This window comes from Lissotriton vulgaris, chromosome 5, assembly GCF_964263255.1.
Source record: "Lissotriton vulgaris chromosome 5, aLisVul1.2, whole genome shotgun sequence".
NCBI lineage: Eukaryota > Metazoa > Chordata > Amphibia > Caudata > Salamandridae > Lissotriton > Lissotriton vulgaris.
Window position 1 is genome coordinate 281,424,432 of NC_141693.1, and position 72,089 is coordinate 281,496,520.

A 72,089-nucleotide genomic window follows, 5' to 3' on the forward strand; every position below is an offset into this window, starting at 1 on the left:
TCGTCAGCGTAGACTGATAATTTGACTTGGGCAGGGCCTGGGTTAAAACCAGTAATACGATCATCTTGTCTAATCTTTGTTAAAAAGGGCTCGAGTGCAACAATAAACAATAAGGGGGAAAGGGGGCATCCTTGACGAACCCCTCTGGAGAGGGAAAAATAATCAGAAACTTTACCATTAGCGAAAATAGAAGCTTTGGGGGCAGAATATAGGAGAGCAATGAGGGAAATTAATTTTGGGGGGAAGCCAATCCAGGAAAGAGCACAGAACATAAAGTCCCAGCTGATACGATCAAAGGCCTTTTCGGCGTCAAGAGCGATGGCAGCTAAGGGGTATTGAATAGTGGAAGCTTTACTAAGAACATTAAAGAAAACTCTTGAGTTATCAGATGATAAGCGACCTTTGACAAAACCAGATTGCTCTGGACCAATGAGTTCAGGTAAAATGGGATCTATCCGGAGGGCAAGTAGCTTGGCAAAGATCTTGCAATCCGTATTTAGAAGGGAAATGGGTCTATAATTCTTGCATAGGGTAGGGTCTTTGTTGTCTTTAGAAATGAGGCAGATCATTGCTTCCTGAAAAGTACCTTGAGAGGAGCCATCAGAGATAAAGGAATTGAAAAGAGAAAGCAAATGGGGTAGGAGTTGCTTGGAGAAATAATTATAAAATTCAATAGTAAACCCATCAGGGCCAGGGGCTTTGCCACGACGGAGTACTGAAACTGCGTGAGAAATGTCTGCTAAAGTGACGTTAGATTCAAGCGGGGAAAAGTCAACATGGGAAGAAGAAGGGGGGTAAGAGAATGAAAATAAGAAGTCAAATCATCAGGAAGAGGAGGGGATTCAGGGGTATAAAGTTGTTTATAAAACGAAACAAAATTGTTTAGAATGTCTTCATCTTTGAAGTGTGAGATTCCATCCGAATCAGTGATAGAGGTAATCCGGGTCCTATCTTGACGTGTTTTTAAATAGTTGGCTAAAAGTTTACCCATCTTGTTTTGACCGCCATAGTAGCGGGCACTGCATTTTAAAAGATAGGAGGATGCGGCATCAGTGAAGGACCTATTAAAAGCAACTTTCGCAGAAATAAGATCCTTAAGAGAAGAATCAGAGGGGGATTGATAATAGGAATATTCTAATTTTTTGATTTTTGCTAAAAGGAGGGAAGAGTGACGTTCGAAACGTTTCCGTTTTTTAGAGACAAAATTAATTATAAAACCTCTAGCTGTTGCCTTGAAGGAGTCCCAAATCATGACAGGGGAGGAATCAGGGGTAGAATTTGTGTTAAAAAACGTCAGTAATAAAAGCACCGAACTGATCTGTGAACTTGGAGTCAACCAAGAGAGAGTTGTTAAAACGCCATCTGCCAGGTGAGGGGAGAAGGGTATCAGGTCAAAGTCTACGAGGGCAGGGGCATGATCAGATATGAGAATGGAGCCAATTTCAGAAGCAAGGACACATTGGGTAAGGGATTTACTAAGGAAAAGGTAATCGATACGGGATTGGGTTTTGTGAGGAGGAGAAAAATAACTGTATTCTTGGAGATCAGGGTGACAGAGTCTCCAAATACCAGTGAGGGAATTACGACGAATAGCTGAGGTAAATTGATTATGCATTTTGGATCGAATGAAGGTAACTGGGGAATGTCTGTCAAGGAAGGGATCATGGATCTGATTACAGTCACCACCAAAAATAATATAATTATCAGTTAGGGAAACCAATTTATCTAAGATGAGGGGCCAAAAGGTATGATCAACATTAACTGGAGCGTAAACATTAAAAATAACAATAGGCACATTATCAATCTTCATTCTTAATAGTACAAAACGACCATCAGTATCGATTTCAAAATGAGAATCAGTAACAATAAATTTTTTATGAACAAGTATAACTACGCCATTCTTTTTCTCCAAAGAGGGAGAAGAAAAAGTATGGCCGACCCAAAGTCTTTTTAGTTTAGACGATTCAGTATCATTAAGGTGGGTCTCTTGTAACATGGCGATATCAGTTTTTAATTTAGCTAAATGAGCTAGTACTCGCTGTCTTTTAATTGGACTATTTAAACCTTTAACATTCCAAGATGTAACTCTGAATGATATAAAGTAAAAGCATTAAAAGAGAACAGAATGCAAACAATGCAATAAAAAGTGCAAAAGGAAGAACTGTAGTGGAAGGAAAATATGAGGTAGAGAAATAGGAGGAAATGATGAAACAAAGAGAAAAAGGGATCAAAAAAGTGGAGAAAAGAGAAAGGGAAAGAAGTGGAGGGAAAAAGAAATCTAAGAGGAAGTATTGAGAAAACGGAGAGAATAACAACAGATGAGATAGTAGGAAAAAATGAGGAAAAGAAGAGAGAACAGAGAGAAAAAGAGAGAAAAAGAGAACACAACAACCAGATAATAACATGAAATCGTGACATGCCTACAAATGAAGGATTCAAAAGGTACAAGGGGGAAGGAGGAACCAGACGGAATGACGGTACAACCGGGATCAAACAGGATGGAGGGCCGGGAGGCATCGCAGCAAGGGAAGGGATAAACTGTGGAGAAAAATAAGTAAACAATTGTTACAAACACGACAACAGGGGAAAAACACGTGGCAGCAATAAGACTAGCAAACGCAACAGGACGAAAAGGTCAAACAATGAGGGGTAAGGAACATGAATTCAGCCAGCAGTCGATGAGGAGGATTCCATAGGATCAGCATGATGAGCGTTGATGAAGCTCCGAAGGCGAAGAGGGTCTTCAAATGTTGTAGTCTTATTATTGTAAGTAACTTTGAATAGGCACGGGTGAAAAAGACCATAACGAGCACCCATGTCCCGAAGAGCAGGTCTTAAATCCAAGAAGACCTTCCTCCTGTTAGCAGTGTCCTTGGAGTAATCCTGAGCAAAGAATAAAGTAGATCCGGACGAGATAATTCGCTGAGAGGATTTCGCTGCTGAGAGAACCTTTAATAGGTCCGTGTATTCCAGGAAATACAGGATCACCCCTCTAGGCTTCTGAGAGGGGGAGATCGAAGATGGAGGGTGACCTAATCTATGTGCTCTTTGAATGTTAAGCAGGGTGCCTTCTGGCATATGAAGAACTTTAGGAATGAAGGATCTGAAGAAACCAATGGGGTCCGACCCCTCTTGTCCTTCCTCAAGGCCGTAGATACGGAGGTTGTTGCGCCTATTACGGTTTTGAAGCTCCTCCACTTTACGCTGAAGGGTAGACCTGAGAGTGAAGAGGAGAGATCTTCGCACAGTCATTCGCCAAGGAAGAAAGCGATTGTTCCACAGTCGTAACCCTGCCGTCGAGCTGCCACCAAGAGTCGGTGAGAACTTGAAGTTTCGCATTAGTGTCTTCCATAAAAGGGCGCAGAGCCCGGATTTCCTCCAATAAGAACTCCATTGAGACAGGAGAAGATGGTTTTGGAGGCGAAGGAGGGTTTTGTCTGAGGTCACATTAATCTTAACAAGCATTTACAATGCAATTGTTTTGCCTTTGTTAAAGTTAGAGCTATTGGCATTGCTCTTGACATTATTTTTATTTATGTTTTTTTAACATAAATAAATGGCATTGCCATTTACAATGCCACTAGCTTTATCTCTCGCAAATGACACACACAAACACACACAGAGTCCCCCACACACACACACAGAGCCCCCCACACACACACCCACACAGCCCCCCACACACACAGCCACACAAAGCTTCCCACACACACAGCTACACAGAGCCCTCCACACACACCCACACAGCACAAGCAGGCAACAGGGGCACACGGAGGCACAAGCAGGCAACAGGGGCACACGGAGGCACAAGCAGGCAACAGGGGCACACGGAGGCACAAGAAGGCAACAGGGGCACGAAAACGGAGGCACAAGCAGGCAACAGGGGCACGAAAACGGAGGCACAAGCAGGCAACAGGGGCACACGGAGGCACAAGCAGGCAACAGGGGCACACGGAGGCACAAGCAGGCAACAGGGGCACACAGAGGCACAAGCAGGCAACAGGGGCATGAAAACGGATGCACAAGCAGGCAACAGGGGCACGAAAACTGAGGCACAAGCAGGCAACAGGGGCACGAAAACTGAGGCACAAGCAGGCAACAGGGGCACACGGAGGCACAAGCAGGCAACAGGGGCACACGGAGGCACAAGCAGGCAACAGGGTCATGAAAACAAGCACAAGCAGGCAAAAGGGTCACAAGCATGAATTGTAATTTAGACGGGGCTGAAGTGGAGAACGGTCAGTAGGGAAGTAGTGCGGCTGGTGCAGTGGTACCAGGCCGAAAGGTGAGAGGGGCTGTCTGCACCCCAGTTTGGACAGTTTCCACTACCTAACAGGGATTGGTGGGAGGGGGGCGTACTTCTTGCTTGCTTTAGGGCTGTTACTTCGGGGACGCAGTGCACGCTCCTGCCTGCTGCCGCCGGGACACGACAACAGGCAGGGAGAGGACAGGCTGGGAGAGGGCAGGGAGGGGACAGGCTGGGAGAGGGCAGGCTGGGAGAGGGCAGGGAGAGGACAGGCTTGGAGAGGGCAGGTTGGGAGAGGGCAGGCTGGAAGTGGACAGGCTGGGAGAGGACAGGCTGGGAAAGGGCAGGCTGGAAGTGGACAGGCTGGGAGAGGACAGGCTGGGAAAGGGCAGGGAGGGGACAGGCTGGGAGAAGGCAGGCTGAGAGAGAACAGCCTGGGAGAGAACAGGCTGGGAGTGGGCAGGCCATGAGAGGACAGGCTGCAAGAGGACAGGCTGCGGGAGGACAGGCTGCGAGAGGGCAGGCTGCGAGAGGGCAGGCTGGGAGAGGACAGGCTGGGAGAGGACAGGCTGGGAGAGGACAGGCTGGGAGAGGACAGGCTGGGAGAGGACAGGCTGGGAGAGGGCAGGCTGGGAGAGGTCAGGCTAGGAGAGGACAGGCTAGGAGAGGACAGGCTAGGAGAGGACAGGCTGCGAGAGGACAGGCTGGGAGAGGGCAGGCTGGGAGTGGCCAGGCTGCGAGAGGACAGGCTGCGAGAGGACAGGCTGGGAGAGGGCGTGCTGGGAGAGGGCAGGCTGGGAGAGGGCAGGCTGGGAGAGGGCAGGCTGGGAGAGGGTAGGCTGGGAGTGGACAGGCTAGGAGAGGACAGGCTGGCAGAGGGCAGGCTGGGAGAGGGCAGGCTGGGAGTGGGCAGGCTGGGAGAGGGCAGGCTAGGAGAGGGCAGGCTAGGAGAGGACAGGCTAGGAGAGGACAGGCTGCGAGAGGACAGGCTGGGAGAGGGCAGGCTGGGAGAGGGCAGGCTGGGAGAGGGCAGGCTGGGAGAGGGCAGGCTGGGTGTGGGCAGGCTGAGAGAGGACAGGCTATGAGAGGACAGGCTGGGAGAGGGCAGGCTGGGAGAGGGCCTGCATGGTGAGTATCTTTGTTAGTATTTTAGCCGGAAAGTAAAGTCGTTTTAATACTGTCCTTGGCTTCCCTCGTACCTATCGTTGGGCTTGTTGTGGTAGAACTAGCGCATGTTTGGGCGTCTTTCCAATGTGAATCGTGCTTGTCTTGGATTTCAGGCCTGGCTACTCTGCCCGCCTTCCGTCAGTGGGCGGGCTCCAGCGACGGGAATGCAGAGATGCTGAGTGACTGACTATTCTGTGTAGAAACCTGCGGCCCGGGGCCCAGCCTGCCCGTCCGTACAAGTGCCAGCGCCCAGGCCTGAGGCCAGCCTGAAGACACCGGCGTCTCCCTTGAATGGGACTAGTGCTGGTGAGTAAGTACTCATCGCAAGGCAGGGTACGGCTGACTGGTGTCCGACTTAGCCACGCAGCTGCCTTTGTGGTGCGTGACTTCTCCTGCTCCCCTCAATTATCTCCGAAGCTCCTCGCTTTCCAATGGGCTAAGGCACCGGCTCAGATTTAACGCGTGCCGCCGCTGGAGGTTCTTCAGTGTTGGGTGGGTGCAGATGTAGGCCTCGGAGGTCTTTGCATTGTCGTCTTCGCAAGGCAGGGTACGGCTGACTGGTGTCCGACTTAGCCACACAGCTGCTTTTGTGGCGCGTGACTTCTCCTGCTCCCCAAAATCATTAGAACGGCCGACCTGCACAGCTCTCCCTTAGGTCAGCTTGCTGGCACAGAAGTAGTGTGAGGGCAGTTTATTTCTAGAACACATCCGACACTCGGCAGTCATCTTAAACTCTGTGCACATACACCTTACCTGAGTGGCAGGTCAGAGGAGAGGCCTTCTGTGTCCCAGAGTGTAAAATGTATGGGATCAACAAAACCCGGAGAGGAGCACTTGCAGTTTCCGGCAGTCTATCCTGTGCTGCTGCCGTGCACCGTGTACCTACGGAGCAGAGAGCTGCTGCTGGCGTTTTGTGGAGGTAGGTGAGGGCACCTGATCTATTTCCTGACCATGCTGGGCAGCAGGGTGGCTTTCCTAACATCGGCTGTTCACCCGGTCGATGCCACCGGGTATTGCCGCGTGGACCATGCAAGTCTAGAGGCCAGGTCAACTTGCTGGTGCTGCGGGTGTGGAGTCCGAAGATGCGATTGGTCGGCTGGGCAAGTGCATCCTCCAGACATGTGGCTGGGATTCCTTTCTTGGAAAGGCTTACTGACAGGGTGTGTGTGCAACGCTTTAATGTTCTCCGATATGCGCTGCTTGGATGACGTCAGAGCCATTGCTGGGCTCTCCCTACCGGCAGGGCTTCCCTCGTGGCTGGAGCAGCTGGCAGTGGGCAAGGGTCTTCCTCGCACCTGAGCAGGTTGGGGACATGGGCCTTTTCATCTGTTCTGCTGCGCCTTCAGGCCCACCCATGTTGGCAGCGTTGCTCGGGGCCTCCCGCTGACCTAGTTAACGCTGTTCCTTCCTGAGGGTACTTCCAGGGCTTATGGGGTGATTCCTTGTATGGACGTTGTTCCCACGGTCAGCGGACTCGGTCCTTCGCTCCCTGGGGCGACGAGCAGTCGTGCAGGGTAGCGAGTGTCGCAGGGTAGCGAGTGTAGGCATGGGCAGCCTGCTCATTCAGTCCGGGAGGTGGCGTACGCTGGCGTGGGGGGGCAGCTAGGTAGGGTCGCTCACGGAGAGCGGGAGGGGGGGTGCGGGGGCGGGAACGGACACACGGAGAGGGGGAGGGGGGGTGCGGGGGCGGGAACGGACACACGGGTAGCGGGAGGGAGCCTCCCCTAGCCCCAGCACGGAGGGTAAACAAACAAAGCACTCACCTGGACTTCGTTCCGGGGCTGAGGCGGGACTTGCTCTTTCCCCGGGGCTCCTCCTTCGCTCGGGAGCCTCGGGACAGACGACGCAGGCTGCTTCCTGCTCTCCACTCCTTCTCCTCCCGATGACACTGCGGAGGCTCGGCCGGCTGGGCCAATCCCAGCGCGGTCCTGGCTGTAGACGTACGGCTGCTTCCTTCAGCAGGAAGGCGGGTGTCGGCTCAATGCAGACCCAGATTCGGGGGCGTTCCCGAGAACAGGCTTTCGGCTGACGTAGCCAAAAGCCAAAAATTCTCGGGAACGCCCCCGAATCTGGTCCTGCATTGACGGACAATCGTGTCTTCCAATGGCTAGCCTCCATTTATGGAGCTAGCCAATGGAAGACGGGGGCCATTCCTGTCTCCCCTACTATACTCATTAGGTTTTCGCATGTGCGAAAAAAGCTGCGCAGAGCGCAGCTTTTGCCAGCAAAACCTAAAATTGCATTTATCTGTCTTAAATGTAATACCTCCGTGTGACATAATTTATAAACATTTCTTCTGCTATGGTATCATGCTCCTGTTCAGTTTTTCTGAAAACCAATATATCGTGCTGGAATTCCACAACAGAACAAATATTCTGGAACATATTTTACAAATATTTTGCGAAACACAGATGCTAAGGACAGCAGTGCAAATTGAATCCTACAAAATCATTTAAGTGCCATCGGGTGAAATGAATGTCAAAAAAAATCTTGTGTCACATCCAACTCCATCTGGTTGTGCTGCTCTGAGATCCACCTTAGGGAACCAAGGGGCATATTAGCAAGAACCTCGTTAAAATTATCGCCGTTTTAGCGACAGGAAACTGCAGCTAAAACAGCCATAAGGGGCTTGCTAATATGTGCTATAGAATTCCAATAGAAGCACACGTTAGATGTCCTGCACATCTAACCTGGGCTTCTATTGGAATTCTAAAACGCATATTAGCAAGCCCATTATCGCTGTTTTAGCGGCAGTTTCCTGCCGCTAAAACGGCGATAATTTTAACGAGATTCTTGCTAATATGCCCCCAAGTTTTCAGTCTTAAACTGAGCATAACCCATTGCCAAAGTGGCATTGAGGAATTTCAGATTAATGCATAAAGGGAACACTCACAATAAAATGATGAATGTAATAAATACCCACAAATATGGAAAGTGCTCGGTCCCATCATGAATTGACCAGAATACTATCTAAATCTGAATACTTCTAATTTAAAAATCCTATCCTCACTAATAGGCAATCTCTTTTGAAACATTGTGTGGATTGTTGCAAGGTAATGGGATCATTCAAAGAGACAATTGTAATGGTTGCCACTCAGACCTTAAAGCCTCCATCCAATATCACTAATAAATTCAAACTGCAAAATGTATGCAAAGATCTCAGAGCATAAATTCAATCAGACCATACAGTCTATTACCTATTATGGGTCAGATACAAAGAGGCCTCTTTAAGGCAAACTCACTGCTGATAACACGTGATGGGATCCTAAATGATGACCCACACAATGAAAAGAAAGGTTAGAAAATTACCGTATCAGCTCTTCTCATATTAGGACCATCAAAAGATTTTAACTCTGACTGGGTTTCCTCTTCAATTCAATGGTTAAATACCGCTTCATCTTATGGTCATAATTTCATGAAAATGGTTCAAACCCTCTATGCGTCTTCTAAAGCTAATATCATCGTCAACACCAATCTATCACCACACATTAACCTCAGCCATGGCATAGATAGGAATGACCATTTAGCCGGTGCTATCCTTAACCTTTAAACCCTCCCGACCAAATACAAGACCCTGATTCAAAGTAGGGATGAAGGAAGTCTGCTTCTTGGTTGATTTGGACAATATTTGACCAAATATACCAAACCTTAAGGAATTCACCCTCATCACTCCTAGACTTCATGAACACATATTTTAATGTTTCTGACTGTCACCTAATAAGTGTAAAACACCATGTTCTTTCTGCACAGTATCCATTAAAATCTAGATACTATAGCTTTGGAATCCATTAATGTCCCCAATTCAGTCAAAAAAAGGGCCCCCTTTTCATTAATACACATTCAAACTTGAAATTAAAAGTTCTATTACAGGTTAACATACTACGTAAAAACACCCTCAAGAGCATCTAACATGGGGAAATGAGTTAAACGTTCAAAATAATGAACATTCATGAAGTCTGGTACCACTGGGCCAATGTCCCCTACTACTACCTTTTTTACGACAATAAACAAGATTAGGTCATGGAAGAATTGGTCAGCGGTGAGAAAATAAAGGGAGATTCAGCCTTAACCATTCTAAAAAATATTACAACGTTTTTCTTATTTCATAAGCTGTATGTCAATTTATGAAAGTGGCAGCTCTATAAAGACCTGAAACTCTGTCCCCAAATTTAGTCTGAATCACAATTCCACAGGAACTTTCACATCAATGTCCACCCCACTTTATTAAGCACTGATTGGGAGTATTCTAGAATCAAATAACTTAGGGGTCCATTACGATGTGCCCGCCACCGTAACAGTATGTGGGACCCTCCGCCAGGGGTGCGGCGGTCCTGCACCTGTAATTAGGAGGCCTCCCCCATTCCCAGCATTGTGGCGGGCAGTGCTCACAGCACCGCCTGCCACAATGCTGGGAATACACGTTGTGCATCGGCATGCACAAGGTGACAGGCACCGCGCGGTGCCTGCCACCTTGTCCATGCCAATGTAGGGGGGTACCACAGGTACCACCCAAGAGCACCTCCGAACGCCCAACACTCAGGGAGCCCGCAACGGGCCCCCAACACAGAAGACTGTATGCCTCGCCGCCATGGAAAGGCCAATTGCCACCTGCATCATAAAATGGATCGTGGTGTTTTGCAGTCACCCCCACCATGTTATGCTCCTCTACCGTCCGGTCGACGAGTCGATCAATGGAAAAGCGGCGGACGGTCTTTCCATCTGCCGCGGACCCCCCAGCCATACTTATAAGGCGGGGGGTCTTTCTGGTATGGATGGCGGGCGGATCTCCCCCGCTGTGCCAGCCGTGGCTACTGCCGGCCCAGCAGGGGCGACCCGCCAGCCATCCTAATGGGCTCCTTAGAGACCGAACGTTCACCCCTGCTCCTGGGAAGACTCCTTAGACCACATATAAAGACAGTGTATGCATATTGCTCATTCTTATAAGGTGCTGCTCCTCTGCTGTTCCTCTGTGGACTGATCGAAGCATACATTATGGTTGCTTGGATATTTCCCATTCCCGCAAGCTGGTCCTCTGCCATTCCTATGTAGACTCAACAATGCATACACCGTGGCTGATTGTATAATGCCCAATTCCTGTGGGTTGCTCCTCTTTCATACCTCTGTGGACTGATAAACGCACACACACAGGCAGATAGCACAAAGGCTGATGGTATAATGCCCATTCATGTGAGTGGCTTTACTGCCCTTCCTGTGTAGACTCATTAATGCATATGTTATGGCTGGCTGCATAAAGTCCATTCCTGTGGGCTGCTTCCGTGCACCGATCAACTCATACACTGTGGCTGGTCGTATAATGCCCATTTATGTCAGTAGCTTCACTGCCCTTCCTGTGTAAATAATCAATGCATATGTTATAACTGGCTGCATAATGCCCATTCCTCTCTGTGAGGAGAGGAATGGGCACTCATCGTAGAATACATTGTTGCTGATTGTATAATGCCTATTCCTGTGGTTATTTACTGTCCGCCTGTATGAACTCTGCAGAGTAAGTACCACGGCTGGTTGTGAAATGTCCATCCCTATGGTTTGTTCCTGCCACTTCTGGGTGCTCGTCGGGCATACACAATGGATGACCACATAACAAGTGCTCCTATGATGCACCATGGGTACTCCTCATAGCATATGCTATGGCTGGCTGTAGAACTCCTAAGGGTTGCACCTTCCTACACACAGGCGGACGGGCCGCTTATATACTACCTGTTCCTCTCTGGTAGCACAGTGGGCCCATCAAATAATTACAATAGCTGTTTTATAATGCATGGTTCTAGGGGTTCTTTAGTTTGTTTAACCAAAAGATACAAAACATTTACCTCGCTGGAACACTGCAACAAACTATGTGATCAGACCCCCAAATCAACATATTCTGATAATTAGAGAAACTATTCGATGGAACTGCATCGAAGAACCCATCTACCAAAAAGAGTTATTGGAAATCCCTTGGGCTCACTGCCTTCATAGGTAGAAGACACAGTTCTCTCTTTGATGTGCTAATTACAACAGAGAAAAATGTGTTACAGCAATTGGAAACAGCCCAGTATTCCTGATGCCCGAAGGGCGTGGATTACATATATCAGAAAATGTAATAATCTATCATCATTAAGACTTATCTCATCCATTAATATCCAGTAAAAAGCCTCTGCTCCTAGGAATGCCTTTGTTCTTGAAACTATTGTTCCTCCCAGCAGGAATTAACAAGCATTGGCAAGGCAGATAAATCGCTGCAATCCGAGAGCTATTGGCGTTACCAATGTCAATGTCTTTAGCCATACTGACCAGCAGGACTGCTGCTGTTCTGCATGGCTGAAAGTCATGTAAAAATCCTAAGTATATGGCGGCCACTTAGGTTTTTCCCTGAAGTAACACGCATACACACACACGCGCACCAAAGCCCCAGCACTGCGGTCTCTGAAAGTGGTAAAGATAAGGTAGGAGGAGCTTGGCCCATGCAGGATCTATCTTCTGTTTAGCAGTCACAAAAAAAGCAGTAAAAGTTGGTGAGGGAGGCGTAAAAAAGTTAAATGAAAACTATCTTCATCTTCATTCTTGATACCTACAAAATGGGGACTGTGCAGTTTATATTCTTTTGGGAGAGGATGTGGCGAAACAGCTAAAGCAGCTGACTTTGAAACTGGGTAACCAGGTTCGTGTCTAGGTGGGAGACTCAACATCTTGTGATTCTGGGAAAATCACTTTATCTCTCCATGCTGAAAAATGGATGTGTTCACCTATAATGCAACTGGTGCTCATGTAAAGCGCTCCGATACCTTTGGGTCGAGTTCACGCTATATAAAACAGCATACCACCCTCGCCCCAAAACAAAACACCAGCTTGCAATTTTGCTGCGTTACAATGTAACAATCAATACATTGTTCGAAATTAAGGCCTGGTGGGAGGAGTTTGTAAAGACATGAGCACTCGTGTGGAGTGCAAAAACACAAAGTTGCTCCTAAAATGGGAGCAGTGGAAGGACACAAGTACTTGATCCATGCTCTGGGAGGGTTAAACACAAGAAGAGGCGTGACGCATGATTGCCATGGACAGATGGGGACAAAGGCTTACCATCTGCCCGCTCCATAGTCACTCTCATATCTTACGGAGAGGCTGAAGCCCACAGACTGAACACAACATGGCTCTTTGAGACAGCGCATTCGCTGTCTAGCGGAGACCTAAATAATGAACCTCTAAATCGGTTCCCCATCACTCATTTTAGACTGGCAAACTAGCATTCTCCCCTACCCTTCTGCAAATAAGTAGGACCAAGAAGTTCATTGACTGTTGCCTCTACTGCAAACACTACTGCCAAACTTCAACCAGATATTAATCTGCTCCTTACCTCTAGCTCTTGTAGGTTGGATCCTGGTACACCATGTAGGTCCTTTAAGTCATACGATTTAGATAATTCTGTTTATCCAGCCAAGAGACCTCTGTTTTCTCTTCTTTTTTTAATGAATCTGTTTTTTTAACATTTTCTAACCATTTAGCAGTTATTAACAACCACTTTAAACGAAACATTTTAAAACATCACAGATCCCCAAATTGTTTTCTGTACTTTTGATGCAATTCCATGATTGCCATGTATTTTTCTGTTCTTACAATCGAAAGGAAAGCTTTAAAACAAGCATTTACAATGCAATGGTTTCGCCTTTTGAAAAGTTTGAGCTATTGGCATTGTAAATGACAAACTTTGTATTTATGTGTTGGTTTTGAAAACAGATAAATAAATGGCATTGTCATTTACAATGCCAATAGTTTAATCTCTGACAAATGCCACACAAAAACACACAGACCCCCCACACACACAGACCCACACACAGACCCACACACACCAACAGAGCCCCACCCACACACACACACAGAGCCACACACACACACAGCCACACACACAGAGCCACACATACAGAGCCACACACACACAGACCCACACACACACAGACCCACACACACACAGACCCACACACACACACAGACCCACACACACAGAGAGAGCCACACACAGAGCCACACCCAGAGCCACACACACACACTCAGAGCCACACACACACACCCAGAGCCACACACACCCACCGGAGCCACACACGCCCACCCAGAGCCACACACACACACCCAGAGCCACACACACCCACCCAGAGCCACACACACACACTCAGGAGAGCAAGCACAGCGAGGGGGCAGGGAAGCAAGCATAGCGAGGGGGCAGGGAAGCAAGCACAGCGAGGGGGCAGTGAAACAAGCACAGCCAGGGGGCAGGGAAGCAAGCACAGCTCCTTAGTGAATTTAGTGTGCAGGGAAATAAAAGATGAACCCCTGGGGTCTTGTTTGTGTGACTCTCCAGCTGACAGCGAGCAGCACCCAATGTTCTTATAAGTGCAAATATTTTGCAATGCATTGGACGGTGCCAGGTCCTGCGGCCATGGAAAGTTTGGAAAAAAGGTTGCTTTTATCCAAAGCCAAGGACGTAGTTTCCAATTGTGTACCAGGTGCAGTGGCACCTGGACTGGGGGGTGGTTGGGGGGAGAGGGTGCATTCAACCCTGATTAACCCTATCTTTCACCGTTGAAACTGCTGCCAGCGGGGTCCATTCTTCCTTGCACTAGGGCCCACGACACACTGGGTACTATGCCTTTTTCCAAAAGTTTTTAAAAACTGCCCTAAAATTGTCTGTTGTCTTGCACAAGTCACCCTTTGTGCACCCTTGTCCTTATGCATACTTGCCCAGCTGTCTGGTAACTAAGACCTGTGCTTCTAGCCCTTGTGCGTGAGTAGCGTTTAAGAATTGTAAATACTAACTCTGTAATTGCCTGCTGTCATATAAACAACTGTTGTCAATGCACATAGCCAGTGGAGAACATCTTGATAAAGCCGGTAGGCAGAAGCTTATTGCTTTTGAAATCCTCTATTTCAGAGTCTGAAGGCAGGGAGTGTTTATTGAAAATCCTGTTGTTGAAGCACATAGGCAGAAGTTTAACGATTGTGTCAACCCATTGTGAAAGCCTAAAGTAAGTGGCGTATTGATTATGAAACCTTTAGTCAAACCCAATAGGCCGAGAGAGCTACTGATTTCTATTTATTAATTGCTCTGGTTACCGATTCCTTTCATATAGTCATAGGAGCGGAGGGGGTTAGGGGGGAGAGGGGACATCTGGCCTACACATTAATCCATTATCCGATCAACCCCTCATGCCGAAAAAACACACAACTTCTACTACCCCACTCCATGCACTCACTTCTTATACTTTGCAAACATGAACTGACTTCAAAAGGATTTTAACCTGTGACCTTAAAGGTAGCACGCTCAACTTTGAGACAAGCTAATTTCCTGCTGGGCTATGGAACAACGTTCTTGACATCACTGTGTTTAAATGTCTCTATTCCCTTTTCCCTTCTTGTAAGAAAAGACAACATTGTGGCCATACATTGCACAAACATTAAGAGTTTACGGCCATTAAGTTCTCCCATGGCTTCAGTGTTGAAGCTGGAGCTTTAAATATAAGTCGCCCACATTAATCCAACCACAGAGTTAGAGCTCTAATAGGGAGAGGGAAATGAAGTGTTTATTTTACAGTCGCTGCATGGATACATCCAACTCACATTATTCATTTATTTTAAATTTAAGTACAGAAGGCTTCATACCCGTCTTATTTCATAATAATTCTTTTCGGCAGCGTCTAATAGATGTGAGCCTTTTTCTTGGGAAATACGTCAGTGTCATTTAGTAAACAAAAATAATTACCGCCATTTTCCCTGGGGCAGTGGGTGGAGTATGCATGTTTTGAAGGAAGCCTCAAGTGACTCAGTAAAGTGGATAAAGCCCAAGATGTTTGCTGGAAACATTCAAATTATGGCATCCGGAAACATTCCATATACAGAAAAAAAAATCAAGCATTGACAGACAATAGTTTAAGCGTGGTCCCAGTGAAGGACATGTTACCACCACGATCGAGAATATATGAGGGAGGGGAAGAGAGCAGAGAGGGAGGGGAAGAGAGCAGAGAGGGATGCAGTCTTAAATCAGGAGACGGTCCAGAAGAAGAGGGGCGGAATAGGGAAGGAGGAGTTTGAAATGACAGAGGAGAAGCATGTACGGGGAGGGGAGGGGGGGGGGTACTGGGCCCTGAACAGAGAGATGGGTTGCAGGAAAAAAGGGCACTCCGTCCACACCGGTGACCTGCTGATTCTGCAGGTGAGGGTCACAGCTCCACCGGCCCGGGGGCTACTGTGACCCCAAGATCGACACAAAAGGAGGAATAGACAAGCCCAAAAATTAAAGTAGGTCTAGTAACAACTAGCCACAGCTTGAATGGTAATTAATCCAGAGTGGGCTGACAATTGGAGCTTTCATGCATGTCATACGACTTTAATGAACAAGAGCTGTCCTGAGACAGCGGGAGGGAGGGCAGGAAAGGCACGGACAGCGGGAGGGAGGGCAGGAAAGGCACGGACAGCGGGAGGGAGGGCAGGAAAGGCGCGGACAGCGGGTGGGAGGGCAGGAAAGGCACGGACAGCGGGAGGGGGGCGGGAAAGACACGGACAGCGGGAGGGGGCGGGAAAGGCACGGACAGCGGGAGGGAGGGCAGGAAAGGCACGGACAGCGGGAGGGGGGCGGGAAAGGCACGAACAGCGGGAGGGGGGGCGGGAAAGGCACGGACAGCGGGAGGGGGGTGCGGGAACGGCCACAATCAAAAGCACTCACCTGGACCTGGACTTCCTCCGGCGGCGGTTGGCCGCGGAATGACCAAAAGAAACATGGACGACCAAAAAAATAAACCCCACCCACCGCCGCACTGACGTCCTAAAAGGGGCTGGATAAGAAAAAAATCTCAGGAACGCCCACGAGTCGCCTCGCAGAATGACGGACGCCTCTGTTTTCCATTGGCTAGCCTCCATTTATGGAGCTAGCCAATGGGAAACAGAGGCGGGACAAACATCCATACTGTAACTCAAAAGATTTCGCCCTGCGCGAAAGTCTGCTGCGCAGCTTTCGGCGAGGCGAAACCTAAAAAAAACAGTGCTCCCCCATCTCCAAACACGAAGCGACCCAGGTTACCTTTCCATTACATTTACGCTTTTATTTGGTTTCTCAAAGGGTCTTCACCTAGATCAGCTCTAAAGAGTGCCAGTCACATGCCAGGCAAACCCCTGGCCTGGCCAGTGCTTAGTAAGGCACTTTACGTAAGACTCAGGAGGCCTGTATGCTATAGATCTTAGAGTCTAACTAGTCAATGCTGCTTTTTGTAACATGTCCTTTGGTGGGAGCCACCTAACTTTCCGGGTCACGTTCATTCAAACACTTTACTTCTCCCAGGGGCCCTAATTTTAACTCCTCCCCTTCCACTCCATTTCTTGTGCATGCCGTTTCAGATGCCTTATTTCTTGACAGACTGTTTCAATACCATTTAAACACCTTAATCATCAGGACACACTTTTCCAAAAGCCTTACCTTTTTACGACACAAGGTTTCATACACTTTCTGCATTCCCCCACAACCTACACTGTAGACGCACAACGTTCCACTGCACCATTTCCGACACCTTATTTCTTAAGCATACCCTTTCAAACAATGTATCCAAACACATTTTCAACCATCTCAATGTTCTCTGGTGCTGCATTTTAAAGATCTTACTTCTCTGAAGCACATTACTTCATACATCATATTATTGGGACACATATCGAATCACAGATTTTAGTCCTGCTTCACAATTTCAGAAGTCTCATTTTTCAGAGACACACAACTTCAAAGATCATATTGACTTAGAACATATTGCTTACATTTCCTTTCTTTTCTGAGCGCAGCGTTACAAAATCCTACTTCTAGGACACAACAGATTAAAATACATACTTTTCTGAGACTTGTCACTTTATACCCACTACTTTTCTGCAGCACAATTTTTTATAACTCTACTTTTCCAGGAAGAGCATTTTAAATACCCTACTTTTCTGAATGACAAACATTTAAAGCCCCTCTTGGGGGCACACACTTTAAACATTGTACATTTCCCTTAGATTTCTGAAACATGTGTTTTTTCCAAAGGCCTTGCATTTCTGGAGCCCACTAGGAGGTTGCTGATTGCTTGTTACCAGTCAGTCTCTGCTTATATTTGCACGGATATGTGTCCAGGGACTGTCCAAGTTATATGCACGCATGTTTTGTCTCAGCTGAAACCACAGTGCCACGCTTTGTGCCTTGATCTTCTGGGGTCCTGGCCTACATATTTTTAATGTTCCCCTCTTTGAGTAGTACAATCTCTTCCACCAGCAACACACATCGCCTTGGGTGATGAAAACTGCAAAGCAAGCACCTAGAGGCAGGGGCGGCTCCTTCCCCACTGTTTTCAGAGCAGTGAAAAAAGGCTAAAAAAAGATGATAATAATGTTGTTATTCTCATTTTATTTTTTGTAGCTGCCGGAATGGGTTAGGGTGGGGTGGGGCTGGCCAAACAGTCATGCGCACTATGCATGATCTCCATTAGGATGTGATGCACAGCCTGGTGAGGAACATGCCCAGACTCCCAAGCCCCTGTCTGAGAACTGACCCACGGCGCTCAGACCAATCACTATCTTAGGGGATTCTGGGAGGCTGTGTGCTTCCTCCTTCCGAGACTCGCCAGGAAGAGAGGAGGCGGAGGATAGACGATGGCCGTCAAAAGGCAAGTGTTTTATTTTTATCCCCCCCCCTCACCCTCCCACCCCCATGCTCCCCCTGCCTGCTACACCTGTTCCCTGCCAGGTGCCATTGCCTAGAGGTCTCCTTGGATCGTGTGTGTTTTTGGCGACAAGGTACCCTGTTTCCCAAAATATATCGGAACTGACAGCAGGGCGTTGGAAAAGGTAGGATTTTGCAAGTCTATCATAAAGTAATCTTCAACTCAAAGTTTTTGAACAAACTGTTGTTGCTTCTGGAGTTTACAGTCCAAAGACAGTGCGAGAGATCTAGAGGGCTCTGTGACCTACAACACTATACTGATTGCAGGCATATCACATTCCTTCACTGGGATCCAAACAGAGCATGTGGTGAGATAATGCGTAAAAACGAAATGTAAGATATAACCTAATCATGATATAAACGGTACACATTTCTCCCTACACCTCGTTGAGAAAAAAACATTTTTGGGGAGAAAGACTCAAGGACTGGCTTGAATGGCCAGTAGCTATGAAAGGATGTGAGGGCTGGGAAAACTCAGTCGCATGTCAGGCAGAACTATTTTTGTAGAAAATAAATAAAATGATGTGCCCAGTTTTAGAGAGTGCATCTATGGTATCGCGCCCAGTTTTGAAGATCACACCAGAAGTATTGGGTTCAATTTTGGACATGCACCTGGAGTATTGTGCTCTGTTCTGAGCATCCCGTCCGGAATACTTTGTCCATTTCTGGAAACCCCATCAGGAGTATTGTGTCCAGTTCTGGAAATCCTATCAGGAACATTGTGTCCATTTCTAGAGATCGGTTTTCCAGTATTTCGTAAAATTGTCTTGGCATCATTTGGAGTATTATGTCCATTTCTACAAGCCAGCAGTATATTGCCCTGTTCTGGGTGCATCATCTGTAGTAATGTGTCCTGTTCTCAAGGCACGTGGCTTAAATATTGAGATCACATCTGGTGGTACATTTTGTCCAGTTCTGGAGAATTGATGAGGAGCGTTTTGCCCTGTTTTTAGTATTGTGTACAGTTCTGGAAAATACACCTAGGAAACTGCTTCAAAATGTGGAGGTTCCACCTGGAGTATTGTGTTCAGTTCTAGAGTTCACAGCTAGAGTATCTTGTTCACTTCTGGATGCACCATGTGGAGTATTGTTTCCATTCTGGAGAACATGTCTGGAGTATTACTCTCAAATCTAGGCATGCCTCTGGAGAGCTGTGTCCAGTTCTGGAGACCCCGTCTGAAGCATGCCATCCATTTCTGAATGCGCAATCCAGAATCCCATGCTCGGTGCTGGATATCGCAACTGCAACATGGGTTTATTAAAATGTCAATTTTGACATTTCATTTCCAATACTGCTTACAACCTCATCAGGCAGCCAGATATGAAGCGCTAGGAGAGGGGTATGTACATGAGTCATGGGTTTTACCTCTTAGATTACCTTGTCGGAATAGGGAGACTGAAGTTTTTCTTAGCTGGACTGACTGTGAGGACACTTTGAGTCCTTCCTTAGTGTGCAAGGAAGTGTCACTTCACTGGGCATGTAATGCATCCATGGCAATGTTATCATGTTATCATGCTACTTAATAGGTTCCCCAATGGCCGTGATCAGTCCGGCTTTCAGATTGCTCTCCAATGGGAGTTATTTGATGTTGAATGATCAGAGTTGCTGCGCATGACACCGGGAATAGCACATCTTAAAATGGTCTCTTTAGTTGTGACTTGTTGTACACAAGTACTGTTCCACACAGTTAGGGAGGCGACGCTTTGGCCTTTGATAACGCTTTGAAATGTGCACTTTGAGACCCTGACCAGACTGAAAGCTTATTGCTCCAGAAGGATGTGGCCTTAACATCTGTAAGGTAGACATTTGATCTTCAAGCTGCAAGGTCGTCTTCTGAGATACAGTCGCTACTTCGCGCTAATTTCCCATACCGTTTTGGGGGAACTGCTGCAGCACATTTTTAGCATGTCTAATGCTGTGGGGGTAGCACACTTTTTCAAAAGCATAGGGTCTGGTTTAGTTAGCACCTTCCAGGCTGTCTTTGGAATAATTCCATCATTCATTCATTCAGAGCTTGGATGCATATTTGGAGGTCTTCCTCTGGTCCTGCTCCGAATTGTTGGGACTGTGCTTTTAATTTTTCTGCTCCGCAATGGATGTCCCATTTCAAGATCAAATGCAACTGGCCCTACCACATGTACTACTGTGCCGTGAATGCATGGTACAATGCTTTGGGCACCCTTGCTTCATTAACGAAATGAGCACTGATTCTTGCCCTTTCGGCCTGTCTGGCTACACTGTGTGTAGCATGTATTCCACTGTCTGCTGTGCACTTTCGGTATGCCTTGTACATATGCTAGGGAACGCAACAGGTTCAACTTCTGGACATGGAGGTACTGGTGGGCCCTCTGAAGGTCCATTCATATTGGTGTCCCCTGCATTTGTTGTTGCTCCTGAACTCATTCTACAAGCCTTCCTGGGATGCTTCTGCTCCTGGCTGTGGTTCTGCGGATTTGGCATTGGCTGTGGTTCTTCCTCAGTGGCTGCTGTGGGGAAATGATGGGATCATGTGTGCTTCACAAACTTGCTCCGAGGTGTGCCTATGAGAACATTGTCTGTGGTAGCTGGGAACAGCAATGTCTCACCTATCTCTCCAAACGCAAACAATCTGACAGTTTCGATTGGTGCAATTTTTTTAATTCAGACTTTTTTTAACATCATAAATAGTATTTAAATTGTATTCTTTTAACGTTTGATTTTATTAGCTTTTATATATTTTAAATTGTGGCTTTCTGGATGCTTTGGTTTCAAACAGCACTGTTGACTTTTTATCATTTTAGCATCTTTTTATGCAAACATACATATTGATGACATTGCTTTGCATTGTTTTAAGTAGCTTTCGATAGGTTTAGTTGATTCACATCCGAGGAGTGGGTGTCATGTGGCTGGGTTAAGCCTACGAAGAAACACCATTGTGTACATGCACACGTATCTTAAGTTGCTTCCTTTTTTTACACAATGACACAGCTATCACAAGAAGATAAACAATGTAAGCTTGGCTGAGGCTTCAGCTTGGAAACACGGGTGCTGTTATTATAAATACACAAACATTTCCGGGTTTCGGGAGAGGAACACTCTGCTGTCACAGCGAGGTTTCTGCATGTCAGAAATCTTAGCCCAGCTGATTCTTGTTTATCCTTTTCACTGTTCTCGTGATGCTAATTACTTTCATCTACATCTGTCTATTAATCATTGCAGCATGTCTTCTATACACAAATCACAATGTTTCAATAAATATTGAAACGCCTCATTGTGTATTTCTTGGGTATCCCTCTGGGTATGCACGAGTATGCATACCCAGAGGGATGCAAAAGGGTTCTAGGTCTGTTACCATGATTCCTGGGGGAGTCAGGGTTGTCATGTTCTGAGGTTGCATAATCCATTTGTTTCCCTTCTTGGGGTACTTATGGTTGCACTGCGTGCTGGCGGGAATATAGGCCATCATATCCTGAGGGTGTGCACAGAATCAGTCTGGCACAATCCTGATGTTTATGTTGTCCAAAAAACGCACAGTTCTACCGTGAGATACAAGCTGTACAACAGTATTTTGTTGATTTCTGGGCAAACCATCTGGTCTATTGTTCTAATATTTGAAGATCACATCTGCAGTACTTTGTCCAGGTCTGGATGCCCTATCTGGAGTATTGACTCCCATTCCTGGAAATCCAATTTGTAGTATTCTGTACAGCACTGGGATCAGCATCTGGAGCATTATGTCAATTTCTACATGTCTGCATTATCTTTTTCCTGTACTAGATGCAACATTTGGAATACTGTGCTGAGTACTGGAGGTGCCCCAGTAAAATATTGTGTCTTTATCTTGGGATCACATCTGGGATGTTTGGATGGATGGATAGATGGATAGGTTTTTATATAGCGCAATATCACCGCCAGGTCTCAAAGCGCTTTGCATTGGGAACCCGTCCTGGTTTTTCCCTGTGAGATAGCCCCTACTGGGCATCCCCAAGGTGAAAGCCAGGCATCCCGCCGCGGGGGGCCGTAGTGGAGATTAAGCAAGCTATTGCCCAGAGTTGCAGAGTGTGAACCTGTGATTCGAGTAGGCACCGAAGCGAGAATTACTGAGTCTGTGGACATTTTGGGCTCAAGACCCTGCCGCGTCGGGAATTGAACCCTGGTCCCGGGTCTGATCTCAGCATCCGGGTCTGCCTCCTCTAACTAGTGAGCCACACTTCTCCACTGTTTTGCCCAGTTCTGGAGAATCCACCGGCAGTACTGTGCACCGTTCTAAAAATTAAATTGCAAATACTCTTCCCTGCTCTGGAGCTTGCAACCAGAGTATTGTGTCCAGTTCGGAAAATTACTTCAATACTACTTCCTTATGCGGAGACTCCACCATGGGTATTGTGTCCAGTTTGAAAAATGACACCTGGTATACTGCTTCCCCTTCTGGAGGCTACATCTCAATTACTGTGGTCATTTAGCGCAGAAACATCCTGGGCATTTCTGGATTTACAAATCCAGATGGGTAAATCTACAACAAAGGAGCAACTAAACTGCAGGGAAATAGAGAGGATTTGCCTGAAATATCACTGACCTTTCGCCAGATATTGGCTGTTTCAGAGGCATTGACCTGTCATAAGTCTGACATTTGACTGACTTCCCCACAACCCTTCTGGGGTAACGTAAAACCTTGCCTATTTCTAAAAAAGTCCACTCCAGCTCTGTAGAGAGAACCACTAACATGGAACACATAAACTGGGAACGTAAAATCCTGTGGCAATGTGGCTGGTCTTCCATGCTCCTGTGTTGGTACTTCATATTTTTCTTAAGTCAGACTGGTTTCTTTCTCCTAGAGTGGTGGTTCTTCGCGTTGATGTCGGTACAGTCGACCACCTTCTGCTCCTGCTCGCCTTCTCAGGTATCGGATAGCTGTGACAGCCCCAAGGTTTGCCAGTAACGCTAAGGAACATAGAAAACAGGCTGTTATCATATACCAACCCTATGATGGTCTATTCCTGACGTCTATGTGGGGGGTGAATTGCCTACCCCTATTTGCTATATGGAAGATGATCCGCCTGACCTGATTTTTACAGGTGCGGTGAGAGGTTTGCTGTTGATCTTTATGTGGGGCATTATATGTTTGTCACTGATTTTTATATGAGGAAGAGAGAGCTCCCACTTGTTTCTGTTTGGGAGATGACAGATCTGCCACTGATCTCTAGGTGGAGATGACAGAAGAGCCACCGATTTATAAGAGGGAGATGAGGGGTCTGTCACTGATTTCTATGTAGGAGATGATGTATCTGCTACTGATTTCTATGTGTGAGATAAAAAGGTTTGTGTCCAATTTCTCTGTGTGAGAAGAAGGACTTTCACGATTTCTATGTGGGAGAGGAGATTTTTCTCTTTTGTATACAGGAGATGCTATACCTGCTATTGGCCTCTATACAGGTGACAAGACGGTATCCTTCATTCCTATGTGGAAGAACTGTATCTGATTTTTTTAAGTAATCTGTCCTTGATTTTCGACTATGAAGGGCTATTTCCCACCATGATTTTGTTGTACAACTTGACGTCCATGTAGAAAATATGAGACCGCATAAGTATAACGCTTTCTAGGATGTCTATGGCTTTTTCTAGTGCATATCCCTAAATGACCAGTGAAAGGACTATCTTTGATTTCTATGACAGAGGGTAGAAGTTTTTTCTTGATTTCTGTATGTAGGGAGAGAAGTGTCTCTGGTTTTCATGCAGGAGTTGGGTCCTGTCCTTGATTATTCTGAGCAAAGTAAACTATCCTTGATTCCTGTGCATAGGTGGTAACAGGACATATATGTAAAATAGATGTAAATATGTACGTATTTGCACACAAAAATCTAATGGTTAAAGTCCAAGTATGGTTAAATTCAGAGTATGCTTAAACAATCTCAGAAATTCACTAAAGAAATCACATTTAAATTATGGTTATGAGTACAAATGAAAACCGAAAATCCACTGAAATTTGCAACTTATAGTTAGGACCACAATTTATAGCTCACAAAATAGCCATGCAAATCATAACTCGCACACCACATGCAATGCGTATGTCCTCATCCTTAATGTGACAGGTGCAATTACAAATGTTGTAAATAATCTTAAAAATATAACTACCCTATGCCATGAGTCTACCATTGCTGTGCCAGGACTTTGGCCATGCGCAGCAGAGGTTGGATGCAGTTCCCTACCTGCTGCATTCAAATAACCCCCGCTGCACAATCTTCACCCATGTTGGGTGAAGTGCTTTGCCAACGGCCAAACAGCATTAAACTGTCAAGTCAGGCGTGATTTGAGAATCAACCACAAATTCTAGGACCTAAACTGGCCATTCATGAGCTTTAAAACTTTTGTGACTCATAGGTTGTGACAATTTTTGATGCAGGGCTTTAGTTTTCCCAGACCCTGGCTACCCCATAGCACTACCTTTGTGTTCTGCACATCGGAGTTTTTCAAACCTGCCACTCCCCAATGGCTGTGCAAATTTTCTTTCAACAGTGCAAAAGTGTTGAGTTGGAACGCACTCAAGAGTTTCAAGCTGGTGGAAAAACATTTTAGAGCCCAAAACATTCAAAATGTGGTTGACAGGATTCATGAATTGTGACTTAACAAAAATGTTAACCTGATAAAGATAATTCTGCAACTTGTTTATTGCTTATTACTCTAAAACTACTGAAGAGATTTACACTAAACCAAATAAAGCACAGTTTTGGATAAAGTGCTTCTCTCGTGCCACATTTGGTATAAATCTGTTGTGCGGTTTGGGCTGTAGGCACAAGCAAAATTTCCTATAAGAGCTACAATTGGAAAACCCTTTCACACCCACCTTCTTTTCCCCCTGCACGAATCTTCACAAAACTTGCCATGCCGATCTTTAGCTGACTGAGTTAGTAGATTGATCAGTTTTGTGCAAATCCGGCAATGCGGGGTCAGGTTGGCAAATCAAAAGATGCCTTTTATACGGAAGCCTTGACCAGAGGTGCGTCTGCAGCAGCTCCACAACAGGCACTGGGAAGCACTAAAGTCACGGACGGAGACTGGTTACCCAAAGGAGATATAACAAAGGCTGAGACAACCACACTTTGCGGCTGCAAGAGTGACTTGATTGTGGTCCTGTTGGCAGTTCCTCAATGACGCCTTTGTGCGGCCTACAAGTCCAAAGTCCACACGGTCCTGTGGCAGCCCAGCAGAAAGAGCCACAAGGAGACTCCTGCGAGAGGAGAGTCCAGGCAGGAGAGGAGAGTCTGAAACTGCTCTACCAGCGGCCACTGAGATGCATCATTCACATTCAAGGAAGGCCCTAATCCACCAAAGGCATCCTAAGTCATTGCAGGTCTGCTGTCCACCGGAGCCTGAGTGCCTTCAAGAAGATCTCTGTAGTGGACTCCATCACCGCTACGGATGACCCTACATTGAACTATGTAAATAGACTCCAATACTGTGAGGCCAGGGTGGTCCGAACAACATTGCTGAGGTAGACTAAAACCTCATTGCTATGTGGTCAAGAGATTCAGCACTGCCCGCAGATGGCCTGAAGAGACTCGGTGGCGCTGTGTTTTGTTGTGTGTTTTTACCACAGGTTGGACTTTTGTTTGGTTCTTTTCCAATAAAGTTTGGGAGGGTTGTAGTGTCCTGCTGGACAATTTCTAGTTTTCAGGAGTGTGATGTAAAATACTTACACCCACCCATCACAGGAGTCACCGGTCAGGTGACCCTACTTATAAAAAGGGCCAGACGCACGAGCCCTGGGTCAGTTGTTCAGTACCATACTACGGTGTCAATGTACCTTATTTGCTAAGCATGTGGGCCTAGCACCCACTACTTTACAACAGCCTCTAAGGACAGTGACAGCATCGCAGTTTTCAATAAGATGTGTGAGGGCAAAGGTAAGAGCTTGGGTAAGGGTAAAGGTAAAGTGTGGGTAAGGAAAAAGGGGACGTCCATAGCAGGAACTTGCCTGGGCCTGTGGGGCAACTGTGGAGCTGAGGGATGCGCATTGTCATGCTCAGAGATTGAGCAGCTGGAGGGGAGAAAATCACAGTACTCTCAGGCTACTGTTAAGTGAAATCCGCATTTCACATTTATTTATGCAATTTTATGAAAGCGCGGACTTTTCCCAAAGGTGTCAAAACGCTTTACAATAGAACCCAGTACGTTACATGAGGAAAATTTACATATTTACATGTTACAGAAACAAATGAGATGAATGAAAAAGTAAAATAGGTGGCAGTCACACAGAAAACAAAAACACATTAGGATTAGTATTGTGCAGGCATAGAGTACATAATAACAACATTGAAAGAACTTCCTTGAGGGAGATCAAAAGGGATGTATTAATTCTGGAAGTGTCTTGGGAAGAGAAGAGATTTGAGGTCAATTTTGAAGGTCTGGATAGAGGTGGAGGAAGCGAGTTCCAGATTGTAACTGCATTACCTGAAAAGGATTGAGCCATCGATCTTTCCCTTTTGAAGGTGGGGGCTCAAGCAGTAAATTTTCCGCATTATGTGAAGGTTTGGAATCTCCAGAGACTTTGAGTTTATTCGTATCAAGGGGAGGAAGTGTGCAAGGCTTTGTGGGTGATACAGGCAGTCTTGTAGATTGACCTTGCTTCGATGGGAAGCCATCAAAGAGAAAGCAGTAAGGGAATGATGTGGTCACTTTTTTTGGCCCCAAAAACAAAACGAGCTGTTGAATGAAGTACGTATTTAAGAGGGGAAAGGTGGGATTTGTGGAGGCCAGCAAGAAGAGAGTTGCAATAGTCCAACCTAGAGAGAACCAGAGATTGGACCAAGGTTTTTAAGTCTTGCTCCGGAAAGAAACGTTGAATCCTCCAGAGAAGGCGCAGTTGTTAATGTGCATTCTTTGCAATGGAATTGATGTGAGAGAGTAGATTAAGCCTTTTGTCAAGAATGACACCAAGGAATTTAGCGCTGTCGACAACAATAGGTTTGTTGTTAAGTAAAATAAGCTTATCCATCCAAGATTGAACAGGAGGAGGGAGTGAGGTAGAGAGGGGGAGAAATTCCATTTTGGAAGGATTCAGGATGAGTTGATGAGCTAACATCGAGTTTTAAATAGCGCTGAGAGTATGGTTAAGGATTGAGATGTAGTGTGCGGAAGACACCTTAAGGTAGATTTTAGTGTTATCCGCATAAAGATGGTAAAGGATCCCAGATTTACTAGGAGATTTCCCAATGGTTCCAGATAAAGATCGATCAAAGCGGGTGTGAGGATAGATCCTTGAGGGACGCCTTGACCTACCGCCATTGAAGATGAAAGGATGTTTGCTATTTTAATCACTTGAGATCTGTCCGAGAGGAATGAAGCAAACCAATAAGCACTGTGCCTTCCAAGCCCATTCTCTGTTTTAAAGTGTTTAGGAGAGTGTTGTGATTAACAGTATCAAAGGCTGTGGAAAGGTCAAGAAGAATTAGAAGGCAAGAGTCCCCTGAGTCAAGTACAAGCAGGGCATCGTCGATCACTTGCAGCTGGGCTGTTTCAGTGCTGCAGACTTGCATGAAACCAGATTGGAATTCATCAAGAAGCTTGTTATCCTTAATATGTAGGGAGAGTTGTTTCGCTGCACATCTTTCTGTTATTTTCGCAAGAAAGGGGAGGTTGATGATGGCACGGAAGTTGTTGACGTCATTCGCATCATCTGAGGTTTTTTTTAAGACGTGGGGTAACCTGACTGGTTTTAAGGGCAGCAGGAAGGGAGCCTTGGCTGAGGAAGAAGTTAACCAGACTGGTCCAAAAGGAAAGAGTATGGGTGTAGAAGTCAATGGCGATGTCACGCAGGATGGGGTCAAAAGAATGGTTGGAGGGTTTTGTTTCGAGAATGCATTTGAGGTCATCTTCAGAGATGGCGTCAAAGTTCTGCCAAATGACTAGGGATTCCGCTCCTCTAGGGGGGTAGGGTGAATGACCTGATCAACCAGTGATTTCCCTTTTTCATCAAAGAATATAGCGAATTCTGCTGCTTTCTTTGGAGAATCGTCAGGCTTGATGGTTGAGGAAGAGACGTTTGTATTTTTAATGAGGTCAAATACACATCTTTCTGTGAAAAGTCAGTCTCTGCCTGTGAAGTAGGAGTTGTATACCTCTGCTTTTGTCTAGATGTGTGTGTTTAATGAAAAAAGATGTTGTTTGTATATAAAAACCTATAATGCAAATAAAAGGTGTTGGTCTTGCACAGTAACCAATGCCAACAACATTCATAACAAAAACATTTGCCCTTTCGGTGTCTCACAGTTAAAGAGGACTGCAGGGGTAGTGTGAAAAGGGCCTCGTTCCTAAGATGACCTACTCCAAGGGCCAGAGGAATTCTGGGAGAGTGGATGTCTATTGCATGTCTATCCTTTGCTCTCCAGTGGGTTGCGAGACGTTAATTCTTGACGTCTGTTTGGATGACGTCTCCTACTGCAACTTCAATATTTTTGTCTAAGTTTAGATTCCACTCTATTTAGTGATTGTTTAATCGTTTCTTCCTTTGTGGGTGGGTATAGTGTATTTACCGAAACAAAACGTGACAGCGCGCATGATTTTTCAACTGGGCTTTTACAGTTTTCTTGCTTGGTGCCACAACTCGTTTTTGGTCACTTTCTGCAGTTCACTGCAAAAAAGATCAACGGTCTTTCTGGCCGATGTCTAAAGTAATTTAACTGTACAACGAATGCAGATCACGAGGCATTGAGCCGTTTTGATTCATCAAACGAGCGTCTTTGTAAAATAGTGAAAGACAATATTACCACCATGCACTGACGCACATATGTGAGAGCAGGACCCTGTGTTCTAGGGCAGGTGCCGATGCACACTCGCTGTGCAACACTGCCCTCTTGTGGACCGGAGCTGCAAGAGCATAGGTCCCGAACCACCTTAAACACATTGGTTAGACACAAACGGTCTCACGCAGCAGGTTAGCAAAGGTCTCTGCTAATAGGGCCCAGCCATGTGCCGCCCTTTTAACTATATCTCTCATTCTAGCCTAGGCCACACAGTATTTTAGAATCTGGAGTTTTGTTTTCACATTGTACGGATGTGCCCCCTAGAGGTGCACAAATGCAAGTCACTGCTTATTAAAAAGCTTGGCTCGAATGAAGAAGGTATCACACGTGACATGGAGCCACATTACACTTAGGCAGCCAGTCGCTAGACTGCCCGAAAAGGACACCGGGAGATTTCACGACAAGCTACGTGACTGAAAGGTCAGGGGCGTAAGGACCACCCAACCCCTCACCCATGAGGCTCAAATAAGAACCTACTGGGACTGGCAAGCTACAAAAATATTAGATGCTTAACAAATAAGTGCCTCCAGTAGACTGGAGGGGCTGGGATAAAGCCAACCTCCATCGCATGGAAAAATTAAAAAAGAACAAGATTCCTTGTTAGGTGTATATTGTTCAATCAGTCTCTGGGTTTACGCTCACTTCAATTTGCATTCAATCATTTGTAGTTTTAATTTTATTGTACATGAATTGTTTTTTTAAAAGTGTTGGAACTGTTTAGCTAGATCAAGGGATATTGTTTTCTTAGTTTTAATTTTCTACATTATGCGAAAAGGACTACAAGTATCCCAATACAGTTCGATGTCAGCTAAAGCACGTGCTGGTTAACATCGCACACGCTGCAAGAGCAGGGGAACAATTTGAGATGTCTGCAGGTCGTGGGCAGTCAGCCGCTTGCCAGGCACTGCCAGTCAAGACGCCCAGCGTGTCGGTAAAAGTCCCATTTCCTATTAACCAGGATCACACATCTAGTATTATTCACTGCTTCTGGAAGAGGAAGAGCCATACAAATAAATGATGGAACTACAGACACGGCTTTGTCATATGGGGTTCCGTAGCACTATAAGTGTTATATATACACACACACAAGCACATGCACGTACCTGTCTTCCAAGCATCCGGAGCTTGCAGGTCTGTGGTCTTCACTGCCCACGTTGCAAAGGCCAAAAAGACCAGGCACAGATCCCCCTGACCGATGACGAGCTGCCGAGGATGCACACCTGTTGAAACAAACAAACAGAGGCATCAGGGACCATGGAGCTCCATGCCAGGCCACCCATTGCATTACTTCAGAGGTCGGACCCCAAAATTCTCTCACAAAGCTACCCAGTTTCCTAGATCTGAGCATCATTAGCTAGTGTAGTGTCCTGCGGCGCAGGGTAGCGTTGCAGTCTACCCGCGCCTGGGAGGGCACGTTAGCGCGGGCGTGTGTCGTCACGCGCCCGCTACAAAAATAAAGGGGTGTGGCCAACGAAGTTAGTCGGAGCCACGAGCTAACCAACCCACTGTGTCCCGAGTATAATTATTACGGCCGCGCCGCTGTTAATCGCGCTAGTGCCACGAGACACATCACACTGGCGACAAGGGGCTAAAAGAACCCATGCTGTGCTTGGTATCCCTCCATCATCCTGGTGCTTCCTCCACCTTGTGAGCCCGAGTGCTCTGGGCCCACAGACGTCACGCCAGCCTCGTGGTCACCTGCGAGGTACTCCTGGATCTGGGTGCTGCTGCTGAAGTATCCCCTGGGACCCCCGCTCATGCATTGCAGGAGGGAAGGGCCATACTACACCCAGGAGCTGGCCTACACTCGGGTGCCAAATAAGCCCGCCTCCAAGGAAAGGGCTGATTGAATGGCAGGCAGTCATCAGGGTGGAGTAAGAGACAGCCATCGTGGTGAGAGTGCGGGAAGGCCGGTCACAGGAGAAGACTCCGGAAACATCGTATCCACCCTCGGCCAGGCAGCTACTAGTGCGCCCAGGAGGTGAGCAACGCACGTGCCGCGAGGAGTGCCACGCATTGCGCCAAGATGGCGTCAATCCCCGCCATCGAACCTTTTGTTGTGGATGGGGCCCCGTCCTCCCTTGCTCCACGATGGAGAGACTGGACTGATCGTCTCCAGATCTACTTCGAAGGGGCGGGCACGGCCCGTGAGAGGCGCAGAGCACTACTTCTTCAACTAGGAGGCAAAGATATCCACCGTATCTACAAAACAATAGTGGAAGGTACGCCAAAGACGTACCACACCCTCCTCAACGCCTTAAACGCGCACTTTGAACCTATGACGAACAGAGACTATGAGAGGTTCATTTTTCGCCAGGCCAAGCAGGAAGCAGAGGAGTCGTTGGATGTCTTCCATGGATGGTTGAAAGAGTTGGCCAGCACGTGCGGATTCCGTGATGAACAGGAAGAAATACGAGGGCAGATAATCCAAGGGTGCTATTCATCCAAACTCAGAGTCACCATCCTTCAGGAGGTCGGCAAGCCACTAGCAGACATCCTCACCCTGGGCCGCTCCAAAGAACTATCGCAGGCCAGAGCCTCCCATATGGAAGCAGCTGTTCACCGACCCATCAAAACGGACCAAGTCAATATGGCGGAGAAAGCAAATGTGGTGAGACCAAAAGCGCGCCAAAATGCTGGCAAGAAACAGCAGGATAAGCGAAAGGAGTGTGGGTACTGTGGAGGACCGCCCCACCGCATTCAGGACTACCCGGCGAAAGGAAAGAGGTGCAGTGCGTGTGGGAGGATGAACCACTATGCGGCGGTATGCCGGTCTACGAAGTCAAAGAAGGAAGCTGCTCAAGCAGTTGTGGAGGAACGAGACAGCGAAGACATGGACGACGACACAAGTGACTACCCGGTCCACTATGTGTTTGCGATTGATCAGCCACGGCGGAAGAAGCGACGTCTGCCAAAATGGCGAATCAAAATCCACCAGCAGAAGGTGAGAGCCACTATCGACACGGGAGCATCCATTGAGCTGATGGCGGCCAACGTGTACAACCAGCTTAGTAATCGGTCCCCCCTTCGCGAAGCAAGGGTCAGAGTATTCGCATATGGCCAGAAGACACCTATTCCACTTATATGATGTTTCAAAACTGAGCTGCAACACCAAAGCCTTAAAGTCCCCACCACCGTGTACATTACCAAGGAAGGCAGCGGCATGCTAATAAGTAGACAGTCAGCGGAAGAGCTGAGGCTCATATTGTTCGCCATGGCAGTACTGGAAGATGAACTAGAAGCCATCATAGAGGAGTTCGGAGACGTCTTCAAAGGCATCGGATTCCTGAAAGGGAAGGAAGTCTCCCTCCATATCGACCCGTCGGTCCAACCAGTGGCACTGAGACATAGACGCATCGCGTTCCACCGAAGGAAGAAAGTCGAAGAAGAACTGGAGGCATTGGAGAAACAAGGCATTATCGAAAAGGTCAGTGGGCCCACCCCGTGGGTGTCCCCAATCGTAGTGGCCCGGAAACCGAAACAGCCGGGACAAGTCCGCATCTGCGTGGACATGCGCCTCCCAAATGCAGCGGTGAAGAGGGAATGACACCTTACCCCAACAATCAATGACATTCTGGGACAATTAAACGGCGCAAGATGGTTCTCAAAGATGGACCTCCTGTCCGGTTATCACCAACTACCACTACACCCGGACTCTCGGTACATAACCACCTTCTCCACGCATGTAGGCCTCAGGAGATACCGATGCCTCAACTTTGGGATCTCGAGTGCCGCTGAGGTGTTTCAAAACACCATCCGTGAAGTCCACAGCGGGCTCCCAAGAGTTCTAAATGTGAGCGATGATCTACTCATCTACGCATCATCGATAGAAGATCACCATCAGAGGCTGAGAGGAGTCCTCCAAAGGATCAAGGAATCTGGTTTGACCCTACACCGCGAGAAGTGTCAGTTCTTGAGAAACAAAATCAGTTTTTTTGGATACACCTTCTCGAACCAAGGAATAGCCCCAGACCCCGACAAGGTGAGGGACGTCCAAGAAGCCCCGGCCCCGTCCAACATCTCGGAAATAAGAAGCTTCCTGGGCATGGTGAACTTTTGCGGATGCTTCGTCCCTGACCTCTCCAACCTCACCAAACCCCTCAGGGAACTGACGAAGTGCACCACAACATGGCAGTGGGGCCCGGAGCAAGAACAAGCCCTCAAAGCCATGAAATCAGCCCTGTCGGCGGACACAACCTTATCCTACTTTGACCCGACCAGATCCACCAATGTTGCAGTGGACGCCAGCCCCTATGGACTAGGGGCAGTCCTCACCCAACTACAAAGCAATGGGGAATGGGCACTAATAGCGTATGCCAGCCGTTCTTTAACGGACACAGAGTAGAGATATTCGCAAATAGAGCGAGAGGCAATCGCCATCCACTGGGCCTGCCGGCACTTTCATGTCTATGTGTATGTAAATCCTTTCAATGTGTCCACGGATCACAAACCCCTCATACCTTTGTTTCAAGGTTCGGTGTCCAAAACCCCACCAAGGATCGAGAAATGGATACTCCAGCTGCAAGGATATGACTATCGAGTAGAGTACAAACCAGGCTCATAGAAACCAGCTGACTACCTCTCGAGACACCCCCGAGCGGCCATCCAAGCGGAAAGAGAGGATGCAGAAGATACCAAAGAATATGTCCGGCTCGTGCTGGAAAGGGCCCGGCCTCTGCCCATGAATCTTGAAGCCATCGTTGAAGCCACCCAGGGAGACGAATGCTTACGACTGGCCGCCGATGCCGTCCAATTTAATGTCTGGCACCCTGTACAAGCCACCCTGAATAGGCGGACACTGCAAGCCAAAACAGTACTAGAATCAATGATGCAGGTTAAAGATGAACTGTCTATTGACAGCCGAGGCTGCCTCCTACGAGGATCGCGACTGGTGATGCCCTCTAGCCTGGCCCAGCAAGCCGTAGACCTGGCACACCGGGGTCACCAAGGCATGGTGAAAACCAAGAGCCGACTGAGAGCCAAGGTGTGGTTCCCAGGGATGGACGCTATGGTAGAGCAGACAGTCAGAACCTGCACCTGGTGTCAAGTGGCAGGGCAACCAGATCGCCCACACCCGGTCATCACGGAAGATAACCCCCAAAGGCCGTGGGAGTGCGTGAGTGCATATTTTGGACACCTTCCCGATGGGCGCTATGCACTAGTGATCCTCGATGATTTTAAAAGTATCCAGAGGTGGAAATTGTGGGAAGTCAGACCGCCATGGATGTCATCACCAAGTTTGAGAAAACTATTGTCACACACGGAAAATTTGAAGAGGTCAAAACAGACAACGGCCCACCCTTCCAGGGACAAGAGTTTGCGGACTACCTGAATAGTTGGGGAATTCATCACAGGATAGTGACTCCACGCTGGCCTCAAGCAAATGGGGAAGTTGAGAGATTTATGCGCACTCTCAACAAAACAATACGCATTGTGCATGCTGACGGATCACCTGTGGAGAAGGTCATCTACAGTTTCTTGAGGGAATACCGGCTGACGCCTCACCTCACAACCGAGGCAGCCCCCGGGCCGGCGAACATGGGCCGAGTGGTGAAAGACACTATCCCGAACCACCCATACTGGGTACCAGCTCCAGTTGACCCGAGGAAAACCCTGGCTAACCGGACCTACTCCAATGACCACGCCAGCGCTAAGAGACGAGCTAAGGAATCTGACATTCACGTAAGAGACAGCGTGTATATCAAGGACAGATATCCCGGGAGCAAATTCCGACTCCCGTTAGAGCACAGACCCTGGACCGTCCTCCGCCGAACTGGCACCACGGTGACAGCCCAGAGGGGAACTGAAGTTGTCACACGCAACATCTCATTCTTCAAGAAAGTACACCCCGGAACACCAGATCGGAAGGAGCCAGATCGATCGTCTGATGACCAGGCACAGCCAATCGACAGATGAAAACGGTCTAGAACGGCAAGGGCAATACCCCACCGAAGATGAGAACTCAGCTAATGCCGGCGACACCAAGGGAGAGCCTGCCGAGCTCTCCGGTAAGATCTCCAGAAAGTGGGACCCCGCCTAGAATGACACCGTCGGTGCCATCGTCAAGGGGGGGAGCAATCCAGATACAGGTTGCGCCAGAATCCGGCACCATCCTCCCGGCTAGCTGATTTCATGGTATGACCATCCAAAGACTGAAAATCTAGAGACTGGTAACAGATCCTCGTTATTTCTATGATGTCTGATTATATTTTGTTCAATAAAGGTTAGATGGAATGTAGTGTCCTTCGGTGCAGCGTAGCGTTGCAGTCTACCCGTGACAGTGAGGGCACGTTAGCGCGGGCGTGTGTCGTCATTCGCCCGTTACAAAAATAAAGGGGCGTGGCCGACAAAGTTAGTCGGAGCCACGAGCTAACCAACCCACTGTGTCCCGGTGATAATTTTTACGGCGCCGCCGCTGTTAATCGCGCTAGCGCCACGGGACACATCACAGCTAGGCCAACCTCTTCTTTTTTCCTCAAAATTCTCGAACTTGTGGTCCTGGAATTTATACAAGCCCGGGAAGCTTAACAAAAAACCAGGACTGGACTAATTAGTCATATACAAACCTAGGAAACTGGCCAGCTATGCTCCCACCAACATTGCCACCACCATACACCCGAAAATGAGGCAGTTTATATTGTCCCTTGAAGAAAAAGTCACCCAATGCCCATTAATTAGTGTTTTTAAAGACACTATTTGTTAAACCTGTTTTGTTCCTAGGTTTGCAAAAGGGGGTGGTGATGGACGGAGCATCTGAATCAATCAAACACTCACACCCAGTCAAAAGATCTGGGTTTAATCCATCACCGTTCTTTAGCCCACTCTGCCACCCCAGTTCAAACATGGCTATATGCAAATCAGTCTGGCCCTGTGCCTCATGGGAACAGTCCAGCCCGAACTGCCAAGCCATGTCTTCCTTGGACCGGAAACAAGCTTCCGAGGACCGGTTTCTGGCATTCCAGCCGTCTTCAGCCCGGCTTGCTTGAATCCAGTGGCAAAGTGAGCAAGGGACTCACGTCTGAGCATACCCTGCCACACTTATGGCGGGCAAAAGCGGTGCAAAAGGGGGTGGTGATGGACGGAGCATCTGAATCAATCAAATACTCACACCCAGTCAAAAGATCTGGGTTTATTCCATCAACGTTCTTTAGCCCCCTCTGCCACCCCAGTTCAAACATGGCTATATGCAAATCAGTCTGACCCTGTGCCTCATGGGAACAGTCCAGCCCGAACTGCCAAGCCATGTCTTCCCTGGACCGGAAACAAGCTTCCGAGGACCGGTTTCTGGCATTCCAGCCGTCTTCAGCCCGGCTTGCTTGAATCCATTGGCAAAGTGAGCAAGTTTGGGTTTGGGCATGAGTTACTCTAAAAGACCAAAGGTACACCACTGAGAGTCAGTCTTCATACCCTGACCTTCTCTTGCCATTCATTAGACTGTGAAAGGTTCCCTTGCGGGGGAAATAGGGGGAGCACCTCACTCCAAGCCATGAAACTTGGCACCTGCAAATCACTGCTTTCAGGTGTGATTATCTAAGTATTTCAATGAAAGCAAAACAAGACTGTGACACCCTGAATGCAATAGACTACCACACAAAAGTACAGGACTGGAAACGATCCCATAATGACTTGGAGAAAGGTGGTCACTCTAGGAAAAACAATGAGCCCCACTCAGTTTCCTGCACTGTTCCCGAATGTCCCAGGAAAACATTGCTTACTTCTGCCTCATGGAAGTTTGCACCTAAATGTCTCCAGGGGCCCCCAAATAGGGTGACCAGACTTTGAAATCCACAAACTGGAACATTCCACAAACAGAGGTAGAGTTAAACCAATTAAATTCAACAGTGAGAGTTATTTCAAGTTAACTACAGCCTCTGCCATCACCAAGCACTGCTTATTACCTCACATATTAAAAACACTCATGACATATTCTCTCCCATCATTGATAACATTACTGGTGACAACTGAACTGACATTATTGATGACAACCCTGTGTATGGCGGGGGTGAGAGTTGAAATAGCTCCAACGTTTAAATTGCCCTATTATTTTTAGTTTAAAGCATTATGTTTACACTGACATTTTCACCTAACTATGACGTCACTTTAACCTTTGTTTTTGAGTCATAGTGTCTTCCCACACTCAATACTGGTAAAAAATACCATGTTACACAGTATGCATCTACATATATGGTGTATGCCATTTATATTTGTTAAATATGCACTGTTGAGGTATTGTGCAGCCGCCGTCCGTGTAGGTAAGAGTGCTGGTGCCAGGTTGGGGTTAGGGGGTTGTGGATTTCGACAGACGACAAAGGGAAATTAATTAATTTATTTAATTTTCCCTCGTCGTCTTCTATTGAAATATGTCCCCACCATCCCACTGCTTTTACCTGCAAGGGCCAAGTTTGGTATGAAGATACTGCCACTGTGTTGTTTTGGTCCGGGACAAATTTAAATGGAAAAGGCACTTTTTAATTGTCAATAACTGTGGCTTTCATGGATGGATCTGCGAATTTTAATGCAATACAAAGAATCGGAAAACAATTAATGGTTGGAGAGGCCAAAAAGATGTCCTTTCCATTTCCACTCACATAGGAAATATTGCTGACAGTTACAGAACTTGGTATCAAAGTGAAATTTACTCAGGAAGTGTGCTTTTTGTCATTTGGTGTAAATCCGTCCAGTACTTTATGAGAAATTAGAGTTAGAATAATCTACTTGGTGAGTTTGAAAGAGTTGCCACTTTTATTTACATTTTTTGTTAAACTGCAACATTGTTTGAATAAACAAATTCTGTCAACTGCATTTGAAGTTTTCAATACATGTTATTTCCTGATGTAGGGGCTCAAAACATGTTTTCTGTCATCTCCAAAAAATCACAATTGTACACAAAACTGCCAATTTAGTACTATGGAAAACAAACTTCCACTGTAAAGGGAGGCACCGTGGGAGGTACCCTATCACAAGGGAGTGCTCGGGGACATTTAGAGGTGTGGGAAAGGGGAATAAAAACTCAATAAATAATACGTTTGCAATGGTAAAATTATGAATGTTACATACATGAAAATAATTTACCACAATTCTGTCCATTTTCTGAAAAATTGTGCTGAACTCCAAAATTTGCAATCTTCATAAAAATCCCAATATTTAATGACAAATGTAAAATAACCAAGGTTATAGTTGGTTGAAGGCCCTGATATAAATCATGGCAGGGGTTGATTGACCTGCGGCCAGTCCCTGCAGTGCTTAAAGTATATTATGAAAGCCTAAGACATTCAATGAAAAAAACACAATTAGACTCATAACAGGCATTTAGGTATTTGTGCTCGTTGAATTAACGTTTAACTTCGGTTTTATCACTTAATATATACATTTATCAATTAATATATGCATATATATATATGTAGAAATTCGCCGCCACCAACTGTTTTTCATATCGCTAAATCACCATGAGCAGACCCGTGGTTCCTGGTGCAAAATTAAAGTGCTTTTTCGTGTGTGTAAAACTATATGCAAAAAACAGTGAGTGCATTTTGTTAACCTAAAACTAGAATCAACTCTTGCACATTATAATTAACTAAAACCAGGGAAAAAGAGGTAGACTTTCAACAAATTTTAAGATGATGTTACTTTCATTAATGTTGACACCTCTCACATATCAGTTCAGTTTTGCCCCTATGAAATGTATTAAACAACCCAGACAAGCACTTGAGCACTGGAATCTAAAGACAAGTATACAAATCCTTACTAGCGTTCAGCTCTTTTGGATTTTTGCTATCAAGCTCCAGTATGTAACGGGTCTCGAGGAGACGTAATTTGGCCTTGCGGTCCCCCCTCGCTTTAATGACAACACTGTATCAATGACAAAATACTGGAAATGACTTGGATTCCCTTCATGCTTTAACTCAAAATGCCTGGCAACTGGGTATGCCTGATCCTTGCACGTAATCGCCCTAATGTGCTGGAGTATCCTTTTGTGGACGGGTAGTCTAGTACTTCCAACATACCTCAACCCACATCCAGCACATAGACTGCGCGATCAGTTTTTCAAGTTAGTCTTTTAGTAATCTGGATGGGTTCCTTTTTGAACGGGCTATTGTAGTGGGTTTTGTTACACCCAAAATGGTACGCTTTGCACTGTGGACACGTTTTGAAACTCTTACTTAAAGACATCCACGTACTTGGAGTTGAAATTTCTGGGCTGTTGCTCACCAGAGCTTTAACCATAGAAGGGCTTCTTCTAAATGTGAGTTCCGGTTTGTTAGCTACACTCTGTCCAATAATAGGGTTTCCCTTAAACAGGTTCCAATTCTTATAAAAAATCTTCCTGAGTTCCGAGTGTTGTCTGTTATATATAAGTATAATACGTGAATGAATACTGGGCTCCTCAGTTATTTCTGATCTCTGTTTGACTTTGGGAATTAATGCCTACTGCCTCGTCATGCTTTGTGTACGCTTGATGGCGATGTCGAGAACTTGATTGCCATACCCCCTGGCTAGAAAACACAACCTACTTGCCTCCTGTGCGTTTGCACATTCGGCATCAGAACTGCATATCCTCCTGATACGCAGCATCTTCCCATATGGGATGCTACGTATCAGGTGGTGCGGATGATGGCTCGCCGCGTGCAGAACAGTATTCCCTGCAGTAGGTTTCCTGTATAGTCTTGTGGCCAGGTTGTTGTTCTCTACATATATTTCTACATCAAGTAAGCAAATAGATGTTTCATGGATTGTGGATGTAAAGTGTAAATTTAATCTGTTGTTATTCAGCTCATCCACAAATGCCTTGGCACTCACTTCTGAACCCCTCCAAACGAAGAACAAATCATCTATGTATCTAAGGTACAGAGGTATGTTCTGTTCCACAATCTCTCTGTGTTGCCCTGCGAGGACCCGCTCCTCCCACAGCCCCATGTGCAAACATGTGTAGCTGGGGGGAAAGCAGGCCCCCATCGCAACTCCCCATGTCTGTTGGTGAAAAAAATTCTGCTCCAAACACATTTGTAGCATAGTAAGCAACATTTTGTTGTGTAATGAAAAGTTCATCAGACGTCTATTAAGGAAGTGCTCAACCGCTTTTAGTCCATCACTGTGCCTTATTGATGTATAAAGGGCAGTTACATCCAAAGTCAATCAAAACATGTCAGGGCCCCATGTCACTTGATCAATTTTGCCTAAGACATTCAATGAAAAAAACACAGTTAGACTCATAACAGGCACATTGCATTGGTTTTTATGTATTTCTGCTTGCTGAACTAACGTTTAACTTTGGTTTTATCAATAATATATACATTTTTCAATTAATATATACATATATATATATCTATATCAATTCAAATTAACTCGTCAGCTGCCGAGCTTCGCTATGCTCAAAGCCTCTTGCGAAGGCGGTTCGTGTGTGGGTTGCGAACCCATAAATCAACTCCAATTTCTGACGTTTTGTTTTCAGAAACACACGGAACACTTCTTAGTGGAAAATAGCCTTTATTTCCCTTCAAAGGCAACAAAACTCGACGCGTTTCGGGAACTCTCCTCCATTGCTCACAAGTAACATATATATATATATATATATATATATATATATATATATATATATATATATATATATATATATATATATATATATATACATATATATATATATATATATATATATATATATATATATATATATATATATATATACATACATACATACATACATACACATATATATATATATATATATATATATACATATATATATATATATATATATATATATATATATACATATATAGTCAAAATAAAAAATCTAATTTAGAACAACTGCACTAATAAATGAACAGTCAATTTCCATGTCATTACTACATTACGGTAAAATGAACATGAGAAAAACACTGTTTACTGCCTCACAGATTGCATGCTGCAATGACTTTACCTTGGTCAGCAAATATGCTAATAGCCACAAGGACTCTTCGGTGTGAATTTACTTCAATGCACAAATGCTATCCCTTGCATCTTGGGTTTAGTTAAATACCTTTTTGAAACAAGCATTAGCAAAGCTAATCGGTCTGGCAAGGGATTCCCGTCTTTGACTTTGCCAGTGTTTGTTTTGCTACAGTTTTTATAAAGCATTGTTGTGGGAGGTGCAGGCAATCAACAACATTAAAAAAGAAAACATAAGTAAAAAAAACAAGAATGTTTAGTCTCAAAAAGCACACATTGCCATATCAGCCTATGGCACTAAATGGAGCTACTTTTTTGTGTATGTGCTATTCGTGAAAAAGCTGAATGCTTTCACATAGTGAAGTGAGCCAGTGGTTGAAGTAGACTAATGCGTTGCCCCATGCTGTAAGCTGTTGATGGAATAAAAATTAGAATGACACAACAACAGAACACTAGATAAGGGGGCTGTCTGAAAGCTCCTATAACTAAGTATATCATACATATAATTTTGCTTGAATCAAATACTTTTGGTTAACACCAGACCTAAAATTAAATGCATGTGAAAAATGCCATGGCATAAACCACATATATTACCACTTTTGAGGGACAGGAACCATGACTGACATGGAGGCTGTGCCTCTTGTGAGCCATGTCCCCTGTCCACCCTTGACAATAGTGATAAATAACAAGTTATCCTCTGCACAGATATATAACATATACCTACAGATGGATGTAGTGTGTATGCAGGTGGACAAAGTGTAATATCCTATTTATTATCTTTGTTTAGTGTGCGGAGTGCCATGACTCACAAAAGGTGAAGTTAAGAGGGCCATGGTTTCCCTACCCTTTCTCAACATTGGTAATAAATAGTGCATTACACAATGGGTTTCAGAATACATGGTTTCCCATGGCAGTTTTCCATGTGTATTTATTTTAAAACAAGGTATTATAATTAAACAAAACCAATATGTAAGAGAATACATATGTGCAGTAAGGTAGCATGTCCTTTTCTTGAGCTTAAGGTGTGTTTTGCAAAGAAAGTAATCTTTTATGGAAGAGGAAACCTCACACACATAATAGTGGCAGGGTTCATCATCGGTATCCTCTCCCCACCCTGGTAGGCAGTGCTTAATTTGTAAAATATTAAGTGCCAGGGCTCTGACCAGGAGGCCACTGCAGCTTGCGTCACCCATCGCCTTGGTCATTACAGCCTAAACAACTAGTAACCATCTCTCTTGCATGTAAATGCGACAGTTCAGATTATTCCAGGTCCCCAAAGCTGAAGGAATGGCTGGGGAGGCAGGTATTAGCAATTTTAATGTATATTCTATTCCTAAACTACCGTTGTTCCTCTCATCTCTAAATTAGATGAGCAGCGCCACCATGTGGTGGACTGTTCTAAATATGTTGTTGACAATTAGATGCCGTGCTGAGCATTGGAAACCAATTAAGTGCCTGTGCTTAGCACCGGAAAGCCCCGTCTCAAATTAAGCACTGCTGGTAGGTAAATACCACCAAGGTGGACTCAACCTACTTGAAGACTTAAAGGGTAGGAGCGAGTTCTTAGATAAGACTAACTGGATGAAGACCAGATCCCGTTCTTATTAAAAAATACTTTGGTGTTGTCAGGTACCTTTATTCAGTGGTACACCAGATATGTCTATAAACAAATATGAACGGGTACAATGAGGACATTAGCTCAAACCTGTACCTTAACTGCCAACATGTTTCTGCCCGTTAGTAGCCAAAATCGTCTGGGGCATTCTTCGGGGCTTGAAGGTCTCTATCTAGAGTGAATATGATATCTAACAGTCTCTAACTAGAGGGAAAATCGTTTTTTTTATCTATGAGTAGTGAAAGTGTAAGCTACCTTTTAACACAGATGATTCCTACCTGGTTCAATTCACTCATAGATTAAGGAATAGGATGACAATTAGCAATTACTTCATTGCAAACAGATTTTTATAAAGATACAGTTTGGCTAACACAGCATTTCTATGCTCTATATACTCTAGGAATTGTGAGCATGCAAGTGCAAAGTCACAGCACACCACAGCAAAACAACATTGTGAAGGTGACATTTCATGACAACCATCACAAGTGCGCATGCAACAATTCTAGTATATTTAGTCTCATTATTTTCTTAACAACTGTACAACATTATTTGAGAGAAACATGATTTAACAAAAAAACATTATTTAAGAGAAACATTAGTTCAGAAAGAAAGAAATGTATAACTATTCCTTAACCTAGACTTTGGGGGATATCGGCTAGCTGGTCTCGAAGGGGGTGGTGTCCTTTGTAGTCACACACTTCAAAGGACAATAAGGTATTTTTGTTTCAATTCTGTTTCTTACAATTGGTAGGCAACTGGTTAGAAAATCCGTGATATTATCACACTCTCGCTGATGCCACCATACTCACTTTTGTGGTACATCTTCAGTTTTCACGAGTGATGTATGTGTTTTGCAGTAAGGTAACATCACATTAATTAGGCTTCATGACTAGTAGAAGAGTTGTTTCCATATATAAAGTAACTGTAACCTGTCATGGATGCAGTAAACAGTGTCAATTGCACGAATAAACTACATGTTAACCTTTGTAAATGTGTGAATCTATATTTATTATTAAAGTTGCTTTAAAGTGTTAATGGACCACATTTAATTTGACTGTATATATATATATATATATATATATACACTCACTAAAAAAAACAATGGTTAATATAATGTTATAGTTAATTGAATATGTCAGGACAACATAATTCACCAGTTATTAGTTAGCAGAGCTAACTACAACTTTTGTCCCCGCCATGCTCTGGCAATATGCTCATACACTCACATATTACTTCACTCATCTCATGCTCTATGACATCATTTATGATATCACTGATGTCATCTTAAATGACATCACTGAGGACATCATCCAATGAGTGAGTTAATTTGTTTTATAGTTTACAAAGTGGCGAGTAACTACCATATTATTTTTTCTACCTAATTTTGTGCAGCCTATGTCCAGCTAATCGGTGTAAGTGTTTACAAAACGCATGTGCTCCTAATGCACCCTAGGTGTGTTGAGGTATTGAACATATTATTTGTATTGAAGAGTAACTCTGTGAGCCGGTGGCAGTTGATGACTTGATTTCGTTATTTTCCAGACAAGATTATTGGTACTGCAGAAAATGTTTCAGGCAGGGCAAAGATTCTATGTACTACCTAAGCATTGTAAGCAGCCTTAAGTTATTAGACAGAATCATCTCAGCATGACAATTACTACTTAACAGAGAGGACTGTGTGCACCAGGTACTAACCTGTGTACATGTGCCTGTTTTGCTTCAGAAGATGGGCTATCTGTATTCTGGGATCGGTGGCTGAGAGTCCCTTCCCCGGCACTACTTTGTGCCTACCAAGCACACTTCGGCCACTCGGCTTCAGGGACTGCCTGACTCCAAAATGGCGCCCAAGAGCTGTGGGATCGATGCAGCTGGAGAGTTGGGACGGCGACTAACAACTAGAACTCCACTGCAGCCACGGTAAGGTAGGCTGTGGGTTCCCACTGGACCTACGGTTGCCACTGGAGGGGGTCACACATTGACCTACATGGATGACCCAGATTTACTCCCTGGTTATGTGAGAATGACTCTGGAGGGGCCTCGCCTGGCCTGCTAATGGCGGCTACCTCTTCCACTGGCGGTTTTTCTCCCCATCATTCACCCCCCTCTGAAGACATGCTGGCACTGGCCCTGTCCTCCCGCCGCATCACTGCATAGATTACACCCCCTATGCTTTTGAAGTCATTGAAAATTTTGTGGACCGACGGAATTTAACACCAAGGTCGTAACCCCCTTGCCTGACCTCAAGATGGCCTCCTCAGTTGGTCTCTCCACAATGCCCTACCACTCCTGGACAATAGAACTGGCCATCGACCTGATCTTAATCACATCCCTCACCTAACCTTGATCCTGCGCTCCCTCCAGGACATGTACTCTTTGAACTTTCCCTCGACAATGGAGACCCTGCTATTTGACCGAGGCCCAGTGGAGCTACCTGTTAGCTGAAGAGGAGATGGGCTGTGGATTCCCCCTCTGCCGTCACCTACCCAGCCGTACTTTGGGCAGACTTTGCTTTGTCTCTCTGTCATATCCCCCTCCTTCCTTTTCACCCTACCCCCTACCCCCTCTACGCCCTCTTCTTCCCGTCTTCTATCCCTTTAATGTTATTCTGTTGAGACCTAGCAATATGACCAATGCCCGGTGGAGCTACCTGATAGCTGAAGAAGAGATGGGCTGCAGATTTCCTATCGGCAGTCACCTACCCAGCCGGACCTTGGGCAGACTTTCCCTTCGTCTCTCTGTCGTATCTGTACCCTACCCCTTTTTCCCCTCCCACTTTCCCTTTCCCTGCCTCACTCCGTTTTCCTTTTCTAACATGCTCCTTAAAAGTTGTTATTAATATCTTTGGTAACTTGTAACTGATGTAAGTTTGCAACTATGTGGAACCTTATGTAAAGTGCTCTGCTACCTTCGGGTCTAGCCAACACTATATAATACTCTTTAAATAAATAAATATCTGTAAAGTTTTCAGCACAGTATGAAGACTGCAAGTAGTATAATCTTTAGCACCTTCAGACCGTGGTTATTTGAAGTGAATAGTCGCTCTTTGGACACGTTTTGCAAAGAGTGTCCACTGTTATTAGTGTATACTTTTTAATTCTCTGTGGTGCATTTCTCATGAGAGTCACTGTCTGCAAACAGTGTGGGATAGAGATATCTCAATCCATAACGAGTAAACTCCCTCCATAGAGTAAACAATGTTAACAGTATGCACTTTTCTACTTATAGCCCCTTAATTTCTCAATGTAGGTTCAGTGACTGTCTGGGGTTTGATATAGCTAAGGACTGTCCACAGTAGGGCATTCGTTACGTAACAGTGCTTCAGTATTTGGAGAAACTTGGTTTTCTCTGAACAGTTATATACAGATTGAACACCCTGTGGAGGATAGGTTACCCTTTCATCTGTGGTTTATAGTCAACATGAACTCGGCTACCCATGAAGTGTATGGTATGGGTTAATGCTGCACCTAACACAAGCTTACGTTACCTATGGGGGCTGTATGTATGATAGCAGTAATGATACTTCATATTTTTTTGAGTATTTTGCATTAACATTTATATCTCCAATGATATAACTGTTTATAGTGCAATGTGTTAAAAAGAAGCATGGATGAGGTCATCAGTGATGTCATCTGGATATCATCAATGATGTAATCAGTGATGTCATAAATGGTGTCATAGAACATGTCTTGAGTGATGTAATATGTGAAGTCATGAGCAGTGCATGCCGGGGGCACAAGTTATAGTCAGCTCTACTAATTATAACTGGTGAATTTCTGTGTTTTTTAATTCAAAATGTTAATGTTGTCACTGACTTATTCACCTAACTAACGTTATTTTAACCTTTGTTTTTTTCAGTGAATTTTAACGTTTAGTAATATTTTATAACCATACCTAAAGCCAACCCCGCGGGGGGTTGGCCACAGGACCTTTTTAAGGGGAGGGCCCCTTCCCCAAGCCTTATTTAGCCCTCGGACCCCATCCCCAGCAAAGTTTTTTTTTAAATTGAAGGGGAAGGACCACATGGCCAGCATCTCTGACCATTATTAGACCCTGGGGACCAAATCCCAGAGGACCATTTTTCTTTTAAATTAAAGGTGAGTGTGGCTACATGGTCCCCCTGCACTGAGCTTTTTCAGGCGCTGGGGTCCCCGTTCCCCAGCACCACTACTGAATTAATAGGTGTTGGGGGCTTTGGGAACATTAATGGCTTAGGGGGTCGCACAGCCCCTCCCCATTGTCAGTCATTTTGGCCCTGGGGTGGGCGTCTTGAAGCCTTTAGTGGCTCAGGGAGGGGGACAACACTGTCCCCTCCCCTTTATTATTGAAATGGGCCCTGGGGATGTGGTCCCTGGGGCCTCTGGGTGCTCAGGTGGGGTGGCTGCAGGACCCTCCTCCTCTTATGTTCAAATGTTTGCCCTGGCGGTGGGCTCCCTAGGGCCTTTGATGTCTTGGGGAGGTGGGCTGCACTTCCCCTTTTTTCATGATTTCAGGCACCGGGGTGGGCTCCTGGGGGACCTAAATTGGACAGGGGGGCCCATCCGCTCCCCTCCCCTCATTGAATACATCCGCAGTGGTGGGTTCCCCAGGGCCTATAATTAATGAATGCAGCCCTACAGGCATTTATTGTTTCCAATCCATTGGGATCTCAGCAATTTTTGATGATTTTGCATTAATGTTTTGTGCCGGGGTTTCCCTCTGGGTCCCCCCCACGGGGCCTATGAGGTCAGGATATCACTACCCTGCCCCTTTATATTATTTATCTTTTTTTAACTTTGGGACAGGGGACGAAGTCCCTAAGTCCTAATGGCTGACTGCAACATTTTTCTCATGCTGGCCTGCGGGAGTCTGACTCCTGCGGCAGTGAGATGGCACAAGGGAAATAAAGCTCCCTGTCCCAATCGGAATGCTCTATTTTTCAACTGGCGCTCCTGCGAGAGTCTCTGGAGCCGCTCGCCGACCCAACCATACTGTTTTACCTTAATTTCTCAAAAACGAAGGAATGTATTTTTATCCAAATCGCGAAAAGCGCAATCTGTGGACCAATATCTATTTCCTGTCAGATTTATGTTATTCCGTTCATTAGGTCTCGGCTAGAAGCGAGCGAAGCTCGCTCTCGCCAGAGACCTTATTGTTAGCGGCTCAGCTTCCCAGGAGGACAGCACTGGCCGCGCGCGCCGATTTGTTAAGGCCACGCGCACGAGAACGCGCTCGCGGCCAGGTGCTGTCCTCCTCGAAAGCTGCCTCCCTTCCCCGTGCAGGGCGGGCCGCCGCGCTGCCTGCGGCGACCCGGAAGCATTGCCGGCCAAACCGGAAGTAGGTGCTGTCCTGCACGGGTCCTCCGCCTCCTTACATTTGAAGGGCGACTTTGGGTGAGGGGGACCGCGGAGGATTTCGAAGCGGCTAGCGGCTGCCTCCTGAGACCACCGCCGGCCATACCCCAGGTACGGTGCGCGTCGCTGTCCTTCTGTCCGGCTCCCCTCTCCCCAAAAGTCCTGTAGCAGTTGATAGGGGTGGGGGTTCTTTTTCCGGGTACAGTGCCCCCGCCTGCCCAGTGCCCCAGGCACAGGTGCGTAGGCAGGTAGGCATTGTGCTGAGTATATTAGTGGCTAATGGACCATTCAAGTGCAATAGCCTGGGCCGGCAAGTAGCCGCGGTTAACAATGCATAGATGTTAAAGACAATTTATGGAGGTGGTTTGGGGTTTATTCTCCCAGAGAGAGGATGTTTACGAAAGGTGCTGGCATTTCATATCACTTTGAACCAGTGCAACTGTGTAAAACTAGGCTTTGCATTGCATTTGTTCGTGGTTGGTGGTGAAATATTTATTAGGTAAGGTCTCTCAAGTTTTTTTTCCTGACACATAGTTGCGAACTGGGGTTTTACGGTGCATTGCCAGCAACAGGATTCTCAAATAATTTTATCTGCACCTCCGTGAGTCTCCAAAGAGGAACTTATCATTTTCTTTAAATACACTATTTGAAGGTCGCCAAATGCTTTAGAATGTGCAGAAGCGCTGTGTGTGGTGGTTGTACTTGTTGCTGCTGACAGGAGGTGGCTGACTGATTTTAGAATTATGTAAATTGGACATCTGAGATGTAACAGAGAACCTGCTCATTTACAGAACAATGCTCATCGCCTGGACTGGAGGATGAATAACGTCATTAAGTAAGGATTTAGTGCAGTGAGAGCGGTAAAGTTATGGACCAGGCTCCTGACATATGAGGGGCTAGCGGAGTCAGTCAGTGTATTGAATATCAAAGTACACTGCTCACATCTGGTTCTACCCTAGGTACAGTCCTATGTGGGAGAGATTGGTTGAGGTGCATGAGTTTCGAAATCATGCTCCAAATAGGGTTCGGCTTATCTCATGGAGCATACGTGTGGAAGGTTGCGGTGTGTGTGAGAGGAGATGCAGCCATGCATTTACGCTTGCCGTTTGTTTGAGTATCGGGTCAGTAGCTTGTGTTATCAGAGGTGGGGAGAAGCAAGTCCGAAGTGCTTTTCGGAATTGGGGGTGATTGTCAATCTTCTTATTCGAGCAGTGAATTGAATTCCACACTTTAGCTTCTTAGACAGAAAGGGGTTCCCCCGAGTTGGAGCCTTACTGAGTGGAGGTACCATCAATAATGGGTTAAGCCTGGAGTGCAGGGATCTTGTTAAGCAATATGTGTGGAGTTTTTAGGTCTCGGCTAGATGCAGAGTAGTGAGTGCAGAGTAGTGAGTGCAGAGTAGTGAGTGCAGAGTAGTGAGTGCAGAGTAGTGAGTAGTGAGTGCAGAGTAGTGAGTGCAGAGTAGTGAGTAGTGAGTGCAGAGTAGTGAGTGCAGAGTAGTGAGTAGTGAGTAGTGAGTGCAGAGTAGTGAGTAGTGAGTGCAGAGTAGTGAGTGCAGAGTAGTGAGTGCAGAGTAGTGAGTGCAGAGTAGTGAGTGCAGAGTAGTGAGTGCAGAGTGAGTGTGCAGAATGCAGAGTAGTGAGTAGTGAGTGCAGAGTAGTGAGTAGTGAGTGCAGAGTAGTGAGTGCAGAGTAGTGAGTGCAGAGTAGTGAGTGCAGAGTAGTGAGTGCAGAGTAGTGAGTTTAGAGTAGTGAGTAGTGAGTGCAGAGTGCAGAGTAGTGAGTGCAGAGTAGTGAGTGCAGAGTAGTGAGTGCAGAGTAGTGAGTGCAGAGTAGTGAGTGCAGAGTGAGTGTGCAGAATGCAGAGTAGTGAGTAGTGAGTGCAGAGTAGTGAGTGCAGAGTAGTGAGTGCAGAGTAGTGAGTGCAGAGTAGTGAGTGCAGAGTGAGTGTGCAGAATGCAGAGTAGTGAGTAGTGAGTGCAGAGTAGTGAGTAGTGAGTGCAGAGTAGTGAGTGCAGAGTAGTGAGTGCAGAGTAGTGAGTGCAGAGTAGTGAGTGCAGAGTGAGTGTGCAGAATGCAGAGTAGTGAGTAGTGAGTGCAGAGTGCAGAGTAGTGAGTGCAGAGTAGTGAGTGCAGAGTAGTGAGTGCAGAGTAGTGAGTGCAGAGTAGTGAGTGCAGAGTGAGTGTGCAGAATGCAGAGTAGTGAGTAGTGAGTGCAGAGTAGTGAGTGCAGAGTAGTGAGTGCAGAGTGAGTGTGCAGAATGCAGAGTAGTGAGTGCAGAGTAGTGAGTGCAGAGTAGTGAGTGCAGAGTGAGTGTGCAGAATGCAGAGTAGTGAGTAGTGAGTGCAGAGTAGTGAGTGCAGAGTGGTGAGTGCAGAGTAGTGAGTGCAGAGTAGTGAGCGCAGAGTGGTGAGCGCAGAGTGGTGAGCGCAGAGTGGTGAGCGCAGAGTGGTGAGCGCCGAGTGGTGAGCGCCGAGTGGTGAGGGCAGGGTGAGTAGTGAGCGCAGAGTGGTGAGCGCAGAGTGGCAGGGTGAGTAGTGAGCGCAGAGTGGTGAGCGCAGAGTGGCAGGGTGAGTAGTGAGTGCAGAGTAGTGAGTGCAGAGTAGTGAGTAGTGAGTGCAGAGTAGTGAGTAGTGAGTGCAGAGTGCAGAGTAGTGAGTGCAGAGTAGTGAGTGCAGAGTAGTGAGTGCAGAGTAGTGAGTGCAGAGTAGTGAGTGCAGAGTAGTGAGTGCAGAGTGAGTGTGCAGAATGCAGAGTAGTGAGTAGTGAGTGCAGAGTAGTGAGTAGTGAGTGCAGAGTAGTGAGTGCAGAGTAGTGAGTGCAGAGTAGTGAGTGCAGAGTAGTGAGTGCAGAGTAGTGAGTAGTGAGTGCAGAGTGCAGAGTAGTGAGTGCAGAGTAGTGAGTGCAGAGTAGTGAGTGCAGAGTAGTGAGTGCAGAGTAGTGAGTGCAGAGTAGTGAGTGCAGAGTGAGTGTGCAGAATGCAGAGTAGTGAGTAGTGAGTGCAGAGTAGTGAGTGCAGAGTATTGAGTGCAGAGTAGTGAGTGCAGAGTAGTGAGTGCAGAGTAGTGAGTGCAGAGTAGTGAGTGCAGAGTGAGTGTGCAGAATGCAGAGTAGTGAGTAGTGAGTGCAGAATAGTGAGTAGTGAGTGCAGAGTAGTGAGTGCAGAGTAGTGAGTGCAGAGTAGTGAGTGCAGAGTAGTGAGTGCAGAGTAGTGAGTAGTGAGTGCAGAGTGCAGAGTAGTGAGTGCAGAGTAGTGAGTGCAGAGTAGTGAGTGCAGAGTAGTGAGTGCAGAGTGAGTGTGCAGAATGCAGAGTAGTGAGTGCAGAGTAGTGAGTGCAGAGTAGTGAGTGCAGAGTAGTGAGTGCAGAGTGAGTGTGCAGAATGCAGAGTAGTGAGTAGTGGGTGCAGAGTAGTGAGTGCAGAGTAGTGAGTGCAGAGTAGTGAGTGCAGAGTAGTGAGTGCAGAGTGGTGAGTGCAGAGTGGTGAGTGCAGAGTGGTGAGCGCAGAGTGGGGAGCGCAGAGTGGTGAGCGCAGAGTGGTGAGTGCAGAGTGGTGAGCGCCGAGTGGTGAGGGCAGGGTGAGTAGTGAGCGCAGAGTGGTGAGCGCAGAGTGGCAGGGTGAGTAGTGAGCGCAGAGTGGTGAGCGCAGAGTGGCAGGGTGAGTAGTGAGTGCAGAGTAGTGAGTGCAGAGAAGTGAGTGCAGAGTAGTGCGTGCAGAATGCAGAGTAGTGAGTGCAGAGTAGTGCGTGCAGAATGCAGAGTAGTGAGTGCAGAGTAGTGAGTGCAGAGTAGTGAGTGCAGAGTAGTGAGTGCAGAGTAGTGAGTGCAGAGTAGTGAGTGCAGAGTAGTGAGTAGTGAGTGCAGAGTAGTGAGTAGTGAGTGCAGAGTAGTGAGTAGTAAGTGCAGAGTAGTGAGTAGTGCGTGCAGAGTAGTGCGTGCAGAGTAGTGCGTGCAGAGTAGTGCGTGCAGAGTAGTGCATGCAGAGTGAGTGTGCAGAATGCAGAGTAGTGCGTGCAGAGTGAGTGTGCAGAATGCAGAGTAGTGCGTGCAGAGTGAGTGTGCAGAATGCAGAGTAGTGCGTGCAGAGTGAGTGTGCAGAATGCAGAGTAGTGAGTGCAGAGTAGTGAGTGCAGAGTAGTGAGTGCAGAGTAGTGAGTGCAGAGTAGTGAGTGCAGAGTAGTGAGTGTGCAGAGCAGTGAGTGCAGGTGCAGAGTGGTGTGTGCTGTTGAGTGCAGAGTGCTGTGTATTGGCAATGTAAATGACAATGCCATTTATTTATGATTTAAAGAAAAAAAAAAGAAATGTCATGAGCAATGCCAATAGCTCTACCTTTAATGATGCCGAGACCATTGCATTGTAAATGCTTGTTTTTACTGCAGTCCTCCTGCCTAAAGGTTGCATTTTGGGACCCCCCTTTATCTCAATTCCCGCATTTACAGATCACCCCAAAACTTTCCATGCACAAAGTAGTCAAAAATAGCTCTTTTTGGGAAGTTGTCTGGAGCTTTGTCAAACAGCGCCAAAGGTATTAGCAACACAAAAAATGCCTTTCCTATGGAACAGCTGACTTAACTATAACTACCCAGTGGCAACAGCCTCTGGCTAACATATTTATGTATATACACACAGATATACAGAGAGATAGATAGACATACAGAGAGACAGATAGATATATAGATAGATAGATATATAGATAGATAGATAGATAGATAGATAGATAGATATTAATGTATAGACAAAAAACAAATGGATTAAAAAGATACCTCTTATAGCGATAGCCTTTCTGGAAGCTTCAGCCTGTTCCTGGCTCTCCTCTTTGGCAAGATGTGGGTTCATTAGAAGGGGGAAGAGTTGCCTCTGTCCTCCAGCTTTCAATTCAGTTGTACATATGCTGGATGAAGTTTTCACCTGCATGTTGGTCCTTCGGGGCAGTAAAGACCGCCAGGCTGCAGGCAGTCCTGTAGCCCTCAAGGATGACATTCCAAAGAGCCCTCTATGACGCCTTATAGGTCCACTTCTATCTTCAAAGAAATACTCATAGGCTTCAGGAAAGGAAATGGCGGTGGGCTGCTCTTCTGTAGAATGCTCACCAGCTGGAGCTGATGGTGGCCGAGTCCTGCTAGACCACCCTCGCACCGGCGGGTCTCTCTCTGCCATGCAATCATTCTTTTGACCTTCACAGAAGAAATACTCATAGATTTCTGGGGAGCTCATAGACCCCTCACTGTCTGTTACTAGTAATGTCACTGGTTCTAAGTTAATATTAGCCTGCATATCTTGGGAACCGGACTCTCCTTGTTCAGGAGAGTCACAAAAAAAGAAGTCGTAGGTTTCAGGAAAGGTCATGGTGAAGTTGTCCTCAGAAGGAGTGAACATATCAGGAACAAAAGAGTCAGAATCAGGTCCTTCTTGTTCCTCCCAGTCTGGATTAGCCGTGCATGGAGGATCTCCAATGCAAGTCGACAGTGAAGGGACTGTGGGGTGCCCTGATATTGTTTTACATACGCTTCTGATGATCCCTTCCAAGTCTTCCGCTAGTCCTTCAGTTTTTATGCTTATTTGGTTTCCAGGCATAGAGCTCAGTGGTCCAGAACGTCTTACTCCATTGCAATTTGGAAGTGGACCATTGGCCGCTTCTTCCAAACTTATCTCCTCTGTTAGATTATCCTGGTGGGGAAACTGTGGAGTTTTGCTATGACAGTTGTCAATGTCACTTTGCGCATTAAGCCTGTTACAAGTTGGGATTATTACCTCCTCGCCTCTTGAGCCCTCTACTTCCTCATTCCCTGGGTTCTCAGGGATAGTAGGATTCACCCCCAAGCTTCCCTCTGCATTCTGATGGCTATTGTGTGAAATACCAGGGCTGGTGAAATCAGCACTTTCTCCCCTGCTCTTTCCCAGCTGGGCTCTCTTTCTGGAAGTGCTGTGACTTGGAGATTCCTCTCTGCTGTCCTCACAGGCCTGGGGTGTGAGAGTGGGGAGCCTGGCTTTCGCACTCTTGGCACCAGGCAGTTCCACCATCAGGACAGGGTAGAGTATACTCTGGCCTGGAGCAACCTCAGACCCTGGGCCAGGTCTTGAAATGCCTGCTCCTCCATTCTGTTCAATTGGGGATCCCATCCCTGATGGAATCCTGGATTGCTGAATACCTGAGAATGCATTGGGCAGAGTAGAAATTATGGGATCTGCTCCATTGTCCTCTGGAGTCCATCCCTTGCCCTCTTGTCCATTGGACAGGTCTTCACATGACACAACGTGCTTGCTGCTCCTATGTTGCATGGCTTTCCTGGATGTCCGAGTTGTCCTTGATGCACAGGATGATACCATGTGGCTTTCCAACATGGTTGAGTCTGGCTGATGTTGCCCTGTAGTATCCCTCTCACACAGGTACCTGCTAACTGATCCAATCTCGCCCTCCTCATCCTCACTGCCTGACAGAGCATCCTGGTCGCATGGTACCTGGAGCTCCCTCAAGGCATGTTGGTGGTCTGAAATGCCCAAAATATTGTGAACGGTGGGGTCCCAGATGCTAGACACAGGCCCCAGCTCAGCAGAGCACAGGCTGATCTTGATCTGCCTGCTTCTCCTGGTGTGGCCTTCCTCCTGGAGATTCTCTTCCGGGTCAGTGTCGCTTAAGACTTGATCATCCGCTGTGGCCAGTGAGGCTTCTTCTAAGTGACACTCCTCTGCTTCATAGAAGAAGTCAGCCCAGTCACGATCATTCAGCTGAATGCTGTACTCAAAGTTATCCATGGCTCACAGCGTTACTGACACTTACACTGCCTCTTACAGGGGTAAGTATAGTGATGGCTGTAAAGGATAATCTGATCAAGGTGTGTGTGTGCGCGTGGGGTGATCAATCCCTGGAAGTGCTGCTAAACTGTGAGTTTGAGAGATAGTGCTCCAGCCTAAAGTCAAAGACTATATGATCTATGAAGCATTAGACATCTCTGTCTCCCGGGGCTAAGTCTGTAAGATACGTGTACCCTGAGGTATATCTCTGCTCCCCGGACACTGTACCTATCCAATTTGTGCAATAAGAGAGCTATCCCTTCTGGTGCCCAAGTATGACTTGTGAAGAACGAGGGGTTGCTCTGCTACCTAACTGCTAAGTTGGTGAGATCTGTCTCACCTGGGGCATTGATCTGCTGTCTGCGATATGAACCTTTAAGATCTGAGTGACATTCGACATAGCTCTGTTTCCTGAGGCCTGACCCCGGAAGATCTGTGTCAACTTAGAATGAGCTCTACTCAATAGAGCCTTCTCCTGTAAGAATAGTGCAAGTGGAGGGCAGACTGCAGTCTAAGGGGTTAACTGTGAGATATATATATAAAATCCTAAAAATCAATATTCAATGCATGTATATTCTTAAACCCATCCAGGAGTTAGTGCTACTCTCTTGGTACTGATACGTCCTACTTTTTGGAGGTCCTGCTTTGGGCCTGGGACCGGCTGCAAAGGCTTCACGGGCAATAAGTATCTCCAGTAGAGCACCGAGACTATTCCCTACCCTTCCCCTCTCAGTTCACAAAATGTATTTTCCGTGAATTGAGAGGAGGCAGTGAAGGGAAGGGCTTCTTTGAAGCCCCTCTACACTAGCATGAGCATATCTCCTGAATCCATACCACACTCTTGGTAACAGACGCTCCTCCTTGATTGTCCGGAGATACAGACCCAGAGGGGCAGTGCAGGAAGGGGGATTATGAAAGACCTTATGGTGTATGAGTAACTTCAAAGAGGATGCCACACCCCATCTCCCATCACTCGCTCCTCTTCTTAGCCGTCCGTGTCCAGTTGCAAGTGGCCCTGGGAGACTGTGGTCAGGCCATGGCTAACCATCCATTTGGGGGATGTCTGAAGAGTAGTGTTTGCAGTCTCATAAAATGTGATGTAGAAGCATCCTCTTGAATGGACTGTTTTGTGTGAAGACTCTTATTGCAGATTATGGCTATCAGTCTTCATATGAGATGTTGGTTTCACGTTGGTACTCCAAAGGTTAATTCTGGTCGAGCCGCCAGTGCAGGACAGCAGTTATACCAAGGACTCTCTCTGGTAACACTTGACTCAGGTTGGACAACCTACATACAAAGAAATATATATGATTAGTACAGGTAGAGAAGCATGCACTATTAATAGAATCAGAAAAACATTCCTGATCAATACCTGCAGCCCAAACATCACCCATTGAATGCAGGCAGGAAATACTTCTGAGCAAATCAAACAGCCATCTCTGATAAACAGAGTTAGAGAAACCCAACAGACAAAGGCAGAGAAATATTCATGATTAGTGTGGGGCGCAAAGACATCAGTGATGAATACAGACAGACAAGCAACACTAGGCAGAGCAGATAAACATCAAGTACTGTCAATGCCAAAAGGTCTGGCTTATAACTGAAAGTCCCTCTTCATACACTGGTGAGTTTGGGGGCTCAATATGCCATAATAAATACACTTTGACACTGGTATTTGCACTCATGCATTCCTTCATTCCTCTACTCACGGAGTCATTCCTGCATTCACCTACTCATTCACAATAAAAAAACATAAAAGCTAAACAAACATATGCAAGATAAATTGAAATGAAAATTCCACAACCTAAATGGTATACTTGAACTAAAAATCAAAACAGAACATTGCAGTGATGGCCATTTTGCAATGCTATTGTACGTACAAACTACAAGCAAAAGAGTACCCTGATAGATTAATCAGAAAGGCATCTAAAAGGGTTGGACAATGGTCCAAGAGGAACCCTATTGGAATAATGTCAAATACCAATCACAGACCCCCTTATATGCATGACAACCTATGGGATTCACTCCTCTGGGATGCAAAAAATTGATAACAGACACTGGAGAATCCGAACGTCAGCCATATTGAATTTTACGAAACCTATGTTTTCCTTCAGACAGAGTAAATCCCTCAAAGACGAGTTGGTCCATACACGTCCAGGAAAATCTACTGCCAAGAACACGTTAATCACAACGTGGAATTTACCCCGGTCATAGGACATTTTTCCATGGTCACTGTAATGTTTGTAAATTTACTCTGAGAACCAAGCAACTTGATCTGGGGATGCATACGCCATGGATCCTTAAACGTTTTACTAACTCTGACTCTGTTAATGTTATCTATAGATTACATTCCCATGTAGTGTCGGATATATTGGCAGGGCAATGCATAAAGACTAGAATAATGAACACAGAAGCGCATGTAAGTGCAAGAAGACAGCTACTAAAATGCTGAGACCCTTTTACGAAAAAGACCACTCTGAAAATGATCTTAGATGGACTGTCATTGACCAGATTGCATCCCATATAGTAAACATTGAAAAAAGACTGATTTACATGGAACAAAGATGTATCTACAGTTTGGGGACATCAATTACAGGCCACAATGACGAAGTGCTGTGGACACAAATTTGATGTGGTGTCTATGGAGTGTCCCTTCTGTGTTGGTTGAACAGAGGTGTCATATTGCTTTGCATCACAATTTATGTAGGCAAAGTAAACGCTTTTAGTTTGCACAGGGGATTAGCAATTCATCTCTTAGCTCTCCCTTCTAACCTGCGGTGTTGCGAGTTTAAGTGTACCCGTCAGTGAGATGAAACTTTATTTTTCTGTGATGATTTAAATTAAACATATGCCTTGTTCTTCAAACCTGTGGTTTAAGCAAGATCTTGTTTACTCTTCTATTTGACAGGACTCTGTCTCCCCCGAAATAAGCATCCTTTTACCCCTCCCTCTTCGGACTTACACTTTGTAAGGATTTGCACAGACTCTTTTTATAAGCATAAGAAGTTTCTTTCTGAGAGGCGTTGTTTTTCTATTTAACAATTGACGCCAAATGCCATGATTTGTGTTAGCAACGCACGCGCCACAAAGAAGATATGGCTGATAACCTTCCGATACGCGAAGGTACTGCATTTCCTATACGGCAGCGTGGGGGCAAGATAGGTATTACCCACTGCGTCTACCTCTTGACAAAGTAACTGATTTGGGCTAAATCTGCACTTGAATAAATGTGGGCCTATACACCAGCGGTTACTCCTACTTGTTTTTCTCTTTTGAATCACAGCACCCAGTTATGACTGTAGAATTATAGTGCTCGTTGATTTGTCATATATTCCTACATGTTTGTCATGTGATTATCCTTGGGACATATTTAGTGCACCATCATGGTGATGCTTTTGCTTGAGTACATGTGTCGTATGTGTATATTTTCATGTCCCAGTGGGTCAGGTTGCCCCAGCTGAGTTTTTCCTCATTGGGTAGGAAGCATCCTTCCCTCTGGCTACTGCACTGTACAAAAATGGACCTCCACAACAGCCCCACAGAACACTTTCTTGACCTGCAGAAGAACAGAAGAATGACTGTGCCTGCCATTTGATCCCTATGAGCAGGTCTGAAAGGCTAGATCTGCTCTCACGTGATCCCACGACAAAGATGTGGACTCCAGGGTTCAGTTGGCTGACCACCTGTGTGGCTACAGGGACATCAAAAGCTTCAAAGGGCATTTTTCCTGGAGTGGCCAGTTGCAAGAGGTAACGGAATCAACCATGCAGCAGAAATCTAAGCTCCCAAAGACAGACTGAGTTCGAAGTTAGAAATCTTAACTGAGCGAAGGCACCAATAGTGTATGGCGGATGAGAGTCGTTCCCTGGGCGTGAAATTTGACTTTTCCAGCTCAGAGCTTTTTCTGCCCAAACCAATGGCCTCGGTGGGACCTCTCCTAAAGGAGGAAGACCAGGGTGTTAGAACTGGGATTCACGCTACCCTTGGAGTGTAGTGACCCAGTATAGTGATGGTACATGCCTCACAAATGGCTACACCCAAAAGCCATTGGAAAAAGGTAATTAAGGTAGTTGGTTGAGGTTTGTACCCACTTAATCCTGATATGATTCTGGAGAATAATGTCCAATAATTGTGTTCCAGTACACAGTGATTGCTACGTTTTATTTACTTGGTTACACATAGTAATGCTGAAAAAAGACAATAACAGCCGACACGTGTTTTGCCCGGTGGCCGGTAGGATGAGGGCTTTTTCAAGGCAGGATTCCTTTCGGATGTTCCTGAACACCATCAATCAGGTTGTCAAACGTGGTCTCTGTGGTCCGGAAAACAAAGCAACGACCTCTCTTAAAAAAAAACCTATTCAACTTGAAACGAACTTTGCAGGATGCTGACTTGCACTGCTGGAGGATTCTGATTTCTAATTCAGACTAAGGGGCCATTTTAGATGTTGGTGGAGTGGGACCTCCATCACAATGAGAGCGGAGTTCCCTCCCCGCCAATACATTGGTTTGCCAGCCCGATTTAAATGTGGGTGGTCAATAGGTTCGGCTATGGCGGTCACTACTCTGCCTGATGGAGCCAAACTTCTCCACCAGCCCAATGGAGCAAGGGTAGTCAGAGAATTGGCTAAATGTCATCCGCCCACTTAGGATGGAAAGATATATAGCCATTTTAGGAACAGTAAAAAACAAAAATGCTCCCCTGGCCATGGGAGAGGACTCGCACGGTGAGGGATGCATTATCTTTTTATTTTCAAAGAAAAGTCCAGCTTTGGTATTTTCTTTTTGAAACGAAAAAAAGAAAACAGTTTGATGGATGGCTCCATCATGTTAATGGAGCAAGGAGCTCTGCACCAAACTGCAAAAAGCATTGATAGTAACTACTGTTTTGGCAGTTCCTGCCAATGCTTTAGAAATGACTGCCAGCTTGGTGGTCATTTTTAGGTCGAGCTGGCGTAAGCAGCGCAAAGCGCTGCTATCTCCAGCAAGCTCTATTGTTAACGACTTGCTCTGGAAGTGGGACAGGAGATGGGCACGAGCAGAGCCCTTGGCGATTTGAGCAGGTATACGCGCATGTACACATCTCCTGTCCCACTTGCAAGTCAGCCTCCTGCAATAGAGAGAGAGAGCGCGCGCACACACACACACACACACACCCCCCGCGAACTCAACGGGCTCTTTTGTCGCTGGGCTGGTGTCATCTCCTCCGCATCACCTGGCACACGCGGGGCTTTCTTCACGCCACTTCTAACCTAGGGCTTCTCCCTACTACTGCCACCACTGCGGGGCTCTCCCTCAGGCCTGGGAGCCCCGCGTCACCACTGCTCCTCTCGGCCACGCACTCCGTGCTCGCGGGCTTCCCGCAGAAGGCGGAAGTCCCGCCCCACGACAGGCTTGTTTTAAAAAGTGATGTCCGCTCTCTTTGGAAAATACGTGTGGTAGTGTTGATGTAGGGAAATGTTTCTCTGCGTCTGCCATCCCAGTGCACTGCCCTCTTTTGGCACACTGCACAGATAGAATAATAAATTACCTCAATGGTGCATTTTAACAAACAACTGTTCCCGTGGACTTGAGTAGTGTATTTAAGTGCTCGGTCGACTTCGCCAAGGCCCCGCCCCCACGTCTGCTGTTAATGGTATCCATCTAGCGCGAGCCCACCTCCGAGGGAAATAAAACTCCCACAGCTTTATAAAATGCAGAGGAGAAAACGTCAGCAGCGGTGGCATGGAGCCGGGGGCTGATCAGTGAACACACCTTGGGTAGGATTAAAGACCACCAGGGACACGGAGTCCCCGATACTGGGCACAGTGGGGCATGTTGGAAAACTTTGCGAGCCCCGTCCCCCATACTGGGCGCAGTGGGGCAAGTCGGAAAACTTTGCGAGCCCCAGAAAAGGTTTGCTTTTCTTTGTTTAAAAAATTGTCCTTTAAGGAACGGGAACAGAGCTGATCTAGCTTCTGGCGCCAACTAGTGGTATTAATCATGTTAGCTGCTTCGTAATTATTAAATACAGCGTGTTTGCTTTAGAATATCTAAATAAATGTTGCAGCATGAGCAGCGGGGCCTAGCAAATTACCTACTCTTGTTTAATGATGTTGCGAGCTAATGTTCTTCCTGAAGCTGCAATTTGGTAGTTTGTTTTTGAAGAGTTGTTATTGCATAATCTTATTTGTGGATCTTATTACAGACTGATTGTGGCCCTTTGCCCTTCATATTACGTTTCAAATGTTTCAGCTCAATCCCAGTTATGTTGTTTATTGTCGGAAATATGCCCATACCCATTAAACCCTTATCTGCCCAGAAAGAAACTGAACCTGTTACACTTATGAGCTAGGGCAGTTGAACCCTTGTCCTGGAGGAACAGGCTTGTGCCTACATTTCAGAATATCCACGGGATGGCACTTGCTACTGTATTTTCTGAGTAGAGGAAAGCTAAAATATGAAAACAAATAATGGTTGGCTCTGTAAACCACAGGGCCGGTGGCTTTATAACCTTTTCTTTCTTGGTAAATCGACTCAGATGGACTCGTCTTCTCCGGTGGTACTGGTCGACATGTGGTGCTCTTGCGGAAGTAGTAACTGTATGGTGAATGGATTTGGATTTATTGTATTATGTAACAAAAAGGGTGTGTGTTGTGTTCACATAACTGGTACACGGGCTCTGACACAGGAGGGCACAGACATGGTCCTATAGATCTTATGCATGAAGAGGGTATTCACTTTCCCACCAAGACAGGAGTAAGCAACCTCACGTCTTTGTGCCGGGGCAGCTTCAATATGCTTGGGTAGTAGATTACTAACTTGTGCAAACATACATGTTACTACATCAGGACTGTACTTATGACCCTACTAGGCTATTTCACGTTTCTTGGTAGAAGCGCTGGAATGCCCTTGGGTAGCCATGCGCTATACAAGTGCGTATTCATTCATTCTCTTTTTCCCAGGTCAGCACTGACTCTGTGACGTCTGTGAAGTGTTCTGCACCCTTTGAGCTCTTTTTTACACTATAAAAATCATCAGATAAATAAATACATTTCAAAAGAACAATATGCACATATCAGGTTTTGATGTGGAGTATTCCAGTAGTATTTATTTTTAAGCCTTTACATAAATGCATCTGGATTATAGCTTCAGTCTCTCCTCACCATCTGCATATGTCACTGTGGTCTGTGCTTTTTTTCTGGCTCCTTCACGTTCCTCAAGGGATGTGAGGCTAGATAGCTGTCAATTGTTGGTCGCCCCCCCATGCAAATGAGGGAACACTCTCTGAAGATAGCGTAGGTGCTTTATGTGAGCTAGTGCTATCAGTATTACAGAAGGTGTTGCACAGGCACCTGCAGCCCCTTCTGTAATACCAAAGTGCCCCAGGAGCACACAAAGTGGACGCACACGCCCGTTTCGTCCACAGAGCACTTGTATGATACGGTCCCGGGGTTGTAGTCTGTGCTGGGGTCGTGCTGAGTAGGTTAGATTAAACAGCCATCCAAGAGCACTCCTGAGCCACTGGTGTGGTAAAGGCATAAAACCAGTGCGTATGAGTTCCGAAGATATAAAGATCTAAATGTGCAGTCATGAAGGTGACATCCATTGTTTACCGTTATCAATTGTGTGAACATTTATGAAGTTTTCAATGCTGCCCATTTTGCGCCCACGGGTCTCTTCAAGATCCTGGTGTCTCTGCTAGCTATTTAAGGTTGTCTATTCCTATCTCCTGTTAAAAAGCAAGCTTTATTCGGAGATATTTCCTAAGGCATTAGCCTACGGAACTGTTTCTCTCTTGAGTCTTGAAGCAATTGTATAAAGTTTTGGAAAATATTGAAATGAAAATGTGTCAAAGCTGAAAGACGTATGACCTGATATGTTGCATGCTGTAAGCATCAACCACCCTCAATTTTTTTATCACTGAACGCCACAGCATCACTCGTCGCCACCACAACATCACTCAGCACCACCACAGCATCAATCTGTGCAACCCTTCAACAACAACTGGTTCAAATATGTTCTCTCAATGTTTCAAGCTTTATTACAAATGTCACAAAAAGATGCTAATATTTCACTTCTGTTCTTGGATTTTAGTCAAAATATAATACACTGAACATAATCTTCACAAACGTTATTTACAAAAGTTTAAGCTATTGCCATTATACATTACAATAACTTTCATTTAAGTATTAATTATTAAAAAAATTAAAAGCCATTGTTATTTGTAATATCAATACATCTAAGTCACGTAAATACAACACATATTGCATTACAAATGCTATAGGTGTCACATTTGCGAAAGTTAAAACTATTGGCATTGTAAATGACAAAGCTATTAATTTCGCTGTTTTCAAACCAACACATAAATAAAAAATGTGTCATATACAATACCAATAGCTCAAACTTTCCTAATGCGAGACCTATTGCATTGCAAATGCTTGTTTTATTCAGCGGAGGGCATCTCTATCAGGGTGATGGAGCAACTTACTCTGTCACTCTGGTGGAGAAATGGGCCTCCTGCTGACATTTAAATTGGCTTTCGAGTCAGAAGGAAAAACTTTGATTGGGACAAACACACTTGCCATGTCTGAAATGCGCTCCAGCTGGCCTGATATCACGCCTATGTCCTGGGTCTCAAGCAACCAGTACTTTCTATTGGTGCTTTACTTTTTCTTGTCATTTTTTCTCTGAAATCTTTACTAATTCATATCTCCAGTTCCCCTAGTTGAATTTCTGTAATTTTGGCACATTTTGTTTAATAATTCTTTCCCTATTTATATAAACTGGTGTGGATTTTTATATGTTAGGTATTTTCTCGAAGTTAAAGCCGTCCTATCTGTGCCATAGCTACCAAGGATTGAGCTCAAATTTAAATGAATAAAACTCCCACCTGGACTGAACAGCTTAGGGATGTGTTGCTTGTGATGAACTATCTTCTTTCGCAATTTATAATTCATGTGTTACTATACCTATGTATATATAGGTATACATTTATATACATGTATGTTTTGTGTGTTTTAACTCTTCCTCTCAGTAAATGGTTTTTAAAAAAATCTTTTTATTAGTTTCAAAACAAAGAAAGAAATAGACATATCAGGTGCCATACATTCAGACATAATAATAAGGCGAACAGATATAGATACAGGATAGATACTAAGCAGTGAAGAAATGGCTGAGACGCCTACTCCAATGTATGAGAAACAGGATGTGCCACAGTACAATATACGATTCACATTAAGCGCAAGCTCCCAGAGTCTGCCCACCCATAAAATCAGGATAATAGAAGAAGCATGAGCACCAGATACTAGAATACCAACAAAGTCAGGATGTTCCACCAACTATACTTATAAAAGGAAAGTGAAAGAGAGTGTGAAGAAAAAGAAACCATAAAAACAAAAATGAAGACAAAACAATAAACCCATCCCCTCACCCTGCACCCCTGCATATGGCTATCGCCTAACCCCAACTAGCAGTGTGCCTGTCGCCCCAACTAACTAAATACTAAAAGTAGAAAATGGAGGGGGGCCTCTTCATACATGCCCCCGGACTTCGCTCCCCCCGCCAAAACCAAGAATCCCCAGACTAAGGTCCCGAAATCTATTAAGTTGCAAATACGTAGCGCAACAGGGGAAACTCCAAACATCACCCAACCTCCCGAGCGCATTATGGTTGCAAACCCAGTGTCCAGTAATACTCGATGGCAAACTCAATCACACAGTCTCATCCTTGACCCTTCCGATCAAACATGTGAGCCCCTTCCGGACAAACTGTCGCTTCCGCAGGATAGTCAATGCACGAAAAAGCTGTAGCAAAGTTCAAACCGAGACGTAGCAGAGAGATGAAAGTGTTGAGAACTCCGCTAAGTTCAAAGGCTCCCCTCACAGTCATGGATTCCCAAGGTTGTTTCATCCGCCATCTTAGCAGTGCCGATGTATAGGGGAGTGACGCAGTTTCAAACCAACAACAGTTCCCATCAAAAGTCTCCGGAAAGAGAGCATCAAGTAGTCCTTCCATAGTCGGCAATGATCGTAGGCCTGACAATCCAATTGCGGCATCAAACTTGCTCTCAGCACCCAAAACACTGGTCAGAGGCTCCAACGCCTCCCATAGTACGGGGTCTGCTTCCTCCATCGAAGTGGCCATCTTGGGTATCTCGAGTCATTTCGTTTCTTGTAGTGGACCAGGGTCCGGTCCCATCCGCCCAGTTCCAGACAAAAACACTATCATTTTATGGATGTGGGCTTCAACGCAAACATGAAGTGACCCTATGGCTGCCAACACAGTTCGTAGTGACGGGTCACTCTCGGTCCGCTCCACAACATCTCGCTCGGTTTCGGTCATATTCGCGTCCCCAGAGAGCCCGGTCTCCCCGGGGGGAACAGGTGGATGCGGAACGGACGACTTCAGAGGGGGACTTATCGTTGGGGACAATAACGATCCAAACTCAGCCACTGCAGGTGGAGATCCCAACCCAGCGAACAATGGCGGGGCCCTAACAGGGCCACCGGGCCAGGGACCCCCGTCCACCGCTCCAATTGTGCGTCGTCACCCCTCCTTTGATATTCACCAGTTCAGCCAACCATCGTCAACTTTGATCTAAGAAAATTTGTTCACCTCGGTAGACCGGACCCTGTCACACAACTATAGCCGATGTTGTTCAACTGAAACCCGGCTGGGCCAGTACTCGAGACCCCGGCTTCCAGGCTGGTCTAGGCTGCAAACTGCCATGCGACGTATCTTTGTCTACCAAACTGGTAGAAATCTCGGGATTGCACCGTTAAGCTCCAGTCCGGTTCATACACACGGAGGCAGGGCGAAAAAACAGGATAAATAACAGGATCTTCTGGCAGGAGTCGGAGGTCGGCGGAGCCGGGAGCTTACGCGGCCATCTTGTTTGCTGGCGTAGCTCCTCCCCTCTCAGTAAATGTTTGATGCAAAAAAATAAGTGTTGGTGCCCAAAAATGAGTTCTGGGCGCTCTTCCTGGCTCAAATTAAGCACTGAGTCCATGCAGCAAAATATTGGTCTGCTAGCTTTAACAGGGGGTAATAACAAATCCCTGTTAAACTCTAGTTCCCTTAATATATAATTTTCATAATAAATGTCATGCCTATTCTCATAACTTTTCATAACAGATCAAACATATGGATCTGACACTACATTTTCCCAATGGAACAATCAGGTCTATAACACTATAATATTCGATAAAACTGCTGTGCCATCGTAAACAATTGTGATCTGCTATGTTGAACATAAGCTTTGCCAAAAGGCAACCATGTGGCATACAGTCATAAAATGATAAACTATGTGTACAGTTGCAGTGGGCAAAACAATATTCAACCTCAATTACAGGGGCCTATCAAGGATTATAACAGTCTAAATCTTCTACCCCCAGGATTTATTAAAGAGGATGTAACCAATATCATCATACTTGCCTAGTACGGTAAGCTCTAAGTTTACTTGTCATGAAATAACTAGTTACAGTCTTAAATACAAAGAAAACCTTTATTATCGGCTTCCCAACATAATCAACTTAGGCCCACTGTTTTGAGCATGACATTTCCGACAAAGCAAGTATCAGGCATAAAGCCATACATTTACAAATATATAAAATTACAGTTGACAAATGTAGGAAAGTGGGGGGGCATTATGCAGTGAGGCTGGTTAGGCTTTACTATGCAATACCTTCACGTTACCCCAAACAGGTCCTTTGGATTTACACTAATAAACCCCTAGCTCAGTCCTGGTAGTGTGCCACAGAGCAATCAGGCTTTGCTAGAGGAACATGTGCAAAGCATTCCAGAATATTAACATAGATGATAAATAATTGACACATCAAAAGAAATCTAACACCAATTTATTAAATTAGAGCAGATTTTTATATAATTTTAGATGCCTAAATGAAGACAATTGGATGAATATAACCAGAGCTATTAATTTTTTTGAAGGAAATATAAATCAGTGAATCTAACTCATGCAAACGATAATGTTGAAGTCAATGGGAAAACACACTAGTGACACTTGCAGGTCAAGTCCAATGGAAATCACTGGATGGGAAGGTGATACGGGTCCCAGTACCAGGATCTGACAGTCAGTTGAATTTTACCAGCTTGTAGGGCCCTGGTGCAGGTTTGTCCTGGCAATACTGGTGCTCAACTAGGGAGCCGCGGGTGCAGGTTTTGCTGCTTGGCCTGTGCTGGTGAGGAAAGGGATGCAAAATCTCAACAACGGGGCCACAGAGGCTGCAGGTTGAAGAAGCTGCAGGATTCACATGAGGTGCAGCATCAGATGAAGGTAGTTGTAGCCTGACTAGCCATCAACCAGCCTTGGCAGTAGCAAACAGTTTATGGTTACTTCTACGTCCTGGTGTCCAGGAGAAAACAGTAGCCACCTGAAACTTGCTGGCGGATAGGACTACATTTCCCACAATGCATTAGACCATTTGCTTTTGGGTGATCCCTTGGTGGGCCTTTGCTTTGTGCAGGTCCTGAAGTTGCAGACTTGGGTCTCTTCTCTGTCCTTGGTTGCAACTCAAGTAGATCTGAGTTTCTGGTACCAGGGGTGCCCCTTAAATCCTAGATTTAGGGGTGTTACGGGTGTGGGTGTATGTAGCCAATGGGCTACCTCCCCAGCGGCCAATCTGTCCCTGAAGTGACCACATCTGGGGAGGGGAGGGGAGAGGAATGGTGTGCCACCTTTTCTACAAAGAACCCTCTATTCTACCACTTTTTTAAATGGCAGAACCCATCCTCGCCTGTACAGACAGGTACCCCACCCTAAAGGTGTGACTAGCCTTTCGCCTCCCAACTACGTAATTTTCCAAACTGCCCAGGTGCAATTGAAACTGGGGCAGTGGGTTAACTGTTTCCTCCTTTGGGAGCCAGCCTGGCTGCATATCAGACGTGGTGAGGGCTTTGAAGCTCACTGCCTTGATGTTCTACTTCACTAGCCATCCTGTCAGGGAGGAAGGTCACACCTTCCGCACAGAAAGGTCTTTGTTTCTGACTCCTGGGAGTGTTCACACCTCTTGGTAGGGGGGTATCAGATTCCTGTCTTGGCAGCAGCATCTGCAGGCTGTTAGCCAGGGAACAGGAAAGGCTGGGACAACCAGGTTGGGAACCTCTAAGGTAGCCACCTGGTGCATGCCACATTGAATCTGAGTTTGGGAAACATTTGGATTTGACTAGACAAGTTGTTTTATACCAAACATGACAGTTTTCAGTGGAACCATACTGGAACAGGCATCCTCGGGGTGCCTGGGTGGCATCCCATGTTATCCTATGGTCCCCATACCACTTATAGAAGCCCTTATGGAAAAAGGCTATTATAGGGACATATAAGCTTGCACTTATATGTCTATACCTTTGATATAATTTACCCTGCCTCCTGGGCTCAGGAGGCCTACCTTATGGGTGAATGTCATAGATTAAAAATAGTGATTTGACCTTGCCACTCGTGATGAGGGCAAAGTCGAGTTTGAGCAATTTGCACTGCTTATACAGTCTGCAATGGCAGAACTTTGCCTCTCTGAGTGACCCAAATAAATAGAGAACAACAATCAGTGCTTAAGGCCCTGCTAATCCCTTTAACTCCTATGCTCTGGGTACCACTGACCAGAGACTTATAAGGGGGCTAAAATCCTTGACAATTGGGGTTACCAATTCACATCATTATATTTCAGGGAGAGTGCTTTGGCACTTGGACCTGGTATTTGGGCTCCAGTGCACTTTCAGAGTCAAAAACCAACAGCTAGTAGTCCAACTGGGGAGCACAAAGTGAGGGGGGCCTGCAAAAAACCTGCTTTCTTACAACAAAAAATATAATCCCTCCTAAGAGTCGATAACAAGGATTATAATTGTGAAAATAGTCCACTCCCAATGGACTTTGCTAAGACCAAAATCTTTGCCGTCTCTGGTTTGTTTGATTCCATGTGACGAATTACCTGGCCTTTACAGAGTATAATAACCACCCACCTCTAAAGGCCTATTGGCCTACTGGATTTATCAAAAGCTTTTCACAAAAAATAAGTCAGACATACTGCCTCTGCCATAAATTTAATTTTCTTGATAAACAGATCAGACCTATGGCATGGACAAAAAATCTCCTAGTTAACTAATGAGACCTGCAGCCTTTATTGTTGCCTAATCGGCACAGCCAACTTGAACTTACTGTTTAGCCCATAAGCTTTCCCACAAGGCAACCATCAGGAACACAGCCATAAAAATACAAGTAAGAAATAATTAGTCGGAAAACAGGATCTAACCAGCAGTATTACAGTGAAAATCTATCCCAATAGTTTGTCAGAGGGGCTAACTAATAATTGTGTCATACTCAACGGAATCATAATGCGGTAAGAGACAAAGCCCCTCTCAGTACTACTTCTAAATGGCTTTTATTCCTGTAGTTGACATAAGATCTGCCAACTGCAGCCCCGCAAAGCCAGACCAACATTTTTTTTTTATCACATGCAAATAAAAGCTCTGCAACGACCTAGATTAATAAAACTTGCGAAATCTCCTCGCAAAATGCAAACTATTTTTAATCATTACAAAGAGAGAGACATCCAGGATCAATACAAGCAGACAGAACACATGAGCAATGCCGGTACCTACAACATAGATCAACACAGGCAGAGAAATGCCAAAGAAACATCCTCCATTATTACAGGCAGACAGGCATCCTTTGATCGCTGACCAGAATATAATTTTACATATTTACCAGGTCAAAATGCAGTTAAATGCCTTGATTCTAGTAGTACGTTAAAAAAAATGGGCCAGCAAGAGGTTTTCTTTAAAGTTCTCAGTGTCAGCAAGTAAGGGGCTCTGGTTAACAAATGCGCTGTTGCTGCCGTCGTTAACGCTGTTGCTTCGGATCTTCTAGCTTACAAATCATGACCTTCCACCAGCTGCCCCTGAAGTCATAGTCATAATAGAAATCTGAATTTCTTCTGCTGCGTGGGTGAAATTTAGGCATAAGCATTGTTGTTGCCTCGAAAGCTCCTGACCTAATAACTGGAAGAGTTGCGTTGTTTTTTCGATTCATCTCAACTAACATCACTAACCCTCAAGGGAAGTGTATTTATCAGAACTTCAATTTTCTCTTAGGGTCATCAATTATAATGCATAAAGCATATGTCCTGATGATGGTCTTATGAAACAATCTCCTAAAGACCGTAACGTCGACTACTGAGTCTAATTCTGCTCACTTTTCATCAACCACCATTGATTTTCATGTTCTTTTTGATCTGAAATCATCGTGTTACTATTTGTCTGCAGTTTAGACTTACTTTGTGATGTATTATAGGAGTATATAGGACACTCCTTTTATATCTCAAATGCATTTTTCTGTACCCTATTTTTATTACTGATTTAATTTCTCTGTCGTAAAGAAAATAACAATCTTTTGACTAAAAAAAAAACCTGGTTATTGTATTTTTTCATATTTTCATTTTGTTAGTGTGGTAACATTATTGATCTGTATTAGAGAAATTACATTCAGCAACTAACTGGTAGTAGTGTGGGTGCCTAATCAACCAGAGCCCCTTACTTGCTGACACTGAGAACTTCAAACAAAACCCCTTGCTGGCCCATTTTTCTTGAACGTACTACTTGCCCAAGCCCGCAAGGGTATATTGGGTTGCTCACCCTCCCTATAAATTTGATTCTAGTAGGGCATTAAGAGCCCAGATTGTGAGAAGTCCATTATTTTCCTGTTTACACTCATCTGCATACGTTTCAGCTACAAAATGACTCTGTAAACTATAGTTAGCGTTTCTGAAGGTTAAAAATAATGGGTTTAAATGTGCTCGTAGCTAAGAATGTGCAATCAATGAGTAATAATGATAGAGTTAACATTTAAAGAGATTTCGCTTGTGAGCCTGAGCAATACATTTTACATTTGACAAGAGGGTGTTTATTTAAATTAAAAAATATCACTTTTGCAACTGTAATTGAGTAAGCCATCAAATATTATTGGACGTGAGTTCAGCCTGCAGCCCTTCTGACCCCTGTCAGCCACAAACTTTCAAGACAATTCTTTTACCAACCTCTGCTGCCACTCCAGTAAGAACAATCATCAACGATTCCTTAACTACTGGAATATTTCCAGAAGAACTCAAAAAGTCATACATGCGCCCTTTACTGAAGAAAACAAACTTGGACCTGCTGAACCCTGACAACTACAGACCCATTACAAATGGACCGTTCCTGGGCAAACTGATAGAAAGAGCAGTGTTCACCCAGATGTGACAATTCATTGAAGAGAATGACATACTTTCAGACATCCAAACAAGATTCCGTCCCCCAAGAGGCACTAAATCTGCCCTCCTTGCCATCTGGGATGACCTAAAGAATACAGTCGACCGCAACGGGGTTGCTGCACTACTCCTCTTGGACCTCTCAGCTGCCTTTGACATGGTTGACCATGACACTCTGAAACAAAGACTCTATGAGGTAACTGCTTTAGACTGGATAGCGTCCTACCTTCGAAAAAACAGAACTAATGTCATTCATACCCCACCTTTCTCGTCCAAACCATACTCCACAAAAGCAGGGCTCCCTCAAGGTTCCATCATCTCGTCCATGCTTTTCAACATCTACATGAAGTCATTACCAGTACTGATCAATAAATTTCACCTCACGTGCTATAACTATGCAGATGACACGCAAATACTCCTTCAACTGGAATGCCCCAAAGACATTGGAAAATCACCAATTTTCAGCTGTCTCAGAGCCGTGGATCAGTGGATTACCTGGAGCCATCTCAAATTGAATGCTTCAAAGACTGAAATACTCACGTGTGGTGATTGGAAACATTACAATCCGCTTGCCGCATAGCCTCAGGAACTGGGATCACTGCCTAAAGTGTCAAAGGAAGTAAGAAACCTCGGAATGACCGTGGGCTCCAAGCTGTCGATGAATGCCCAAGTGGATAAACTAGCAAGATCAAGCTTTGCTACTATAAAAACGCTGCAACGAATTTCCCCTCATTTGGGATTTCCACACAAGGTCCAAGCTACCATCTCCCTTGTTCTGTCCAAACTCAATTACGCCAATAGCCTCTACCACGGATCACCTTTAACGACCATGAAAAGACTACAACGGATTCAGAACTCGGCTGCCAGACAACTCTTGCTTATCAAATCTCGAGACCACATCTCCCCTGCCTTGAAAGACTTGCATTGGTTACCGGTTGCCAGAAGATCCACGTTCAAGCTGCTTTGTATCACCCACAAAGCAATACATGGAATGGAACCGCTCTTCATCAGGAATAAAATCACCAAACACATTCAACAAAGGAACCTCAGCTCTAAAGGAGCATCTCGCCTCAAAATCCCTCTATACAAGAAAAGAAAACATGGGTGGCACATCCTTCTCTGTTCAAGCAGCCAAACTATGGAACTCTTTACCCCCCAACATATGGTCCACCGACAACCACCTTATCTTCAGAAAACTACTCAAGATTTGGCTCTTCCCCACGTAAGCACCATACGTAAACAGAAATTTACAGCAGATCCCTCTGTATACAAGCATTTTTT

At 45.6% G+C, this 72,089-nt stretch overlaps 1 protein-coding gene across 1 annotated transcript; it reads right to left on the reverse strand.

The window, feature by feature from the left end:
- Positions 1 to 22,336: 22,336 nt before the first annotated feature.
- On the reverse strand, positions 22,337 to 55,013 carry PERM1 (PPARGC1 and ESRR induced regulator, muscle 1). Its single transcript, XM_086921434.1, has 3 exons — positions 52,546 to 55,013; positions 30,014 to 30,130; positions 22,337 to 23,052 (listed from the first exon to the last, which is right to left on the reverse strand). Exons 1-3 carry the CDS (start codon positions 54,533 to 54,535, stop codon positions 22,943 to 22,945), a joined length of 2,217 nt encoding a protein of 738 aa, XP_086777560.1. The 5' UTR covers positions 54,536 to 55,013; the 3' UTR covers positions 22,337 to 22,942.
- Positions 55,014 to 72,089: the final 17,076 nt, after the last annotated feature.

What these genes read in the sequence shown, in the direction of transcription:
- PERM1 (XM_086921434.1), bottom strand. Translation starts at nt 54,535, where the DNA reads ATGGATAACTTTGAGTACAGCATTCAGCTGAATGATCGTGACTGGGCT. An exon ending in AAAGGCTATCGCTATAAGAG is followed by an intron (nt 30,131 to 52,545) that starts GTATCTTTTTAA and finishes TTGTTTCAACAG; the next exon opens with GTGTGCATCCTCGGCAGCTC. An exon ending in TCCGGATGCTTGGAAGACAG is followed by an intron (nt 23,053 to 30,013) that starts GTACGTGCATGT and finishes TATGTTCCTTAG; the next exon opens with CGTTACTGGCAAACCTTGGG.